This window comes from Malania oleifera, chromosome 1 (genome assembly GCF_029873635.1).
Source record: "Malania oleifera isolate guangnan ecotype guangnan chromosome 1, ASM2987363v1, whole genome shotgun sequence".
NCBI lineage: Eukaryota > Viridiplantae > Streptophyta > Magnoliopsida > Santalales > Ximeniaceae > Malania > Malania oleifera.
In genome coordinates, this window is record NC_080417.1 from 128,509,112 (window position 1) to 128,581,200 (window position 72,089).

The 72,089-nt window shown below is 35.9% G+C and overlaps 1 protein-coding gene across 2 annotated transcripts; it reads left to right on the forward strand.

Moving 5' to 3' along the window:
- Positions 1-1,339: 1,339 nt before the first annotated feature.
- Positions 1,340-41,725, forward strand: LOC131151239 (anaphase-promoting complex subunit 6). 2 transcript variants are annotated; one of them, XM_058102495.1, is made up of 16 exons: positions 1,340-1,739; positions 3,784-3,918; positions 13,265-13,338; positions 15,508-15,547; positions 15,901-15,946; positions 16,357-16,436; positions 16,550-16,731; positions 16,822-16,947; positions 23,728-23,802; positions 31,363-31,488; positions 32,088-32,157; positions 36,166-36,248; positions 36,936-37,049; positions 38,862-38,961; positions 40,985-41,020; positions 41,367-41,725. In XM_058102495.1, the coding sequence occupies exons 1-16, from the start codon at positions 1,494-1,496 to the stop codon at positions 41,508-41,510; spliced, it is 1,677 nt and encodes a 558-aa protein (XP_057958478.1). In that variant the 5' UTR covers positions 1,340-1,493; the 3' UTR covers positions 41,511-41,725. The 2 variants fall into 2 exon arrangements, with proteins under 2 accessions (XP_057958478.1, XP_057958484.1); XM_058102501.1 differs by having other exon boundaries at positions 16,360-16,436.
- Positions 41,726-72,089: the final 30,364 nt, after the last annotated feature.

A 72,089-nucleotide genomic window follows, 5' to 3' on the forward strand; every position in this document is an offset into this window, starting at 1 on the left:
GTTGACCTTATATATGTAAGAGATATGTTTAATATGAATCCTGATGATGTGGGTCTCACACCGCCTTATTGATTTAAATATTAACAAAACATCTTGTTATAATTGGGTTCTGAATCATATATGGAGTAACCGTTCTTTCTCAATATTTTTTGTTTTTTGTAACTATTTATCCAAACCCTTTTAATAATTAAAGACTTTTCTACAATTTTTTTATTGTCAATTGAAAATATTTATCCTAAAGCTATAAGCTATACATTGAAAATAGTCAATATTACATTTCATATCCTTTTTTACTATTATTTTTTTTATCAATTAAAATTAAGTTCACGCTGGATCTAGGCAGAAAGAGAGAGAGACCATTTCCCATTTGATACCTAGTATCAGAATTCGAATTTGAAACTTTTAAGATATGAAATTATCCGAGGATTTAACCATTAGCATATTCCCTAAAAACTTCAAAAAGAGTTCGCAAATTCTTTTTTATTTATTTTTTTGTGAGCTAAAGGGTTAAAATGCCTTGTTTGAAAATAAAATTTATTTGAAGTAGTTATAAGCTAATTGTTCTTAGTTTTTCGCATAAAAATATATAGAAAAAATTACAAAAGTCTGCAATTGCATAAATAATAAGGTAATTTATGATTTTATTACTCATACTAAACCTTCGTGTCGATCTAGAAACTTGCTTATTTTTATTATCAAACAATATTAAAAGACAAAATATGCACTTACTCAATTAATGAAATTAAGATATTAATTGATTTGATGAACGTTTACACAAAATTAAATGCATATTCTCCCCCTCCTTGCTAGTTATAAACACATCAAATTAATGCCTCCAGATAATCACTTGTAAACTCTTTCGTAGTAATGCTGTCAATGACGGCGAACAAGTACATTAAAAGTGAGGTGACTTGTTATGAAATGGTGGGTAACTAAAGGCCATTAGTAGTCTAATCTAAGGTGACAAGAATGCACTCAACCCCGATCAACTCTTAAGACTTGTGTGGTATTAATCAAATTCATTAATATTTAATTTGATTAATTTATTTAGATGTTTTAATCTTTTCAGTGCCTCTTCTAGTAGGAAAATAACAAAAATAATGTTTTAAATAAATTTTAAAAATAAAGTAATAATGCGTGAGAACAAGAATTTTAAAACCTGAATTTCAATTTATTTAAATTTACAAAAAAATTGATAATCCTAACCACCTATGAGCGAATGGGCTCATGTAGATTTTAAAAAATCTTAAATTAAAATGGGCCCGGCCCAAAATTTTAAAAAACTAGGCCCAAATCCAAAAACTTCCCGCTCTTTTCCACCTCCTAAGTCTCAAAACTTACAAACCCTCACTCCCCACTTTCTCAGCCTAAAACCCAATTACCCAAACGCCTCTCTCTCTCTCTCTCTCTCTCTCTCTCTCTCTCTCTCTCTCATACACAGTTCTTCAATCGCTTCGGAGTCGTAGTTCTGTCGATCAAACCAGTCTCCGACAATGAGAGAAGAAGAGATAGAGAAGCTGCGAGGCGTGGTTCGCGATTGCTTGAGCAAGCACCTCTATTCATCTGCCATCTTCTTTGCCGATAAGGTTGCCGCATTCACCGCCGATCCCGCCGACATCTACATGCAGGCGCAGGCGCTCTTCCTCGGCCGCCACTACCGCCGTGCCTTCCACCTCCTCAACGCCTCCCAGATCGTTCTCCGCGATCTCCGCTTCCGGTACCTCGCAGCCAAGTGCCTTGTAAGTATCTGCGGCTTCCACTGATTTGTTCTTAGTTGTGTGAGTCGGAGTTGAATGGGTCTGCCTAATTGGGTTTTATTAGTGAATTGAATTCCCACCCGCTCTCTCTTCTTCCCTTTCTTGCCTTCATTACATTTTTTTTTTTAATTATTCCTATGATGTGTTTTGTTCACGGGGGAGTAGAGGAAAAGGAAAGGAAACTGAATAAAAACGTTTTCCCCTCGTTCCATTGTTGGAGAGAACGAGGGAAGAGAATTGAGGAAAGTTTAAGAGTTTTCAGGTAAAAAATTGCGTATCTTCAAGCAAAGAAGCAATTTTTGCTTGTTTTGTAGAAAAAACTACGTTGATGTGTCTACGCTAATATAGAAGGGGACGACCTTTTTGTCTCTTCCTTTTGTCCCTTATTCAGGAAACTCTCACCCTAAAATCCTGGGCTAACCCACTTTTGTTTTTCTTCCTTTTCACTAGCCAAGATCAAAGGGCAATATTGTACAAGTGTGAGGCATAACTGCATAAGGTTAATCTCAGCAAAACTATTTCCCACAACTATCTCAAAAACTAATCTTTTTGTGAGAAAAACTAGGGAATTGAATCCTAGAATGGTTCTTTATAACTCCGGAAAGTGCAAAGGTATTCATATTACGAATCTTACTACAACCACTAGTTTTTTTATCAGAAGTTTGTGATTTAGCTTTTGATGCTGGTGCCAAAAATGTAGCTGATTCAGTTGCATGGGCTGCAATAAGGGCATGGTCATTATGTTAATAAAAAATGGCTTGGTGGCTGATTGGCAAGTGTGAAGGATGTGCCAAGAGGCTATTATGCGTTTAAGGCAACATTTTCTTATTTTAAAATTTTAAATTTTAAAATTTGTTTCTTTATTACTTGGAGAGCTGTTTGATATGTCAATCCGTTACACTTTTGCCCTATTTGCCCATGGGATGATGGGTAAGTAGGGGGAAGGGGTTGATGATTGTGCTTTCCTTATAATTATTCCCTAGTTTATGATAGGAAATAGAAGAATAACAGTTAAATTTAACACAAAAAGTATAAAAATAGTTGTTAATTTCATATTTATTTTTTTTAGACAAGCCAATGATTTGCTCAAATGAAAAGGCTGGACTGTTATTCATAAGAGGGTCTTGGTTGCTCAACAGGAGGTGGGAGAAAGAGTAAGAAGAAAATGTGTGGACTTTGGAGTGTCGAGGAAAGTTAGAGCTTTATTGCATTTTTTGACATGAACTACCTTTTAATCCTTGTTCTTTTAGTTGTATAGATTATGAAATTATTTTTAAGGTTATGTGGCATTTTTGTTAAATTGTGGACAACATATCATTTTTTGAAAAAATGCCAGGAACTTTTCTTCATTATAGTATGGATAAGAATAATCTCTCCCCCCCTCTTTTTTCCTTAATTCAGAGATGGGCTCTTCATTTAATAATGAACAAATCCAACATTTGACACCCACCCTCAGAATTATTCGACAGTGTTTTGTGTGCTTTAAAATTATTGCACTCTTATTAATAGATTAGATTACATAAGCTGTTTAAAACTTTCCTGTAGTAAGGCTGTTCTCACATCATTCTCTCCCGAAACTCCTAAATATAGTGGTATGGCATGGGAGGCTAGTGCACTGAGTGCTGCATAATGCTATTTCATGCTTTCTGCGTGTTTCAGATCTTTGAACCTCTCGAGAACAAGGTTTCTCTGCTTCTGCTGCCAAACACTCTGTGCAACCAATGCAGCTTGTGCTTCTAAGCTTCATTATTTGCTTCATGTACTTATCTATGCTCTACAATATACCTCATGGGTGAATTTTCATTGTTAATTTTTGGCATCAGTTGCAGTTGATGGTTTGTAATTGTAGATCATTAAACATTTATGTCTTTGCTAGTTTTCTACTATTAATGTGCCCTTTTCTGTACTTAACTTAAACTAGTATTGCAGTATTATATTGTTTATGACTTTATGTATTTACTTGTGCATTTTCAGTATTCCTAAGTGGCTGTTTTTCTCCCCTAAATTTATTACTATATATCATCAGGAGGAACTGAAGGAGTGGGATCAATGTTTGTTAATGCTTGGGGATGCCAAAGTGGATGAACATGGAAATGTTAATGACACAAAGGATAGCAATGTGATGTACTTGGATAAAGATGGGGAAGATCGTGAAATTAGTGTAAGATCTCTTATTAATTTTGAAAAGTTTTCTCATTTCTTACATTATTATAGAATTAGTTTTGTTCCTGAATCTTCATGTGTAAGCTAGTGTATCTTTTGTAATTGACAAAAATGAAATCATTTAAACTAATACTTTATTAAATAGTATTTACAGAGCATAATATTAGCTGGGAAACATGTATTGTGTTAAATATGTATATAATTTGCAAAGCTAAATTTTGCTGCCCAAATATGATGCTAGAAGCTGCTTTGATTTGATGGTGGGATATTGAAGAACCTTCAGGATTGATTTTGTTAACATATAAAATGTGAGCATTGAGACATTGACTTATGGCCGAAAAAGGGACATAAAATCCTTGTTAACCTTTTTGATGTGTCTACTCTTAACATTGATGCTTAGTGCTGAAATCAAATCAATGGCATACTTGGTATAATGGTACCGCCTGTTCTGGTTCTTTTTCATTTTTTCTGGAAAATGACATTTTTGACACCTTAAACATTAGGATTGGTGATTAGTTCCTAAATTGCCCCTAAATTATATAATATAGCAAATTATGCGTTGTACTTTTCAATTTAGTGCAATGTAAGCTTTCTCTTGTGCTCAATTTAAAAAACGGTAATGGCATTAACTATCATTGTACAGGTGGCAGTGTTATTGTAGATGTGTACATGCAATTAAAAGACAGCTTTTTATAGAAAAAGTGTACAAGATAGCCCTTTGTCATGATTTTGTTCTGGTTGTTCTTTGAATTCCACATCCCAGCAAAACAGTTTGACTAAAGTCAATGTGGATGGTATCATGTCTTGAGTGAAACAAAGCAGTTTCCTGAACTAAGCTCCACTCCACAAAAAAAAAAAGAAAAAAAAAAATTGCTGAGAAAGGATGTTATGCACAATCCCCTTGCCTTAGGGTATTGGCTCCTTTATGAAATTTAGAATTACTTCAAAAAATTTCCCATAATATCCAAACACCCTCTTCATGGTGTATTTTTCACGGCTTATGGCTGCCATCAATAAGTTGGACTGTGAAGCTTGTCAAGAAAATGTTGCATGGGTTTTGTCATGAGGATTTGTGTTTGTAAGGCTGGGAAATAAGAAACTGTAGCACCTATCAAGTCCTTGACAAACATACCACTAACAGTATATATCATGCGTTATGGTTGTCTCCATCCATGTGTAGTAATTGCAATGGTATTTGTTCTCCTTTTTGGATGGTGGCACTAGGGCTGATTTTACCGTCTTTAAGTTTTCTTATGAGAAGATCAAAAGGTCTGGGATTACTTGTAAATGATGCTTTGTTTACTTAGTCTGTGGGAGGTGGTCCTTTTGTTGCATCTTGCATTGGTAGGTTTTTGTTAACAAATGTGGCAAAGGATGTTATTCCTAGTTTGCCTCTGGAGGTCTCACTTTTGTTGTTGTCAAACCATTGTTGCTTAATTCTTGGGTCTACTTTGGTCTTTGGCTTAATGAGGAACTCTATATTTGAGAATGTGTGGCTGACCCGTCCTTTTTTATATGTTTTTTCAATCTTTGTAAGTTGGTTGAAGTTTGGTGGGGATAATGTGTTGTGGATGGTTGTGAGGTTTACTAAAAATGTCAAAGAATATTAAGAATAAATTAGAGGTGTGGAGTAAGGACATATTTGGAGATTTAGGCCTTTGGAAGTGGTATTCTTCGAAATATTACGGATTTTGGTAAATTGCAAGGTGTGGGGACTCTGTTGGAGGAATATGCTATTAACTATTAAGAGGGTTGAGTCGTTGAATGAGTTTGGTGAGATTGTTCTGAAAGAAGAACTTGTTGAAAGAAAAATCAGAGTGGGTATGAGAAGGGGAATGCAATACTAGGATGTTCCATGGAGTTGCCAAGAATTTTGTAAAGAATTTTACCTATTTTCTTAAGTAGTTATGTTAGTTAGAGGACATGTGTAGAGTTATGATAGAGAGGTTGGATTGGTCTCCTATTCTAGAGGGTAAGGTGGAGGTTAGAGAGACAAAAAGGAGGCAAGCAAAATGTTGTTTGAGATGGAGAAGGCATTGGGTTTTGATTGGCTCACTTTGGCTTTCTTTTATGTTTGTTGGGATTAATAAAGACAATTTGGTGAGGTATCTGGGTGGGAGTGTTCTCTTCAATCTTCATAATTGTGGTATCCAAGAAAGCTAACATTTTTGTCCTATTATTTTGGTGATGAGGCATAAGATTCTAGAAAAGGTGTTGGAGAATAGATTGAGGTCTTAGGTGACACAGTTGCATGTTTTTAAAGCCTTTTTATTTTCATAGTGGGGCATGTGATTTTGGATGCCACTTTGGTGGCCATTCTAAGTTGAGGAGGATGTTAAGCGTAATGATAGGAAAGGGATTGTTTTTAAGCTTGATTTCAAATACGCATATGTTTGGCTTTGTTGGAGCTTTCTTGATACTTGATATAAGTTTGAGAGGAAATGATTTAGATTTGGATGGAGAAAGTGGAGTAGGGACTGCCTTTCCTATGTTTCTTTTGCAATTATAGTTAAAGGAGAATCTAACTCCTGATTTAGTGCTTCTAGAGATGTTTGTTATGGTGACGCTTTATCACTCTCTCTCTCTCTCTCATTCTTTGGTGTGAGTAGAATGTGTAGTTGTGGTTGGGAAAGAGGTGCATTCTTGGCAAGGTCGTTAGACTCAGGATCCTATATAGGATTGTTGGGGGAATCTGTAGGATTGGATTGTAGGATCGTGGATTGGGATCCTACATCCTAGTTACTTGTTTTGGGAGAATCAAGAATGGCTCCCAAGACTTGCTGTGTAAGATATATTTGGTTGAGTGACTGTGAGATAGTTCAACTTTTGAACAAGTCCCCGATATCGTCTAGGATCAAGCAACAAATCACTTGTAGTATTAGGATCCTTGGGTGCATGTTTGGATCTCAAGAGTCCATCTAGAAGACCAAGAACGTATTTCCTCTGTGAGAAATAGTTCTTATACGATCCCAAGAAATACTTAAAACCAAATATTTGGTTTGGAACCTAGTTTGTAGAAAAATGCTTTAGGCTTTTCACCATCAATAATCACAATATCATCCACATATACAACAACAAATCACTTGTAGTGCATGATGATAAAATATAGAGTGATCTACTACACACTCTTGGAGGCCGAACTCAAGTACTAGAGCACAAAATTGAGCAAACCATGCTCTAGGAGAATGCTTTAAATCATGCAATGATTTCTTGAGCCAACATACTAAGCTTGACTCCTTTGGAGCAACAAACCTAGGTGGTTGCTCCATATGGAGCTACTCTTGGAGCATGTAGGAAGGTATTCTTCACTTCTAATTGATGTGGAGGCCAATGATAAATCGTTGCTAGGGAGATTAACAAACGTATTAGGGCAAGTTTGGTGACTAAGGAGAATATGTCTAAATAATCCAAACCTTAATATATCTATCCCTTAGCAACAAAGTGGGGGCCTTCAAATGAACCATGAGGATTGACATACCTAGTTATAGTTGATGCCGCGACAGCCAATCGCAGACTTAATAGGAGGAAGAAGTACCAATTTCCAAGTATCATTATCCTGTAATGCACGCATATCTTCAACTATTGTAGTCCTCCCATAATAGGCTAAGGTTTCAGAAACAGATTTAGGTAGAGAAACAAAAGTAGATTACTAAAAAAACAATAATACAAGGGTGAGAAGAAATCATAGCAAATGAAGTTAGAGATTGGATGTTGCGTGCATGTTACCCTTTCGCTTCATTGGAAGATCAATTCCTTGGGGAATGAGATCATTTGACAAGGGAATCAAAGGTGTAGCGATAGAAGTTGAAGGGGACTCTTCTCCCTTGAGCCACCGTCGTGTATAGGCCTACAGATTAGAATGATCGAGGTGACGAGAAGGACTCAAAACTACATGAAAATGCAAGTGGATGATTGGTCAAGGATAATAAGCTAGAATTAGGAAGATAAGGTAGGACTCATCAAGTTCAGAAGCACTCAAGGACTTAGAATAGTATGGTTCAATGAAGGTAATATTGGCATATACAAAAGAAATGATGCAGGATAGGATTATATCAATGATATCTCTTTGAATGCATCAGTAGCCTAGAAAATACATTTTATAGCACAGGGATCCAACTTATTCACTCAAGGGTTAACTGATGAATAAAGGACACACACCTGAACATACAAGGAGGCAAAGAGAACAAAGGAGCATTTGGGAAGAGAATAGAGCAAGGAATTTTACAACCAAGAACAAAGAATGGCATTCTTTTGATAATGGAGCACAACAGTAATTTAAAACACTTTAGGAACATGCATTTGATAAATTAAGGCATGAGTGACTTCCAGGATATGTCCATTTTTCCTCTTTGCGACTCCATTTGTTGCAGAGTGTGGACATAAGATGGCCTGTGAACAATACCAAAACTTTGTCATATAAGTAGTAAATTGAGCGTGGGAGTACTAAGCATTATCACTATGAAGTATTTCGTAAATCAAATTGAATCTTTATTTCAAAACAAAAGGCACCAAAGATATGAAATAACTGATCACTAGTGCAAGAAATACTGGATGATAGTTGTAGGGATGCTTGAGATGCAATGAGAAGAGAAACTTCTTGGGATGATAGAAATGCTGGAACCTTGAGTACTCCTCCTCTAACATAAATGCAATACACTGCTCCCCACTTGAGAGTCTGAAAGTGTGGAATCTATGGTGGCTGCATTGGTGATGCATGGCATATACACGTGATCTATCCCAACATTGCTTATGACCTCCTTGTCCACAATGAGTGCACTTGTGAGGGGGGCTTTACCACATCCGTCCCTTATACTGCAACCACTTGAACCACCTTGACAAATTCTGCAACTGCTTGGTGGAAAACTATAATTATCTTGTGTAAAAAAAGTAATCTTCTTATATCCAAAGGTTGAAACACAAGAAGCAAGGGTTGAGGAATGTGTATTGAAGAAAACATGAAGAATGTGAGAATACAGATAAGCAAAGGACGTCAACTCTGCCCTACAAAGGATTTGGGACTAGACTGCCTCAAATTCATGTTTCAGATGCACTAGGACCCAATGAACCTTTTTCTGTGCCTTTGTTTTTGCATCTCATGGGCATCCGTGGCATGATGTAAAGTTCCTCATGCATGTGCATCATCTATGCAAAGTTTTCCATGACCCTCATGTCTACCTTATGTTACTATAATATAAAACCTTGACATAATATCATATCTCCTTGCAAACATCCAGATGTATGCACAACCGCCTGGACTGGAGCTCCATTGAGTTCCACAATAAGGAAACAATATATGCATTTTCCTTTCGCCGTCACTGGGCCCAGATTGGAACTAGTATTTACCTAAGCCTGTCAAATAGATCTTGACAGCCTTAGCTCAGTGCACATAATTCTTTCCATCCAATTTTTTGGTTGTAATCTGTGGCAAGGATGGACATATACTTTTGGGATTTATGGATTCCATCACAACACTCACAAACAGAACAAAAAATAAACAATTAACAGCCAGAATAACCACGAACAAGGTGAACAAGTGAACAAGATCATGAAAGAGTCTCAAACAAACTAGCATAACATTGTCACAGCCCCAAGAAACTAACATACGAACACTGCCATAGCCCCCAAAAACTAACAAACGATCCTAATGGTGCCAAACAACCATTAACAAAGTGCCATGAGTGAATGTCCCAAAAGCGTTGGATATTTTTTCTAACAAAATACATTGCCAACAACTTGATACTATGGAGTATAGAAGTATTTAAGACATTTTGGAAGAAATTGGAGCAAAAAACAATGCAAAACCTGTCATGTGCCAGCAAGTGGGGCTGGAGTTGCAGGCTTGCAGCTGGGCATGTGGGCCTCCTCTGGCAAATAAATTTCATAGCCGTATACATCAGTTGATTCTATGGCTATCTATGGGGTTGGTTTTGCAAAATCTGAAGGAGCATAGGTTGGTTCTGAAAGGGCAGCAACGTCTAGGAAAATTTTTTCCCGGGCTTTTTGTGTTTTCTGGCAACTCCTGTACTTGTTTCTAATCTCTAATGGTGCAGATGATCCTCCTACAGTGGTGGGTTTGCATAGGTTAATTAAGTTTAGAGTTTGTTTTGACGGTGGTTATGCACTTAGGGTTTAGGTCAGATCTTGTTCTGATGCCATATTGAAGCATTGGGTAACTTAGAAGACCTAATCACAACGATAGGTCTCTATTTATAATATATGTCAAGCACATAACAATTACAATAGTATCCTTATTAACTCATGCTTACTAACATAGCAATAACACATTAATAATGCTAAATGACCAAAAATAACTAGTAACAACTTCTATATGGTTTGGTTTTGGACCGAACTGAACACCAAGCCTAACTCACTGCTTTTAAATTTTACAAACCAGCACGGAACCGTAAACTGACAATTTAGTTAAAATAGGAAAACCAGGTTGTTGAATCGGTTCGGTTTTTGGAACGAACTCTAAAATTTTTAATAATTCCAGTATATCTTGAGTCCCTACCTCCCATAATTGCTGAGAAAACTTCAATGACTAGAAGCCAATTTACTTGGCTGTAGTCCACAGGCTTGTGAAGAACTAGTGTGGTTTGGGTTCTTAGAAGAGGGAGAGGACTCCCTACATCTTCACTTTAGTTGATGTTGATGTGGGACTATGCATTGACTTAGCAACTCAGAATTGAGTGCTTTACTGGTATATGGGGAAAGCAGTGGTTTACGCCGAGAAAGAGAATTGAATGGCCTTTCCCTTCTCCCACATCATTTTAGGAATGAGGGGATGGTCCTCTCCCTTTTCTATAAAATGCATCCTCTTTGTTGAAAGTTGAATAGAATTTCAATTTATATATCAGATTTCATCACATTATTATCGTATGTATGAAATTTTCAAAATTTAAAATAATTGACGAAGTGAATAAACATAATATATAAAGATATAAATCGTAGAACCATAATTCAGTTTTCCATTTGGGTTTACTTCTACTGAAAATGAAAACGTAAACTGAACTTCTAAAAAAATGAAAAACCAAAACCTAAAACTGTAACTGAAAATACTGAACCAAAAAGCAAAACGGGTTGGTTTCGGTCTGGTTTTGTAGTAATTCTTGTAACACCCCTACATACATGGAATCATATCCTTTTTGTATGTGTACACATGTGCCACATAAAATTTTTTACCACAAAAAGAAAAATGGAATCTCAAGCCACTTTATGATGCAAAAGAAATGAACATCTAAGTTGTGCAACTCACTCTAGGGATGAAAATCCTAATTGGTAGGAGCTTTTTTGTAAAGCACTGCTGCTTTTGAATGCTGTGTTCTTGCCATCAGTTCATGGATTGTCGAATTTCAATCAGTGATACAAGATGCTTAAAAAGTAATGCATATACTGATTCAGTCTGGGATGGTTGAAAGGTGCTCTTTTTTCTTTAGGTGGTCGTGTTACACTTCTTCATTCTTGTGTTTCTAGATCCCACTTTATTTTTTTGTTCATTTTTGAAGTTTCTGTGAGGGTTGTGAGGTCTGTAGAGAGAATGATGAGAGGCTTTCTTTTGTGTGGGGTGAGGGAGAAGAAGAATCCTTTGGTTAGGTGGGAGGTGCTGTGTTGGTCTAAACTCTAAAGAGGTGGGAGAGCTGGATCCTCCAGAATTTAATGTCTAAATACATTTCCTTGCTGTGTAACTAGTTACAGAGATTTCCTTTAGAGGGTAATTCTCTTTTGCATAAAGTAATTAAAAGTAGATTTAGCTTACAAGATAATGGACGGGATACTATTTTGTGGCTTAGATCTTCTTTTGAGAGTCCTTGAAGATGTGTATCTCAGCTTTATCCACAATTTATTTCTAGTACCAAATTTCAGGTGGATAATGTATTTATTTTTTGGGAAGATCTGTGGCGGTTGACTCTGTTTTTATTGTCTTGTTTCCTCATTTGTATCATCCTTCTTAATTACATAGTGGGTTTGCTTCTTCTTTTTTGGTTGATGGCAGAATTTTTCTTGGTATTTCAATTTCTATATAGTTATGAATGATAGAGAGGTGGTTGAACTTGCATCTCTGTAGAGATTATTGGAGAGTCAGTAGAAAGTATTTAAGGAAGTGCAGTTTGGAGTCTTCAGGGGCTTTTGCCTGCAAAGCCTTCTTGGAATCTTAATCAGGAAAACTTAGTCTTTTCCCCTCCTCTATATCGTAGTATTTGGAAGATCAGATGTTGAACAACTAATAAACAACACATCCAGAAAGTAAAAGTCGCCGAAATGTGAATGTGAACGTGGATGAGTGGCATAACATTAAAGGATAAATTAAGGATCAGACATATTCGCAATAAGTTTGGCATAGCACTGGTAGAAGATTAGATTAGGAAGGGACAACTTGGATGGTTTAGGCATTTGAAAGGCAGGTCAAACAGTGCTCCAGTGAGGAGGAGTGAGCTGGTTATTAGAAGAGGTAGTGATGGACCTAAAATAACTTGGAATGATATAGTGAGGAAGGATTTAATAGCTCTTAAGCTGGCTAAGGAAAGTGTCCTGATTGTGTGAATTGGTGGAAAAGGATTCACCAACCCCACCTAGTGGGACACTGGGACTTAAGGCTTGTTATTGTTATATCATAGTATTTGGAAAGCCAAAATTCCTTCTAGAATTTAGGATTTTATTTGGTTGTTTATTCTTAGGTATGATTGCCAAGCCTTCTCCTTGTTCCACCTGCTGGTTCATTGGATTAGCTGCTTTCGGGCGTTGCCTACCTTTTAGAGTTAAGACTTACAATCTGTTCTAGCATAGGAGGCCTGCTAAGGCTTTATCACTGGATGTGTTCTGGAATCTGAATCTGATTTTCATTTATTTTTGCATTGCTCTTCTTTTGGAGGATATGGAACAGACCTTTTGTTGTTATTGGGTAAAGCTGGGTTTGTTAGGGGTCGGTGGAGGATATGTTGGCCATTTCTTTTTCAGGCTTCTGAAGGAGTAAAGACAGATAGGCCTTTTGGAGATGTTGGTTTTATGCGGTGTTGTGGGTGTTTGGTTGGAAATGAGCACCCATATTTTGAAGGAAAAGAAGACTTCTGTGCCATTCATATGGGATAAGATTCTGTATTTGGCTTCATTATGGGCTTGTTGCTGCTGGCTGTTTCAAGGGTTTGTCTGTTCAGGATGTTCAGCATGATTGTTGTGCTGTTTTGCATTAACTTTTTTTGTCTTTATGTTTTTGTTATTTTGTTGTTTTTAAGAGGATTGCTTATTCACTAGTGTTGTACATTCTCTCTCTACTTATGTATTTCTTCTTTTTTGATTAAAAAATTATTCAGTTGGGTAGAGAATATGACTTTTCCCTCTTGTGACAGATCTCTTCAGCGATATGCTTTCTAAGGGGCAAGGCATATGAAGCTTTAGAAAATCGTGCCCAGGCTCGGCTTTGGTGGGTGCTTTTGTCATCGCGAGTAATTACGCAAAGTTTTATTTATTTATTTTTTACTTTTATTTTTTTTGGGGGGGGGGGTAAGGGTGTTGAATAAATGACTACTTTATTGGTGTTTGGTACCATTTAATTATTTGAATTTTATCTAATTGTTTTGGTTAGAGAACAAACAATTATTTAAGGTATTGACTTTCATAATATTCTGTATATTAAAGTATAAATAGTGTAAATTATTTTTACACTAGAATAAACTTCATTTTTTTTTAATAAAAAAAAATCATGTAATCATTTTAATAAGTGCACTAACTTATCTTTTGTCTAATCCACATCCAAACTAGGAGAAAGCAAAAAGCAATTTATTTTAACAATATGGAAAACTACAAATAGTGCACATCATTTTCGGGCTGGAATACCCTTAATTTTATGCTGAATGACCTGTTCCTTTGTGCATGTAAACTAAATAAATTTTTTTTGTTTTATCTAATCTACCTCTAACCTGGGAGAAAATCAAAGTAATTTTCATAAACATAGACAATCTTTTATCATGTTTTTATTGTTTGGTTAATTTGATTTCTTATTCCAAAAGAGTTAACATATATAAAATTTTTCACATGGATTAATATTATATCCCTTCTTAACAGAATCTTATATTAATAGTCTCTGAAGTTTCTCTAGCCCTGCAATTTTTTCCTGGGTGGATCTTGATTATGTTCTCTGCGGCTTATTTGATTCTTTAACTTAAATATTTAAATTATATCCTGTGAGTTTACTCCTGTGTGGATGTTCCAACTTTAATATTGTTTGCTTTATTGAGTATGTGTTCATTTTTTTTTTCCTGTTTGGTAGATATCTGTTCTGCTATCTTAGTACCCCTCATGGTCTCAAATTCCACGAAACTATCCAAATTTCTGTTGAAATTTCTGCTTTCCACCCCCCTCAAATTAGAAACGGGATTCAATTTTCATCTTACAAAATTTATGTCAAAATTTCCATGAATCATCTAAATTTATTGAATTATCCTAATTAAAAAAATTGTTGAAAATTAAAAGGAACAAAATTTGTTTGAATTGAAACTTGAGATTCGAGACTCATATTGAAATTTCTGTCCTGATAAACCTTACTTTTTATTATTGAAAATCAAATTATTACAAGAAGTATATGAATGATAACTTTCAAACCATAAAAAATTTATGCATATTTGAAAATAGATATATTAGCTACAACATTTTATTTTTATTTTTTTGATTGAATAAGAAGAGAATTTTTTAAGAAGAAGAAAGAGAAGCACTAGCTACAACATTTTATTTGAGCTTTTATGTCCAGACCTTCACTTAAAGGTTTGGAGACTGCATATGCTTTTGAGGTAGGGGATTTGGGTGAAGACTTGGCAGTGAGTAATCAATGTAAGGATGGGATTCTACCTACCCCAGTGGAGGAGTTTAGTGTGAAGGATGTCAAAGCTCAAAAGTTGTTGGATAAGATGGGTTGTGGCTGGCTGATTCTGGAGGGAAATGAAATTTGCTAGGTTCCAGAAGAAAAGAAGATAAAGGACAGTGTGGTAGTGAATTTACTTAGCTCTGTCAATTATGAGGGCTTAAGGGATTTTCTTATTTATTTGTTAAGTGTTGGTTTTGGTTTTTTTTTTTTCTTCTTCTTTTTGTTTTTTCTCTTCCTGCTCTTTGGATTTCTTGTCCTCTCCTAGGTTGTAATTTCTCCTTTCTTAATATGTGTGTGTGTATATATATATATTTGCTTTAAAGAAAGGAGTATACGTAAATGATTTATGAATTTCTTTTATAGTAAGTAAATATGAATAGGTTAAATACAATTATATTTCAGTCACTTATACACCATATGCATGTTATTGATGTATTATGTCATAATATTTAGTTCTGACTCTTGCATTATTTTGTTTTTAACCATGTCTAAAGTTTCATTAAAAAATATTTGCTGTATTGTTAATTTCCAATATTTTTTAAAGATTGAAACCAACATTGAAAATTCCATAGAAATTTCTGTACTTGAAAATTTGAAGCCTATCTCTGTCTTTCTGTCTCTGTGTGTGAACTGTTTTTCTTTTCTTTCTTTTTTTTCTCTCTGTTTCTCAACTCTTGTTTATGTTGAATTGAAAGAACAACAGCTTATTTGTTTTACTGTGTCTTCTTTAAGGTACAAAGCTGCTATCAAGGCCGACCCTTTATGCTATGAGGTATGTAAAGATATTTTTTTTTTTTTCAAAGAAAAGCAAGCATGCATATTTGATTTTTGTGCTGCCTTTGTATCTCGTTTGTGTTCTGTTGTATAGGGTAGAAGGCACATTGTTATTTAATGTCCTTGTCTAAATGTAACTTATTGTTTGTGAACTAATGAAACCTTCTGGGGGCAATTATATGCTTTGAATTGTCTCATTTTTTGAATGTATTGTGTTCATTTATAGGCATTAGTTGTCTCAGAAGGAAGTATGTTGGATTTATATTCTTTAATCAAATATGATCCTGTTTTTATATTCCGTCGTCTGTATATATAATTTCTTAATGGTTGCATTGCGCAATTGTTTTCCAGGCTTTGGAACGTCTTATTGAAAATTACATGCTTACATGTGAGGAAGGTAAGATTTCTTTGGAAATAATTTCTTCTTATTTTCTTTCTAAATGTTTTTATGTGTCATTGTAAAAAATGGAAACAAAAAAGTTGTTATTTTATTTTATTTTACTTCTTATAGAATCCTCGATATTTGATATCTTTCTTAGTTTTACTTTAGAAATAATTTCAAATAATTCTTTGGAAAAATTCCTTCTTTTCTTGTTCGTGCGCAATAACTATTCTTAATTTTACTTTGTTACTTTAATGTCATTAGTAAAAGCTTTCTTTATGGTGTTTGGATCATCTACTGAATGCATTTGGCTTTACTATTGCACTCTTTTCATTCATTATTTATTTTTGATGACTTTGATAAGAGGATTTGTTATTCGTTAACTTATATTATTTGCTAGTTAACTTTTTTGTTCTTAATTCTAGAAGCAAGTCTACTTTCATCATTGCAATTTGCTCCTGAAGATGGATGGCTCTCTTCTTTCTATTCATGTTTGATAAAGAAGGTAAACCTGCATTCCTGCATGTGCACTTTTTAAAATTCTCCAGTTTTTTCAATTACACTGGTTAATTGTTGATATTTCATGGGTTCTGATGAGTTTTTCCCCTTGTTGTTCAGTATGATAAAGAAAATGTTGTAGAAGCCCAATTCAGAGAACTTGAGAAAGAGAGTTGTAACATTAACTCTTCAGATCCATCCTTCATGCGTACACTTAAGAACAACACTGACCTTTTGGCCTGCAAAGCTGAATACTACCACCAGTGCGGTGAATATCAGAAATGTTTTGAGCTAACTTCTGCGTGAGTGTTCTGAACTTTGTTCTCTTCTATTTTGTATTTAACATGTTTATCCATGCAGTTTTTAAATTTTCTCAATATCATCTGTGCCAGCCTGCTTGAGAAAGATCCTTTCCATCTGAAGTGTACCTTGGTGCATTTAGCGGCCGCAATGGAGCTTGGAAATTCAAATGAACTCTATCTTTGGGCATGCAACTTAGTGAAGGACTATCCTCAAAAGTGAGAATCCTCATCTTATTTTTTTTTTGTTTTCAATTTGCATTGTGTTTTTAAGAGTCCTTCAGATTTGGCGTGTATTTTTTTTGTTTGCCTTAATATGGTAATTGTACTTTGTTCATGTAGTTGTAACCACATTTTATGCTCCTATCTATTTACCACATTTTATGCTCATCATCAAGGTTGAATGTGAATGTTTGCATTTGATTATTTTTGCGATCACTGATCAGTCTAGTGTAATTTGAGAGAGGATACATGGTAAAGATGAAAGCTTCAAAAGTTCTTTAAGTGTGTGATGATGCTCATTGCATATATTTATTTTTATTCCTTCTATGTTTTGTTCTTGAGATGATAATGAAACTTTCAAGTAAGGAGATCTCACAACATGTTTTATAGTGTTCTGCTTTGAAGGTTGCTGACCTCAACCAACAAGTTTTACTTGAGTTTGAACTGCATATTGAGGAAGCATCACTTCATGAATAAGGTGTATGGATTTAAATACCGTCTATTGGGGATTCTGGTCTTTGGTTTTGGTTTCTATTATGTTTCTGTTCATGAGCCATCTGAGCTGCCTAGGATGTTATGATGCTTTGTTGCACTTTGTAAATGCTTCAGTCTTTTACATCGGCCTAGTTTGCATTTAAAGAAACGCAACTTTATTTTTCGTGAATGGTATTGACTTAGCTGCTTTTTTGAGTGGCTTTAAGTCTCTTCTAAGGATATGCTTATTATTAAGCTGCAACAACAACAAAAAAAACCCAAGCCTTAAGAGTCCCACTAGATGGGGTTGGCTACATGAATCTTTTCCATCAATTTATGCAATCATGAATAATTTTATTTGACAATTCAAGGCTACTAAATCCTTACTATCTCATTCCAAGTTTTTTTAGGTCTACCCCTACCCCTTCTATTGCCCCTCATAGTAATGAACTCACTATTTCTCATTGGTGCACTATGTGGCCTACGTTGCAAGTGCCCAAACCATTTGCCATTTGAGTCGTCCCTCCCTTATCTTATCTTCCACGGGAGCTACGCCTAACTTACTGTGAATATGTTCATTTCTTATTTATTAGTATTATACCACTCATCTATCTTAGCGTTTTCATCTTAGCAACTTTCATTTAATGAATATGTTGTTTCTCAGTCGTCCAACATTCTAATCCATATAGCATAGCTGGTCTGATAGTCGTCCTATAAAACTTACTTTTTAATTTGAATGGTGTTCTACGATCACACAACACACTCGAAACACTTCTCCATTTTACCCAACTTGCTTTAACTATTTGCATTACATTTTCTTCAATTTCTCCTTCAGCTTGCATAACAGATCCAAGGTATCGAAATCTACTAGCGTTATTGATTTCTTCATCATCAAGTTTAACTTTTGTCTTCAATATTCCTCCTACTATGACTGAAATTACACTTCATATATTCTGTCTTATTTCTACTTATCCTAAAATCTCTAGATTCGAAAACTTCTCTTCATAATTCTAACTTAGATTCTACTCCACCCCTAGGTTCATTAATTAAGACAATATCGTTTGCAAACAACATATGCCATGGAACCTCATTTTGGATACTCTAAGTTAGTTCATCCTTCATTAAAGCAAAAAGATGAGGGCTCAAAGCAGATCCTTGAGGTACACTTATTGTGATTGGAAATTCTCTAGTCTCTCTACCTATAGTCCTAGCACTTATAACTCCATCGTATATATCCTTAATGACATCAGTGTACTTACTGTATACACCCTTTTTTGCTAAAACCCATCATAGAACTTCCCTAGGTACCATATCATGCACTTTCTTTAAGTCCATAAATACCATATGCAAGCCCCTCTTCTTTTCCCTACACTTTTCCATCAATCTTCTTACAAGATATATAGCTTCTATAGTAGATCTCTTAGGCATAAAAAAAAAAATGATTTTTCGAGACCTTCGTTTCTAACCTTTATCTTTGTCCAACTACCCTTTCCCATAATTTCATTATATGCCTCATAAGTTTAATTCCTCAATAGTTATTACAATTTTGAATATCTCATTTATTTTTGTATATAGGTATCAAAGTGCCCTTCCTCCATTCATCTGACATCTTTTTTAGTTTTTATACCCTTTCCCATAATTTCATTATATGCCTCATAAGTTTAATTCCTCAATAGTTATTACAATTTTGAATATCTCATTTATTTTTGTATATAGGTATCAAAGTGCCCTTCCTCCATTCATCTGACATCTTTTTTAGTTTTTATAATTGTGTTAAATAAATTAGTTAACCTAATAATTTTGTCTTTACCGAGGCATTTCTAAACTTCAATTGGGATGTTATCGGATATTATAGTTTTTCCATTTTTCATCTTTTTTATTGCAAACTTAGCTTTGTTATTCCAATTTTGTGAATAAATCTCATATTTTTAGCCTTTCTCCTCATTTTTCAATTCTAAGTTTAAGCCTTCTACTTGGTTTTCATTAAATAGTTTACTAAAGTAACTTCGCCATCTTTTTTTTGTGTCTTCTACCTTAACCAAGACAATATCATCCTCACTTTTTATACATTTTACATAATTCCTTACTCTTTCTTTTTTGAGCTCTGGCAAGTTTAAATATGTCTCTTTTCTCTTCTTTTGTATGTATTCTAGCATACAAATTATTAAATGATCTATGTTTAGCTTCACTAACAATCTTTTTAGCATCTTTTCTCGCCTCTTTATATTTTTTAAAATTTTATATGTTTCTACATTTTTGCTATGTTTCATACCTAATTTGTTTTATCTTTATAGTTTTTTGGACATCTTGATCCCACCATCAACATTTTTTGCTATTTGAGAATCTTCCTCTTGATTCACCTAAAATCTCTTTGGCTATTTTTTAATAGAGCTAGCTATCCTACTCCAAAGAGTGTGTCCACACCACCCTCTATAGTCCAATCACAGTCTTTGATCATTTTATCTTTAAATTTTATTATGTTTTCTCCCTTTTGATTCCACCACCTAGTTCTCTTGCACTAATTTATTATATCCTTTCTCTTCCATTTTTTTAATGTATATGTCTAATACTAAAACTCTATGTTGTGTGACTAAGATTTCACCAGAGATAACTCTACAATCCTTACAAGATAAAGGATCTACCTTTCTAGTTCAAAAAAATCTATTTAACTTTTATGTTGTCCACTTTTGAAGGTTATTAAGTGTTATTCTCTCTTCTTAAAGCAAGTATGCATTGTAATAAAATCATATGACATGACGAAGTCTAAGATAATCTCTCTAGAGTCATTTTTGTTTCCATATCCATATCCATATCCTCCATGTATCCTTTTGTATTTTTTATCATTCCTTCCAACGTGTCCATTCAAATATGCTCCTATGAATATTTTCACAGTCCCTGATATCCCTTGTAAAATGTTATCCATATCTTCTCAAAATCGTCTCTTAAGGTTTTCTACTAAGCCTACTTGAGGAGCATAAGCACTAATGACATTTATTATTTTTTGCCCTAAGACCATCTTAATTTTTATAATTCTATCCCCAACTTTTTTAACATCTACGATGCTATCTTTTAATTTTTTTTCTACAATTATCCCTATCTCATTCTTATGTTTTTCTTTTATAGTGTACTAAAGTTTGAATCTTGATTTTTCAATTTCTCTAACTTTCTTCCCCACCCACTTAGTTTCTTGAAGACATATTAGATTAAGTTTTCTTCTGTTCATTGTGTTCACAATTTTTATGCTTTTACCAGCAACTGTCCCTATATTCCAAGTTGCTAATCTAACCTTAGTCTCCTGAATTAACTTCTTTATTTGGCCATGTCCAAAATGATGCGGGAACCCTCACATATTTGACTCCATAGTTAGTTGTTGACATGGCTTGTCGCTTCGAGGTGGTGACCTAGCCCACCCTTTCTCACTTTTCGCTACACCCGGACTCAACTGGTATAAGTGCGATGCATCACTCGTAAGGGATGCCCCAACGAATAATCGGTAAGGATTCATATCATAGTGCTTTGACAAGTTTTACGTTGGCTGTTAGCTAACTAATGCAACCCTCCTCTGGGCTTGGGATCGGTTGTGTGTGAAAATATTAGGACATTAAGTGCATCACAGGCAGAGTTCTTATTATTAAGCTACTTATGCTAAAAATGTGATAACCATAGCCTTTAGTCTACGGTAAATTTAAACTACTTTGATAAATTAGCATGATTGCATTTTTTTTTTTTTTTGTATTAGGCAAGTTCATACTAGCCGTGTTATCCATTAATTGAGTTGTGTTAATTGATATGGGAAATTCTATTTGACTTATTAGTGGTACGAGCGGCTTAGATGAAAGGAAATTATGAGGGATATGCTAAAACATGAACAACGTAAGAGTTGGGGCAAAGAGAGAAAAAAAACAGGATGGGGCACACTGAAACCAGGTGTGACATTTGGCAGCACTACAAACCAGCAGCCGACATCTAGGGCAGAGATGGCAGCAATGCAGGTCCTTGTTGCCACCAGTTCCTGCATTCCTGCCATCTTTCAGCCTAGAAGGAGAAACTTGGCAAGCAGCTGGCAGCAAGTAGCTGCTGTCTTGACTTTTCCAGCTCTGCAGAGCAGCCTCAACACAGATTAGAGTATCATAAAGTCTTGTTGTAGACCTTAGTTCTAGAGAGAGAGAGAGAGAGAGAGAGAGATCTGCAAAGCAGTCTCAACACAGAAAAGAGTGTCATAAAGTCTTGCTGTAGACCTTATTTCTAGAGAGAGAGAGAGAGAGAGATAACTCTGCAGAAAATCGGGGAAATACAGAGAAAATTAGGAGAAAATACAGGAATTCAGAGGGAAACTTAAACTAAGTTGAAGAAGCTGAAAATCAAGGTAGGTGTTCTTAATTTTCACTTATTCACCTAGGAATTTTGGTTAGTCAAAGGAAATAAGGGCAGAAACTTGCGCACAGTTGAAACCAAATAAGGGATATATATGCTTGTTTTTTCTAATTACTTGATATGACTGCATATGTGTTTTCTTTGCATATCATAGCTGCATATCTTGTTTAATTGGGAAACTTACATGTGGCAGATATTCATCTCGTAAGGATGATTGCTTTACTTGCTTTGGAAAAGTTTGTGTATGCATATGTTGACTTGTTGTTGTGTGTAATAGCTGGCACCATGTGTTGTTGTGGCTGTGATATTGTGGAATTTGAGCAAAAAGGGATTGTCTTCCTTGGGTGAAAGGCCCTAAACCTATTTCTCTAAAGGAGGTTGGTTCATAGATACAACCTTTGTAACTTCATTACATACTCATGGATTGGCCAAGTCCTATTTGGAAGGCTGCAATTTCTGAACTGCCGCAGTTTCTACTCCTGCTAATAGTTTAGCACATTCTGTGTTGTTACTATGGGGTCTTGAAGCACAAGGGGATTTTACTTCTTGTTGTCAATTTAGCGGTCTCTGGAGTTTTGTTGCTCTCCACTTTGGAGGGTATTTCTGCATTAAGCGGTGGTTGGCCAAGCTGGAATTTGGGAGAGGGCTACAATGTTGAAAAAAATGTGTATATGCATGCTATTTGGATGTTTTGTGATGCTAACTTTAGATAAAGAGCTTGCGTAGAAGAAAAAGTGTATTCATGCATATTGTTTAGAATAAAAAGTGCATTCATGCACCCTATGATTATGCATGCATATAAAAAAATCATGTTGAAATGTTGAGATCCTTATTTGAATGAGGAGGAATTAAGGATATTGAGGTTGTGGTTGCTTACCCTATTCCTTAATAAATTTTAGGTTCGAACTAAAGGAAAGCCTCACTTATTAAGTTCTCCAAAAGATTGCCATTTTTTACGTGTATTATAGATTGGCAGGAAGACGATAGGGATACTAAGCATGTATTTGGTTGACTGTTATGTATATATAGACTAGAAAGTGTGAAAAATGCTATATCTAAAGTACAACCCAATGTAAAGAGCTTGTCATTAATAGTTAAACATTTTTAGTTGCTTTATGAAAAATATATGTATCTTGTGTTTTCAACAAATATTCACTCTTAATTGGTTTCCAATTGGTTTTCAAATGACGGTTTAGCAAAACAAATTTTTGCCTAGGCCTAGTGACTCCATTGGATTTTAGATGGAGTTACGGCCGGTCACGAGCCAAAAATAGGGATGTGAAAAAACATTTTTCAGCTTGAAGGCTTAGTTGACACTTACTTTTGAAGGAAAAAAGAAGCTTCAAATATTTTGTGCACCTGGACAAGCAAAGATGCAAAAGCTTGTGACAGAAGACCGCCTAGGAGAATTTAAGCCTGCATACTCTAACCATAGACCAAAAATTAAGTGTTTGAGTCTGATTTTGCAAATATGTATATATATATATATATATATATATATATATATATATATTAGAATTTTAGTTATTTTAGGCTAATTTAAGTATTTTAGTTATCTTTTAGGTTATTATGTAATTACTAATTTTGCTGTTCAATGTAGGGTTTTTTTTCATTATAAATGTCTGTGTAATTGAATTGTTAGCTTGCAGTTGTAATAATTTATTCTTTCTTCTCTTTTTTCTGTTGCCTCTTCTCTTATTTCTCTTGTATTCTTCTCTCTTTTGTATTACTTTCATTGCTGTCCTATGTCACCTTGAATTGTTATGGCCAAAATAGATAGATCAATCAAAAGAAAATCCGAGTGGAGAAATGTGTCAATAACCTTTCTATGTTTGAAATTTTGTTTGAACCTTTTTATAAGTGTTCTTTGATGCACATTAAGCTGTTCCTCATTCAACTCTGTATTTTTTTCCCAACTCTTATTTTCAGGGCTTTGTCATGGTTTGCTGTTGGTTGCTACTACTATTGCATCAATAAGTTTGACCAATCACGCCGTTATTTTAGGTAATAATTATACAGTACTGAGGAGCGTTTTAAGCCCTATTGCTGTGTATATCTGTTTTTAAATTTCAATGTTTCACGGGTTCGAGGCGACTACCACGTGCAATTTAACTTGGAAGGAAAGGATTTATGTCTAGTTGTCTACTTTTGACTTCTTTTTTCTTCTTTGTATTGAAAAAGAATATTTATATTTATTGAGAAAGAAAAGAGATACAAAGCAGATGAAAAGGTAACCTCCAAAGAACGAAATTAAAAAGAAAAAATTAACAAAATGAAAACGTAAAATAACTTTAAAAATGGACTCCTTGAAAGCAACTGAAAAAACAGGCCCAATGTGAAAATTGTTGAATTCTTTATGGTGTAAAATAACATTTAAAATATGAAAAAATTTATATTGTTTTAAATGAATCATTTTGTTCCTACTAAGCTTTTTGAAGTTGGCTACCCTCATTGTACCATTTTATGGGTAACTGGCATAAAAAGTGGGCTGTGCGAAAGTCCTTTGGCCTTACGATCGAAGGGGACAGGGTCAAACTCCTCCAGATTACTGAGAATTGCAGAGGAAGAAGAACGTCAATCTTCTTGAGAAAGGGCAAGTTGAATAGCTCATCCTGGTGTTCGAGTTTTGGGACTGCTTTTAGGGAGGATGTGCTCCCTCTTCTTGGAGGAAATGTACCAGAGTGAAAGAGAAGACCCTTCTGCTTGACCTTGCGAGAATAGATTTGGCAGATTTCTTGCCCTAATGGAGACTAGTGACGGTGGTTGGAGGGCTGTAGCCTTCCCAAGGGTTTTGGCTCGAAAGGATGGTTCAAGCTCTTTCTCGCCTTGTCGGAGTTGGCAGATGGATATCCACCGCCAACCCTGCTCTCTCCATACCTGTTTTTGAGAAGTTGAAGGCTTCAATTGAGCTTCCTCCTTGGGATCTCAGGTCAGCCCTTTTTCTCCTTCAACGACAGCTGCCTGCACCTCCCTCATTGCGGTGGCTGCTTGAGCTTCTCCATCTCCAAATTGCAGACATTGGAGAAGATGAGTGAAGGCACACTTTCCTTTGCGAGTGCTGTTCGTGGATCTCAGGTTAACCTGCAGTCAACAGTTCTTGAACTTTCTGTGACTTATCCCCCTCAGCCTTAATAATTTATGTGCTTCAGAGATTTGGGATCTTATCTTTAGGCAGGCCCATTTACCCCAAGCCCTCCTGGTTTTTGTTTTGGGCTACCTCCCAACTGGATCTCCTCTCAACAGCCTCCTTCCAAGCCTGACATGTTCTCCTCTTTCTCTTCTTCTTCTGGCCCATCAAGAGGTAAGGCCCCCAAGCCTCTTTTTGGAGCCTTGATCCCTTGTTTTGATCATCCTTTGGCCACGATTTATTTTTTGGATGAAGATCAGCAAAGGAGTCTTTGCTGCGTGGGAGTCAGGTGGACAATCAATCTGGATTTAATCCCTATTGGGGAACCTGATCCTTCAAATGCTGCAGATTCTGGCCACTCTTTTCCCTTGACTGATCTGACAAATTTGGATTTTTGGCAGCCCCACTTTAAGTTGAAGGTTTTGGACTGGGTTCACAGCGAAATGAATTTAGTGAGAGCTTTGTCTCTTTGAGGAATTTGATTAAAAAAAAAAAAAAAGAGAAGAGATGAAGGGTTGGTTGGTGACAAAAAAAGAAGAAGCAGGGCAGCAGCTGCAAGACAGGCATGAATTGGGTGCTGAAAAGTTTGGATTTGGTTAACTATGATAAATCAGATAGAGGTTCGACATTGGTGTTGCTAGTAGCAGCAGGACTGTTGCAAACTTATGTTGAGGAAAATAATCTCTTGGAACATGAGGGGGTTAAATGATAAGGACGAAAGAGCAGTTATTAGATCCCTTCTCAATGATTGGAGAGGGGATGCCATTTGCTTTCTGGACGCTGAAGTTGAAACTCTAAACCACTGGTTGGTGAATAGCTTATGGGGTGCAAAAAGCTGTAGATGGATTGAATTAATAGCTGCAGGCACAGGAAGAGGGATTCTCATCATGTGGACTGATTTGGTAGTGGAATTATTAGATCATTCCATTAGTTCCTTCTCGGTTTCTTGCCTGAACTTGGATGACAACTTCTCGTGGACTTCCACTGGGTCTTCGCGAAGGCCCTTCCAGGTACCTCTTTTGGATCGAGCTCGTGGAAATTATAAATAAATGGGAAGCCCCTTTGGTTTTCTTTTTGGGGGGGGGGGGGGGGCGTCAATGTGTTTTCTATCATCACGAAAGGAGTGGGAGATCCTTGGACTATTCCAGCATGCAGGAGTCTCGTGACTTTGTGAGTGATTTTAGCCTCATTGATCTCCCTCTTGTTGGAGGCTCTTTCATGTGGTCTAAACTTTAGAGTCCCCATCTCACTCAAGGATCGATAGATTCCTTATATCCTTTGATTGGGAGGAACACTTTCTGAAGGCGACGCAATCCTCACTCCCTTGCTCCATTTTGGATCACTTTCCCATCTTACTTGACATAGGAGGAATTAGGTGGGGGCCAACCCCCTTCCATTTGAAAACATGTGGCTTAAATGCAAAAGGTTTTGGCAATTTGGTTCAGAGTTGGTGAATTAACATGTGGTTTGAAGGAGAGGCCAGATTTGTGGCTGTACTGAAATCAATTGGTAAAAGAAAAGCTGAAGTGGTGGAATAAAGATATCTTTGGCAGTATCAACCTAAGGAAAAATGAGATCATAAAAGAAATAAAGGAGCATGATGAACAGGAGCTTAGGGGAAGCCTTAATGCAGAAGATAGGATCAGTAGAGTTGCTCTCAAAAGAGCCCTTGCTTGGATCGTTAACTCAAAGGAGATAGCCCACAGATAAAAATCTAGGGCCCTTTGGCTGAAGGCAAGAGACAGGAACACAAGCTTTTTTCTATGGTGCAGCTAGTGTTCATTGAAGATTCAATTTTCTGTCAAAAGTTGAAGTGGAAGGTGGGTTCCTTGAGGAGGATGGAGATATTAAAAGGGGAATTTACAGTTGTTACATAAATTTTTATACTGAGAAGTAATCTTGGAGACCAATTTTAAGGTATCTCTTTCAAAAAAATTGTATTCCTCCATGGTCCAGTTGCTTGAGAGACTGGTTGAGGAAGAGTAAATTGTTTTAGCTCGTAAGAGCTGCAATGGAAACAAGGCCCAGGACCTGAAGGTTTTAACATGACATTCTTCCAAAAAAAATTGGGACTTCCTTAGATAAAACAGTGTTGGAATCTTTAAGGATTTCCACAATCAGGCAAATTTGTGACTAACATCAATTCATTGTTTGCCTCTTGTCCCTTAAAAGAGCAGGGTCTCTAAGCATTAAACATTTTCGACTTATCAGCCTGGTTGGTAGCCTGTGTAAACTCCTCTCCAAAGTTCTAGCAACCAGGCTCAATATGGCAATATCAATAGTGGTCGAGAACTACCAGCACGCCTTTGTGACCAGCAGACAGATCGTGGATGCTTCTCTCATCACGAATAAGGTTGTGGATACCTATTTAAAGGGACGAAAAGGAGGTATGATCTATAAATTGCATACCGAAAGGGCCTTTGATCATGTGAACTGGAATTGTCTGCTTTATATCATCAAAAGGATGTGTTTTGGAGAAATTTGGTGCAATTGGATCAGTCATTGTGTTTCTTCCCCTTCATTCTCTATGCTGATTAATGGTTGCCCCCTGGATTTTTTCAAATCTCTGCATGGTCTGAGGCAAGGAGATCCTCTCTCCCCCACTCTTATTTATCTTGGGCCTGGAGGTTTTAAGTCATGTGATATCCAAAGCAAACAAAGGCAGTCTACTTAAGGGGGCTTAATATTGGAAGGAGCAATGATAATTTTGTTGTCTCCCATCTCCTTTTTGTTGACAACACTATTATCTTCTGCAAGGACGATCTTGAACAAATCCTCAACCTTAGATGCATTCTTCTTGGGTTTGAAGCAGTCACAAGTCTGAAGGTGAACTTGGGGAAGAGTGGTATCATTCCTATAAGGCCTTGTGATCATAGTGCCCTCCTCTTAGGCATCCTAGGTTGCAACCTTGAAAGCTTTCCTATTTCTTACATTGGCCTCCCTTTGGGAGCCAAGTTCAAAGAAAAGGGTGTTTGGGATACCATAATTGGAATATCTGAAGGGAAATTGGCTGGTTGGAAAAGGAATTACCTTTCCAAGACTCACTCTTATCAAAAGCACCTTACCTGATCTCTGAGTTTATTTTATATGTCTGTTTCCCATCCCTAGTGCAAAGGCCAATTGATTGGAGGACATCCAAAGAAGGTTCCTTTGGGGGAACATATGAGAGGAATTAAATTATTATCTTGTGAGGTGGGGATTTGTCAAACAACCCATGCATAAGGGAAGGCTTGGCCTTAGATCCCTTTTTACTTTTAACTAGGCACTCTTAGGGAAGTGGCTTTAGAAGTTCATGTACGAGAAAAAGAATTTCTAGCAGGAAGTTATTGCTACTAAATATGGCCTTCACCACACTAGTTGGGCCTCTAGAGAAGCGACCAATGGCTTTGGTACAAGTGTTTGGAATTAATCGGAAGAGAGTGGGAGAACTTTTCTCACATTCATTTCAATGTTGGAAACGGGGCAGATGTGTTCTTTTGGCATGACGTCTGGTGTTGTGGCTCCTAGCTTAGTGCCTTGTTCACATCTATTTATAGACTTGCTTGCAATAAAAATGCCCTCATTTGCCATCATTGGGAATGCTGAATCCGTGGTCGTTTGTTCTTGATTTGGAGATTGATACCTGTATTAATTTTTTCAGCAGCCTGTATGATGTATAGAGCCAGGACTCCAATAAACCCATATCGTCCTTGAATAAGGAATTTTCATAATCAAATCTCATTATAACCACTTTAGCTGCCTTATGGAGTGCATCAATTCTTTTCCCTGGAGGCCCATTTGGAAAACAACATTCCCTTCAAAGGTTTTTTTTCCCCACCTGGAAGGCAGCTGTGGGGAAGATCCTTACTCTTGACAACCTCTAAAGGAAGTGCTTCTTTATGGTTAATAGGTGTTTCATCTGCCTTGAATAATTGGAATCTTTGGATCACATCTTCCTTCATTGCCCCTAGACTAGGAATTTCTGGGGGTTGGCCATTTCCATGGTTAATCATAATTAGGTCATTGCAACTTCAGTTAAACGTGAGATTTGGGATTGGGAAGGGATCCGCTCCGATAAGTTAAAAAAAAAAAAAGAGCTCTTTATTCTCCTTGCTATTTATTGGGTGGCTTGGGAAGAAAGGGGCTTTCCATAAGACAGCCTCATCTCTGCAGGCTGTCAAGGATAATTAGATTTCTATTTTTTTTTATCAGTAAAAAAGTATATACTAGAAGGGCATCATGGAGATGCCAAAGTGAAATACAAGAAATCAACCACCTTGTAGGGTGTCACAAAAATAAAAAATTACATTAAGCTCATTGCTACAAGTCCATTATTCCAACTAGTAGCCGCATTAAACCATTGCCCTTTGGTGAACTGAAGCGTCGAGATTGAATTTTTGTAAACTCTTTTGTTCCTCGCTTTCCATGTACACCAAAAAATTGCAAGAGGAACGAGAGACAAAGCCTTCCTTTTTTCCTTGGTTGCTCGAATCCCTCTCCAGGCCTAGAGCTCTCCTCCAATAGATCTATTGGTAATCCACTATTGCCCAATAAGATTCAAAACCACATTCGAAAGCTTTCTAGTCTAGGGGCAATGGAGAAGGATATGGTTTACTTATTGAGCCTTAGCCATGCAAAGGACGCATCTGTTGGCAATGGAGAACCCAATTGTAAGTTGTCCAGGATCAAGACCTTACCATGAGCTAATTCCCAGGTAGAAAATGCGACCTTATTTGGGGCAGCTGTCTTCCATAATGAGACCAAGGGGAGTGAATGTTGATTGACTCCTGGATAAAAGGTTTCTTGCAAAAGGATGTGACAGTGAAGATCCCTTTCTTGTCCAAGGACCAAACAGGAAGGTCATGAGTGTTTTGAGGCCGGATCTTGTGAAGATGACTATAGAAATCAATGAGCTGGTGAAGTTCCTAATCATCCAGATTTATATGAAAGGGGATATTCCAAAAAAAAAAAAGAGCCCTAAATTGATTCTTGAAGGCGCTGACTAATGCAAGCATCTTTATCACAAGCTATGTCGTAAATGGCTAAAAATGAGACACTGTGAGCCTCTAGATAACTCCACGCATCATGCCAAAAATAAATGTTGTCTCCATCCCCCTCCTGAAATCTAATAAAGGTGAAAAGATTATTTACAGCCTTTCCTAATGTATTTCCACATCCCTACGCCATGTGGTCTTCTACGGTTCTACAGATCGGGAGATCCACCTGTTGTGCTCAAGCCCATATTTCATTGCAGCAATTTTCCGCCAAAGGTGATCCGTCTTAGCCACGAATCTTTTAAACCATTTTCCAAGAAGGGCTTTATTGAAGATGTGAAGAGACTTTAAACCCAAGCCTCCTGAACTGGTTGGTTGTTTCACTATGCCCCATTTGACCAGGTAGAATTTGAATTCTGTCCCCAACTTCCTCCAAAGGAATTTCTTTTGAATTTCTTCTAATCTTTTGGCAGCAGAAATCAGGAGTGGGAGGAGATACATGAAGTAAACAGGAAGGTTTGTCAAGGTGCTTTTGATAAGAGTGAGTCTCCTTCCTTTTGTCAAAAAGCTCCTTTTCCATCTTGTTAGCCTTTTCTCGAGCTTCTTGATGATGGGGTCCCAGAATGTTTTATCATTAAATCTGGCTCCATGAGGTAATTGTAGTATAATAAGGAGGGACTTCTCTGTAATTCTGGATTTCTCGATATACTTCAGTGATTGGTGTTTTGTTTTTTTAATTTTCTTTATACTTGATTAGCAACTTCTTGATGCTCAATTTTTTTCTAATAAATTTTCTTTGCCGATAAAAAAAGTGTAAGTGGCATTCTACATTCTAGTTCCATTACTAAAACAAAAATGATCCATGTTTCTGGTAACTTAGAAAAACCCTTCCCTTCCTCATGCTTGGGTACTATATAAAACTAAAGCATTTTTATTTTCTGATTTGCATGTTATTTTTCCATGACATCTTAACATATCAGCCTTCTTACATCATTAGTGGGGCAAAGCTATTATAGATGTAAATAGGGATCTGGTTTGGAACTTCACTTTGACTCTTTGAGGAATTGGTCTGTGCTTGGTTTTTATGCAATGAGCTTGTTGACTTAAATTGTTATTTCAGTCTGTATCTTGCATGCTGTTTTAATTGTTAACTCGAATTGCTCACATGTGATGCATGTGCATGTGCTTATTTCACTTCAATCATGCATGCGTGTTAAGAGTTTGTTTAATGGCAAGAAGTTTTGCCCACTGCATTTTAGTTTTTCAGTCAGTGGAAAATTTTACCTGTTTTATTGCTTTGTTACTAAGATTGGTTGTACGTACTTTGTCCTTAGAAGGAGTGCAACACCGAAACAGGTTGTAATTAGTATTAGACATTTAGTTTGTAGAGTTGTAGATTAAGATTGATATTCTCTGAATCTATCTTAGGATTAGTTTCTTATTGGCCATAATTTTATTTGACAGCAAGGCTACAAATTTAGATGGAACATTTCCACCTGCTTGGATAGGATTTGGAAATGCTTATGCTGCTAAAGAAGAGGGTGATCAAGCAATGTTATCTTACCGCACTGCTGCTCGTTTGTTTCCTGGGTATCTCAATTGTTTTTCTGTTGGACTTATTTTAATGCAAGCATTGCATTTATCATATGTTATTTCTCAATTTGCTATAACTAGTGAATAGAGAATGTTCATGTATTCGGTGTCCTCTTGCCTTCATTCATTTGGCACTTTCCAAATTTCTGTGGGGTTTTCTGGGTTCCAAAAGTAAATTATGTTGATTCGATATTTATCGTGGTGGTGTTACACATTTTGCTTCCTGAGAGATGGGGGAGCTCAGGTTTTCTTTATAACTTATTGCAGATGAGATGTACTCATGCATCGTGCTGACTTTATTTACTTCAGGTGTTTTTTTCTATTAAGAAAATATGACGCACTTGCAAAACTGATGCTTTACCCCCCAATTTTTTCTACACTTTTAAGACAGTTCACTTGGTTTGAAATTGTGTGATATTTGAAGTCATAGTTCTTCATGCTGAACAACTCTTAAATTCTAATAATTAAAATATATAATTTTTTTTGGCATTTTTAACATAATATTTTGCTGTTCTACTATTATCCCTAGTTGAACTCCTCTTATCACTTATGAGTTGTCTTTTTACAGGTTGAATCTTGATATTCTCTTATTCCAGGTGTCATTTACCGACTCTGTACATTGGAATGGAATCCATGCGAACCCATAGCTTTAAGCTTGCTGAGCAGGTGATCACAGGATTCCTTCAGTTATTTTATTTTGAGTTAGATTAGATCTATGATCTCATGTATGTTACATGCAAGGTCTTAAATTTGAATTCGACTAAAATTTTGAAGCTTCTGTGTGGAGAAATTTTGATGGAAATTTTGATTTTGATGTCAATTTCGATTTCAATTTCTAAAAATGATGGAAATTAGTTGTAAGCATGGACCTCTTTTATGGAACTTTGGAAATGGTTAATAGACATAATAATGCAAGGTTTAGAAGTTAGAACTGATATATTATTAATTAAACACATCAATGACAGTTGTTTTGTGTACGAGGTGCAGTAGCTGTAATATAGTATTCTTATTAAACATATTTGTGCAAATATATTCAGTTATAATAAATGAAGAACATAATTCTGTTTAATATTATTTTACATAAAAATAACGATAATTTATACATAAATGGTTAAGTAAAGTATTGTTGCTAATATCTAAGTTAATTTTTTCCCATAATTTTAAACTAAGTGAACTGTCTTAAAAGAGAAATTTAGAGAGAAAATTCACTTTACATTTAAATCTTACATTTGAATTCCAAAGAAATTCCATTCAATAGTTAAAATTTTAAAAAGTTTTTCTAAGTTTCGAGATTTCAATAAATTTCAGATGATTCATTGAAATTTGAGGGAAATTTTGTAAGATGGAAATTGACTGCCATTTTGTTTTTGGGGGTGATGGAAAGGGGAGATTCCACGATTTCGTGGAAATTTAAGACCATTGTTACACGTTATTCAGCAACTACTTTGTGTTCTGTTTGATGGATTTAAAGACGGGGAAAACTGGTTTGGACTTCTTAGTAGTGGTATGGAGTGAATGTTGTGAAGTTTGTTACCGATGAAGAGTTGAAGGTAATAAAATTTATGTTTTTTTTTTTTTTTTAAATGTAGTAAAGAAGGAGGATATTTCAATAGAGAAGAAAGAATGTACAAAAAGGAGAAATAAGACATTCTCCAATGAGAAAGAAAAGAAGAAACTACAATCAAAATAACACCCACCTTCCAATCCTGCTGCAAATCCAGAAAAGACGCCCCTTTAAAACATGCAGTTGTAAAAGACTAAGTCAAAGCCAAATAAGGAGAACAATCCTGCTGCAAATCCAGAAAACATGACCAGAAAAGTTTTTAATTGAAGATTAAATGACAAAATTACATTTTCATCATTAATTTATTATGTATTTTGTGACACCCCTTTAAAACATGCAATTGCAAAAGATTAAGTCAAAGCCAAATAAGGAGAACAATCCTGCTGCAAATCCAGAAAACATGACCAAAAAGTTTTTAATTGAAGGTTAAATGACGAAATTACATTTTCATCATTAATTTATTATGTATTTTATGACACCCCTTTAAAACATGCAGTTGCAAAAGACCAAGTCAAAGCCAAATAAGGAGAAGCACCCACCTTCCAAACCTGCTGCAAATCCAGAAAAGACACCCCTTTAAAACATGCAGGTGCAAAAGACCAAGTCAAAGCCAAATAAGGAGAAGAAACTACAATCAAAATAGCACCCACCTTCGAAGAAGAAGTAGAAGAAGAAGAAGAAACTACAATCAAAATAACACCCACCTTACAGTCCTCCTGCAAATGCAGAAAAGACACCCTTTAAAACATGCAGTTGCAAAAGACCAAGTCAAAGCCAAATAAGGAATACTTTCCTGTAACAAAGAACAATGAGTCAAGGCCAAATAGGGAATCCTTTCCTGTAACAAAGAAAGATGACATTCTTCCCTGTATAATACGCGCATTTCCATTCCAATCGAATTTCCCATGGAACTGTTAAAAAACTTACCACTCCATGAAAACAAACCATCTCCACCCTTTCCCAAACCTGTAAATAAATAGTCAACAAATCTTCCACCATCCTGGGGCAAACCCAATCCTCTTCAAATGAACCAAATAACTTTTTCAAATCCTCTGAGAGAAAGAGCAATGCAAAAGAAGAAGAATTCCTCTCTCCTGTCCAACAACATTGGCAAAGGAGAATTCCTCCTCGCTATCATTTAGAGACCTATGAAAATGAAAATATTAAACCCATCAAGATTTAAAAAAGGTACAATTTTATGTATTTTAAATAGTTATTAAAGCAATGTGACTGAATATAAAGGAGAAGAGAACTCCTCCACTTCCATCCAACAACATCAGCAAAGAATAAGAATTCCTCCACCTCCCTATCGTTTAGAGACCTATGAAAATGATAATATTGTGAATCCATCGAGATTTTTAAAAAGTGCAATTTTATACATTTTATTTAGTAACTAAAGCATTGTATCTGAAAATTAAGGATGTACAACCTAAAAATGTAAACTTATTTCCAAAAAGTTATAGTAACAAAGTCAAGTATAAGTTTTTAAATTGATGCTGCTTTTAATTGAAGGAGAGAGGGCTTGGTCCTCAGATCGAGTTGAATGGGTTAAAGAATGTGTGCAGTCCAATGGGAAACACCATAGTTCTTCATTTTGATTTGGTTTTTTGTTTTTTTTGTTTTTGTTTTTTTTTTTAATTATTTACCCAATAGCTAATTCTGTACTTAGTAAAGCATTAAAAAGGTTTTGGCAATTATTTTTAAAGACTATTTGTCCTAGTTACCCATCTATTGAGAGTGTTTCCTTGTGTGAAGGGTCTATGTAGGAATGAGGTGGTATGATACTATAATCATTGTCAAACATGGACATATTGTCATTGTCATGTTAAATACTTGAATGTTAGCAAGTCTGATCCAGGGTCTTTTGAAGTTGGGTTTTCACACACTCATCTTTGCAGGCTTCAAATTTGGCATCCAAATCAAAGCTTCTAGATATTCCAAAAGCATTTGTCCAAAGGGCAAGGTTGGTCATTGGTTTATCCATATTTATATAGGAAGAAAGCAAAATCCATTAGTCATCTTTGGCCTCTTATGAGGGATCTTTAAGAATTGATGTGTTGCGTAATGGAATCAAGTGGGTCTGCTCTTAGTCAGTATGAGCAGTGTCTTTTTTGGAAAGAAAGTGCTGGAAAAGGCTTTGAACTTCATCCCACATGCCTTTTTTTTTCCTTATTTGGAGAGATGAATAAGAGCCTTTGATGGCAGAGGATTATAATTCCAAGTATTGAAGGAGAAATGGATCACAGCCCTTTGTTTTTTGGGAATAGGGTTTTTTTAATTCTGGTAATTTTCGGTATTGATAGTTTGTTATGTACATGATAATATATATAATTTTTTTTTTTGGGTGTTTTTAAGATGCTTTTTCTTAGGATCTCTGGACTAATGATATTTTTATCATTTTGCTCAAAAAATTGGTGCTCTCCAAGATTAAGTTCTTTGGGTGCTGCTCCCAACCTAGACAGGCAAATATGTTTTTAGGCAGAGTGCAATGGTGCATTTGAGCAACTATTCTAGGTTGACTCCAGCGGCCATCCTTGGACTGGTGTCCTTGAGTTACACAAGTTTGTCTTTGGGCCATTGCCCTTATTAAAATTTCACATGTGGTGTGCTCGGATACACACCTGCATGTCACTAGTGTTGTTGCTGTGCATGCACATAATAATTTCTTTTGGGAGGCCTACTATACTGTACCTTTTGTGTCTATGCATAAAATTATTACTTTTGAGAGGCTTACTATTGTGCCTTCTGTGCTATCATATCTGTATTTTCCCTTCATTTTCTAAATGACTACAAATTTATTTTATGTGGTAGGCCAAAAAAAACTGTTTGGAAAACAATGACCTGTAATTTTGATGGATGTCATTATTTTTTTTAGTAGTAGTAAATGCCATTAATAATTTCATTGAACTGTATGTGTGGGTTTGCGGTTTTTTTTTTGTTAAATCTGTTTTGCAAATACTGTTGGCAGTTATGCATTCATCTCGTAACAATACAATGAATTGTGGATTCAACACCAGAGGCCTTTTCTTTGTTTAGTTAGTTTTGCTTCTGTTTGCTGAAGTGGCTTTAGTTATTAAAATATCAAACTCTGACGAGCCTATTGGTTTCAGTTTTTTATGCAGGCAAAAACAGTTTGTCCTTCAGACCCGCTTGTGTATAATGAACTTGGAGTTGTTGCTTATCATATGAAGGAGTAAGGAGATTTGCTTCTTGAAATATGTCATTGTTGATGTATTGCATTTTGTCATGATTTTCTCTAGGGTAGTGTTTCGGAGCATGGATTTTGGGCCTTGGTGGATTTGGATGAAACTCCGACACAAATCTGAATCTAAGGTCTCAAATCCAAGCTCCTGAATGTAGGGTGAATGTTTTTATAAGAATCTGTTGAGGACACATGATCTTGGCATTACTAAATATCTTTATATAGTCCTGATTTATGTAAGAAGAAATCATTGTAAGAAGTATGGTGAAAGAATATGGTGACCAGTTTCAAACCGTATGATCCTTATAAACCCTATATGTGTATGTAAATGTCCCCAACAATGAAGTACTCTCACAAATAGAACACTAGTGTTGTAAAAATAACAATCACTCTGCTGGCTAAAAAAAAGTTAAAATTCCTTTTTGAAAGGATCTCCTTTGGCTCTACTTGAGCTATACTCCCACGAATCAGATGTCACTCAGATGCTAAGGGAAAATTTAAAAAAAAATTAAGGGTGGAAATGTCTAAGGTGTTTGTATTATTTGCTAAGCATCAAGTAATGTCAGTATTGTCTGCTAAATATATAATTTGTTAATGTAACACGTTATAAGTACTTTTAAAATCCTACTTTTCATTTTTTTTTTTACTTTTGTTTCTGCCTTTTCTGAACATTTTCAGGTATAAAAGAGCTGTGTGGTGGTTTGAGAAAACTTTGGCTCATATTCCTTCATCGTTAAGTGAAATGTGGGAACCAACTGTGGTTAATCTTGCTCATGCATTAAGAAAGTTAAAGTAAGTTACTCGGTTTTTGAAATAGGAATTTAGATCATGTGCATTAATGTTAAGGTTACTCAGGTTTGAAATTTGAATTTAGATCATGCGCGTTTCTTCTTTGTTTATTGCCTAATAAATTCTTTCTTATAATTCCTTCATTGTCAATGGAACAAAAAGAGTACTTTTGCATTATGAACATAATTAACCTCAATTTAAGTTCTTTAAAGCCATGTGCTCATGCAGTTTAACTGCCATTTTGGTTGTCTTTTGGGGTGAACTTTTATGTCAATTTGTCTAATTTAGTGTTCTTTGTTTTGAACTGGCTTTCTGACTTAAGGTAGATTGGCAGGGGGAGTCTAGTAAGGTGTATTGCTGAGACTTCTGTTGTTCCTTGGTAGCCTTGCTCTGAGTCATGTGTCTATGTGTGCATGTACTGTTGCATGTCCATATATATATATATATATATCTATGTATGTAAGATTTGAATTTGGGAAGAAAGTATTACATTCTCAGATATCCATGACATTTTACATGAGGAATTTGTGATTTTTATTGAAGAATGTGGCACATTCTAGGTGTTTTCACAATTTTTTGTGGGTTTTCTTACGACAAAAAGTTGGTGATGATGGTTGAAGGTGGCTGTATAGCTGGGCAAGCATGGGTTTCCCATGTAGATAGATTGTGGGTTATACTAATGTTGGGGTTGGCTTGTGGGCCATACGGTATATCTTCATGGTAACAATGGTGGTGTTCAAATTTATGGTGAGGTGTTTGTGTGGTAGCTTCTAGAGGTGACGTGGTGGCAGTGTTGGCATGCTGTTAGTAATCTGCACATGCTTGGGATGAGTTTGCCCTCCCGTTTTTGCCTCAAATTATCTTTTTTAAAAGTAAAAGTTGGGTCTAACGTGTTGGTAAACAACTCTTCCAACTTTTAGAAGCCAGCTTTTAACTTTTTTGGGGAGCTTTTAAAATTTAGCAATTTGAAGCTTTTAAAAGCTAAAAGCATCTCCATCAAATTATTCTATTCCATTGTTATCCTTATTTTTTTCAAATATTAAAAAAAAAATGAATGCATCAATTATATTTCCTAAAAATATATATCCAGTTGTCATTTTAAATAATTTTAGGCACCTTACAACTTTTTTACCAAACATTCAAAGAAAGTTTTTTTCTTTTCAGCAGCTCCTTTTTGACCCCCCGGAGGGGGTGGAGGGACATTTTTAAAACATTATCAATAAGCTCCTTTCCACCAACTCCTTATTGAAATATCCTTTTAAAAAGCCACAAGGGTGCCAAACTAAACCCTACTGGGGTGTCATTGGCTGTGTGAGTTTTCATTCTTAATCTTATTGTGGTTTTGAGTTTGTTTGAACTTGTTGGATGATTGCACATGTCCTTGAGCAGAAGTATTGGGGAAATAAGCAGATCCTTGATTTTCTAGGTGAGGAATAAAAAAGGGCATGCTGTATCAAGGATTCAGGGGTACTGGGAACCATGGGGAGTAAGTGCATGGTATGTAAGATCTAAGAAGTGCCTTTCCATTATGGACAATATCTTGACTAGTTTATTGCTTATATGAATATGTAATTTCTGATGAACTCAAGTTGCTGTGTAGCAATTAAAAACTTGAAATGTTTTCACTGTCAATGGCACCTTGAGATTTTGCCCCCATTGAAGCCATCTCTTTTTGCTGTATCAACTGTGATGTTGAAACTTTTTGCTGAAATATGTTGGAAATATGGAGCCATCTTAGATACACTATTTTTTTAGAACCTGAGTGGAAAGCTGTATTATTTTCTTACACGATAGCGCTACTTTATAATTTATCAGGAGGTACCATGAGGCAATCTCATATTATGAAAAAGCTCTTGCATTATCAACCAAAAGTTTGAGCACCTATGCAGGTCTTGCATACACTTACCATTTGCAGGTATTGTAAGAACTCTTTTTTCTTTGTTTAAACTTGCGTGTGCAGAAATGCAATTCATGCTTATGTGCCAATGTAATTTGTGGCTGCTGCAATTCTCTTTAATGCTGTGTGCAAGAATTGTTAGTGCAAGCTGTCATGATTTGGAAATTGCAGAATGTTTAAATGGTGAAGTTGCTTTGTTTTTGCTGTCTCCTGGTTTTTGTATTTCTTTGATTCTGTTGAATTAATATGAAAGACCATATTCCTGCAAATTTGCATGTAATTTAGTCAATGTAATTATTCAAACAATTATTTATTTTTCCAGTCATATCATAAATTTGTTCCACCATTTACTTTCATGTTTGGTTTAGAAAATTTGACATAAATGGTTAGGATTATTTATCATCACATTATGTTGTGATGTCTACTCTACTCTGTGTTTAGAAGCGTTGAATTTGGACCTTGGATTTGGTCAAAGCTTAGTATAAAATTGTCTAAATGCAAACCTCAAAATCCATACTCCCAAACACTCAATAATTTAATCGTTATTATGGATTGCAATGTTCTTTCCATAAAGATTCATGAAACAAAACATATAATAAAAAATGATTTCTTAAACAATAGTAGAGGAAGAAAATTTTTACATGCACCACATAAATAGCAAAATTTGAATAAAAATTTGTTGGTTTCAAGTACACTCTATTTTGCTGGAGGTTCGATATTTTTGAATCTTGAATTTCTTTTTCTGATGGTAGATGAACTACAATGTACCAACTGCCTTGATTCCTCTTGTTGCTAGCAAGTGGTGCACTGTTTTTCATCCCATTGACATTTTGGTTTTCCACTCTTAACACATATTGTGTAATAGGTTGTTGTCCAGATTTATTTGACCGTAGCAAATTTGTCTAGCTTCATGAAAATTTGGAAGGATCTTCCTGTCCATAGTAACAAGTTGTTGTAGCGCTTCTCACGTAGTCGCTGCTATCAAGATCAAATTATAGTTGTATGAGTAAAATAACCAAAGCATAGTAAACAGACTAGGCATATTTGTACAATGCACAGTAGTAAACAAATCACAAACAAGATATTTGTTTAAATTTGAGGCATAAACTGCCAGCTAATTTGGCCATTCCAAAATTATCTACAAATTAACACATGTAGCAACAGTTACAAAATTATTTAAGAATAAATTTGTTAAGGCGTCTTATAAACAAAAAATGCATATCTATTCATGTGTGTTTTAAAAGTATCAAAAATTGTGAAGTGTTGCATATTCTACTGTTGAAGAAGATAAACCTAAAAATGTTCTCACTTTTTTCCCTATATCAATACGGATGTCATAAACTGATGATGTCATTTAAAATTTTATCATATCATCAAAAAGCCCTCTACTCTTTGCCTGACATCATGTTATTTATGAAATCAAATATCTCTCCATTAGAGGCTATGCAATCACTCTAAGAATATAGAATTTCCCTAGTATATATGCTGGAGACATCTAAGCGGTAACCAAGGAAGATTGATTTAATCCAAACCCTTTAGTCAAGCATCCTACATTAGAGGATATTTGTTCACAATTTCTATAAAAATCCCATTAACTAGTCATGATGCTAAAGTCTTAATGCAGATGGGGAAGGTATGGATGCAAGTCCAAGGTTTTACATGTGCAGAAGTTGACTTTAGAAACTACACAATTATTAATATTATGATCAAGGATATACAAAAGTAAAAGAAAACTATCCACCTAACATTAAAACAAGATAAAGGATCTGTTTTACTCTTTATTTCTTTTTATTTATGTTTAGATAACAAAAGCAATCTTGTTTCATGCGTAGAGTGAATTAGTATATTACACACACTTATTGATGGAACTGTGCATTTTTTTATAGATATGACGGTGATATTGACATCTTATGTTTTGATGTTAAATTTTGGATTTCCCATGGGCTTATTTTTTAATATTACATTGTTAGCTTGTTTGTTCATCACAAGGATAACACTTTTACCTTCTTAATGGTTCGGGTTTCTTCTGTTCTCCATGCAGGATAACTTTACTGCAGCAATTACATACTACCACAAGGCAAGTTAGCATGGGTTGAATCTCTCTCGCTCTCTCTGCTAATGCTATTTCCTTGTGGGTGGACCCCGTAAAAAAAAAAAATAATAATAATTTCACTTTGCTTACCAATGTGATCCTGAGCATTGTATCATAGGTTGGAATTTGTTGCATTTTTCTTATAATGAAAATATTGATAATACACCAAACCAGGTCATGGGATTTAATTCACAAAAGCTACCTCTGTTAGCATTTTTTTTTTATCCAACAAGGTGAAGGAACAATTTAAATCTGGCAACTCTTGCGTTGATGAACAACTATTTTGATTGTGATTCACTTAATTTGATGACTTAAAATTTACTTCAATCAGGCACTATGGCTGAAGCCAGAAGATCAGTTTTGCACGGAAATGTTGACGCTGGCTCTTGTAGATGAAGCTCGATGTGGTCCTGAGTCTCCTGAGCTCAACACTGAATCTCATCGAAAGGAGGTGCATGTTTTGTCTTCAGTGTAACATCATAATCCAGTCATGTTGTAATTTAGAAAAAAAGGCAGTATTTGCCAAATTTAATTGTTGTGCCAAAGTAGATAAGTTAGTAGACAATATTTACTCATCATGTATTCATAGCATGCTGTTTTTATCTAATTAAGGCATTTACGGTAATATTTTGAATTTGACCATTTCTTTGTGACCTTCTGCTTGTTCAAATTTTGATTTGATGCTGGTTACGAGTAGTATTAAATAGTTTTGGTCATGCTATTAAACTGGTCGGTTTCAAAATATTAAGGATGATCTCATATTTGTATTGAACTACATATAGCCGTGGATTTGATGCTAGATGCAACTGGTTGTCTACTCTTGTGCTACTCTAGGGTTATTCACCGCTCTATGACCAAATTTGATTAAAAATGAATGAACTAACTTGACCCTCTATTTGTAATATTCTAATGACAATAATATCCTTATTAATTTTCACTAATTAACCTACTAATACACAATAATAATATTAAAAGACATACATAACATCTAACATTCCTCAAGCTAGAGCATAAATTTTTTTAGCGCCTAGCTTGTTATAAATGAATCTAACACGAGCAATGCCCAATGCTCTGGTAAATAGATAAGCAAACTGCATATTTGACTTCACATAGCAGTTGTAATCATCTTTTGCACTAGTTTCTCCCCAACAAAGTGACAATCAACTTCAATATGTTTTGTATGTTCATGAAAGGTTGGGTTGGAAGTAATATGAAAAGCAATTTGATTATTGCATATCAACTTTGTCGGCCGAGAATGCAAAAAACCCAATTCTTCTAAAATGTTCTTCAACTAGACGAGTTCACAGGTAGTGTGAACCATAGCTTAGTATTCAAATTCAACACTTCACTTTGCTATCACCGTTTGTTTCTTACTTTTCCAAAAAACTAAATTACTGCCAACCAAGATATAGTATCTGGTGATGGATCTCCTATCGAAAGGCGATCTAATCCAACCTGCCTCTATATATCTATGGATATAAGCGTGACTCTGATCACAATATAAAAGACTTTTTTGAGGTACATCTTTGAGATATCTCAAGATGTGAATTACTGCGTCCTAATGATTTGTCCTCAAAGAATCTAGAAATGGACTCGCAACACTTGTTGTAAAAGATATATCTGATCGAGTAATTGTAAGATAATACAACTTTCCAACAAGTTTCCAGTGTTATCGAGGATTAGGTAGCAAATTACCCATATTCGACATTAACTTGCTGTTAGGATCCATAGGTGTATCAACCAGTTTAGATCCCAACAAGCTAGTTTCATCTAACAGATTAAGAACATACTTCCTTTGTGACACAACAATTTCGATACGAGATTGATACTTCTATACCCGAGAAGTATTTCAATGGTCCCAAATCTTTGGTCTAAAACTTAGTCCGTAGAAAAGGTTTGAGTTTCTGACTACCTTTATCATAATCAATGTAATAACAATATCATCGACATGAATAAAACATGAAATGATCCATAACACACAGTTGAAGACCAGACTCAAAGGCTACATCACTGAAACAATCGAACCATGCTTTGGGAGACCGTTTTAAACCAAATAAAGCCCTTTTGAGCCAGCACGCTAGGCCTGACTCCCCTTAAGCAACAAACCTAGATGATTGCTCCATATAGACCTCCTCCTCAAGGTCACCATGCAGGAAGACACTTTTTACATCTAATTGATGCAAAGGCCAATGACAAGTAGTAGCAAAGGAGATGAATAGATGTATTGATGTAAGTTTGGCAATCAGAGAAAAAGTATAAAAATAATCCAGATCATACACCTAAGTATATGCCTTAGCAACAAGACGAGCCTTTAGACGATCCATAAAACCACCAGGGTTAACTTTCACAGTGTAAACCCAGCGACAACCAACCATAGACTTGTCAGGAGGAAAAGGTGCCAAGTCCTAAGCACCTTTGTGATATAAAACATTCATATCTTCAACCATAGCATCCCTCCACCTTGAATGGGCCAAGACTTCCGAAACAGATTTAGGAAGGGTAGTAGATGACAGAGCAGTGACAAAACAATAATAGGAGGGTGATAAGGAGTCATAAGAAACATAGTTGGAAATGGGGTGTGAGTACATGTGCATTTATTTTTTCGAGTAGAAATAAGAGCATCAACATCATGGGTAGTATGATTATCAGATAGGGAAACCAAAGGCGTGGTAGTAGAAGCTAGAGGAGATTCTCTTCCCCAGAGCCACCGTCATGAATACACTTGCAAATTAGGATGAACAAGGCGATAAGGAGGACTCGAACTACATGGAGACTCAGATGGTTGGTTGGGCAAGGACAACAATGTAGAATCTGGAAGATTAGGCTAAGGAAGACACTCATTAAGCTTAGAAGTGCTCAATGACTAGGTGTAGTAAGGCGTAGACTCAAAAAAGGTAACATCGATAGAAACAAAGAAGCGGTGTAGCTCAGGACTATAACAACGATATTCCTTTTGTATATACAAGTAACACGAGGACATACACCCAAATATATGTGGAAGAGAAAATGAAGGTGAATTAGGAAAGAGAATGGAGTAGGGAATTTTAGCACTAAGAACAGAGGATGACATTATGTTGATCATATAACAAGCAATAAGTACAATATCACTCCAAAACACTTTAGGTACATGCATTTGATAAAGTAAAGTGTGAGGGATTTCAAGAAGATGTCTATTTTTTTGCTCTCTAGCCCCATTTTGTTAAGGAGTGCAGGCATAGGATGATTAATAAACAATACCAAACTGAGTCATATAGGTAGTGAATTGTGTACTGAAAAACTCTTTAGCATTATCACTTCAAAGTATTAGAATTGGCAAACCAAATTGAGTCTTTATTTTAGAACAAAAGGCACAAAATATATGAAATAACTCATAACGATCTTTTATTAAATATAACCAAGTCATTCTTGAATAATCATCCACAAAGGTTACAAAGTACCAGAAATTCAACTTGGACATGACCCTACTAAGATCCTGTACTGATATGTCCTAAATATATCATCAGCTTATAAAAGGAAGTCAAAACCCAGCAATCAATACCCAAGTCAAATCCTTTGGCAGGAGCAATTAGTTCTAATCTATTAATGAAGGGAGAGATCCATGCTAGCGCCTTAAACGCTTAGAGGGATCCACGCTGGCACTTTATGTAACGTCCTCCTATTAAAAATAAAATTCTCCTCTACTATTTTAAATTAAAACAATTTCCTACATAGCGGAAAGCAAGTAACATGAAACACAACCTTATACATATACAATGCCAGAGTGTCTAAATATTCCACAAATTACATATTTCACTGTACTCTCAAGAACTACTTTCACTAATACCAGGGCTAACAAAATTGAACCCCAAAAACACTCACCCTCAAAAAGGGCAGACTAATAGCTCCCCTATATGCGAGCCTGCTCCGCTCGCCCAACTGGCTCACTTGAAAAATAAGTCAACACTGGGATGAGCCAAAGGTCAGTAAGACGAAACATGCTATTACTAGTGTGTGGCTACTGAGATGTAGATCTGTAAAAATTAATCCGAGTTAAGAATAGTACAAATAATAAAAACTGAAAATGCTGATACTACATAATATATTATAAAACCTTTAACTAAATGATTTAACATGTCAAACTGTAAGAAATCACTTTTCATAATAATACTACTATTTTGTAAAATCTGATAATACTATAATATCTGAGAATATTTCCCTGAATGGCTGTATGTCATGATTTAACCCCTCATGACAGGGCGGCTTGAAGGCTGGATCTATTTTGGCTGGCCGACTAGGGTAAACCACTCTACTCCTCAGTCAGATCGGCCCTCCTCAACCTATATCTGATGGGGAGTCTGTCCACAACTAGGCACGATCGACCTCATACCACTTACTATCTAAGTTAAGTGGTTGCACTCTGAACTGAATATCTATATATATGTAGCTACGCTACCGTGCTCTGTTTTTTGATTCATCAGGGTCTGATACTATATAATACGTTTCTATATACAACTAACTATTTTACCATGATTCTATAATAACTGTATAAACCATAATGCTGTAATAATCTGTAACTATATCAAATGTATTTTTCTGAGATAAATTGTAAATCTTCCTGTTATGGTGCTGTAAAACTGTAAAATCATGGTATTCTAAAAGATACTATAAACACATTTCACTGTTTGCATATTCGGTAAAACATGTTCTTGGAAATACTGTAAAACATATTTCTATATTGTATTCACACTCTCATGCCACACAATAATTTAAAATGCTTTAACATCAATAATAAATTTCATAAATTTCTGCTCTAAATATTAATCTGGTAAAAACATAAACTTCGTACTGAAATCATATTAATCTGGTAAAAACATAAACTTTATACTGAAATCATACTAGGTTTTCCTAACATAACATGTTTTCCTTACCAAATTGTCGAAAAGCCTCTATCGTATACTGATCCTACACTCACAGGGCTTCCTATTCTACACCCTGAAAACCATATTTTTCAGAATAGAATATCAATATTTCTTGGCCTATATCATTTCCTACAACCGCCATAAGGTCAAAAACTAAATAAAAGACCTTACCCTAACTCTGGGGAGAAATCCAACTCAATTCCACCGAAGATCCGCCCCAGCAGACTTGAAGAGAACTCCACCAGGAGTGTCGTGGTGGCCTCAGATCGTCGATCCGATGACTAACGAGGCTGAAATCAAAGAAAGATGGAAGGAGAACCGTAGGAGAGAGAAAGAGGAAAAATTCTATGAAATTCCTGCAAGTAAACTGAGTTTAAGGCTATTTATACTACGATATTCGTCGACGAGCCACGTCACCTCGTCGACGAGTCCTGTAGAAAGTTCTTCGACGAACCTACACCCTCGTCGACGAATTTTAGACTTCCCAATAATCCTCTCTCGGTATCTTCTCGTCGACGAGACGGGACCTTGTTGACGAGATCCTGAAGAACTCTCGTTGACGAAACCCCTGTGTTCGTTGACGAGTGCTTCGAAAATTTCTTGGGTTATTATATCCAAAATGCAATACGCGTTCGTCGACGAAGTCTGCTGCCTCCTTCTGTTCCTGTTTCCATTTCTCTCCCTCTTTATTATTTAAATAACACTATTCTTCGCGTCGTTACATTTTAAACCTCCGAAGCGATCCACGCCCCCGCGTCATAATGACGGATCACCCCAAGGGTCAAACCTCATCATTATAAAGAAGGGTGATGCAAACAAGCCAAGGTAACTCACTTTGAACCCAATCTTATTGTTGCATTCAACCTTTTGGAAACGTTCCCTTAGGCATTATAGTGATTCCCCAAAGTACACCCTGGGTCCTCCAAGCCTACTTTGTTTTCATCCTTTTTAGGTCATCAAAAGTCAGAGAGCAAAGTAGCAGGTCCCAACAATTTTTATCCCGTAACAGTTGGCGCCATTTGTGGGAACCACTTTTGAGAGCTTCTTATCTTACTTCCAACCTCCGATTCTCGAATAATGATGACAACCCATAACTCAAGCTCTGGCCCTGCTGCTAGTAAAGAATCACCCCAGTTCGTTCACTCCATGCTTGGAGATCATTTAGGGGTAACTAAGGAGGAATTTCTCGCCTTCTGAAGGAGAATGGAAGCCTCTCAGAAGAAGATGAAGGATATGTTCAACCTACTCTTGCAGCAAAAGGGTGTGGAAGAGCATGTTCCATGCCAACAACAAGTTAGCCCCGATTCACCTAAAAAAGCAGAGAATCTGAAGGAGAGTGAGGGAAAAACCAACCTTACTAAGAAGGTGGAAGATGCGAACAGCGCAAAAGTCAATGAGCAAAGATCGAATGAGTTAGAGGAGAAGATAAAAAAAGAGATCAAATAGAGAAGATGATGAAAGAGGGTCGAACCAACCCCTCTTACGGGAAAATCTCTTTAAAATCCTTAGAGCCTCCGTTCAACAAAGAAGTAATGGAAGTCCCGCTGCCTAGCAAGTTCAAAATGCCCACTTTTGAAACGTACGAGGGTTTGACTGACCCAGTCGATCATCTGGACATCTTTAAGTTGTTGATGCAATTGGAGGGCGCACTTGAGACCATCATGTGCCGGGCATTTACAGCCACCCTTAAAGGTAGTGCTAGAGATTGGTACCAAACCCTACGACCTAGATCGATAGACTCCTTCTCTAAGATGGAAAAACAATTTACCAGCCATTTCATCAATAGTCGAAAAATCTTCAAAACTTCGGCTCATTTGATGAACTTAGTTCAAGGTGAACGGGAGACGCTGAAAAAGTTCATGCATCGCTCCGTCACCACGACTGTGGAGATCCGCAACCTAGACATTGAAGTGGCATTGGCAGCCTTGACCATGTCCCTTCAGCCATGAAACTTCCTATCTTCTCTAGGAAAGAGACCCCCAGGTGACATGGGGGAGCTGATGGCGAGAGGGCAGAAGTATATTAATCTGGAAGAGGTAATGGGCACAAGAAGAGAGCGAACTTATCTGAAGAGAAAGACTTTGAGGGATATGGGGGAGGACTCTAAAATAAGGAAGGGGCGAGAGAGTAACACGTTGCAGAGCAGCCTTAGGGGGTTAGGACATACAAGTAAGTTTCAGTCCTACACTCCCCTAGATGTCTCGCATACCAATGCCCTAGGAGGTTCTGACCTAATCTAGCATGCCCAAAGAAATTGTTCCATAAAATTGCATCTCTGTCAATCATGTACTCGAACATTTTGTGTGCCTTTATTATTAAATCATCAAAATTTGCATACATACCTATAACTGTATTCTCTCTCACGCTATTCGATTTTAGCCCAAAAAATGAGCACAACTCATTAGGCAAAGAAGAATCGGCCCAACTGACGAGCAACACTCGTGAGACCAAAAGACTGCCCAACAAGTGAGCACAACTCATTAGGCAAAATCGGCCCAACTGACGAGCAAACCTCATGAGGCCAGAAGACTACCCAACAAATGAGCACAACTCATTAGGAAAAATCGACCCAACTGACGACCAAATCTCGTGAGGCCAAAAGATTGCCCAATAAATGAGCATAGCTCAAATCGACCCAACTGACGAGAAAAGCTCGTGAGACCAGAAGACTGCCCAACAAGTGAGCACAACTCATTTGGCAAAATTAGCCCAACTGACGAGCAAACCTCGCGAGGCCAGAAGACTACCCAACAAATGAGCATAGGTCATTAGGTGAAATCGGCCCAATTGACGAGCACAACCCGTGAGGCCAAAAAGATGCCCAACGAATTACCGCGAAGAGTTGCTCGGTAAAAACAGCTTGGCAAGAACTGCCACGAAAATCAGCTTGATAGAAAATGCCCACGAAGAGCTACTCGACAAAAACGACTCAGCAAAAAAAGCCCACGGAGAGCTCCTCGGAAAAAACAGCTTGCCAAGAATGGCCACGAAGATCAGCTCGGCAGAATGTGCCCACGAATAGCTAATCGAAAAAAATGGTTTGGCAAGAATTGCTCTGAAGAGCAGCTCGACAAAATTAATTCAGCAAGATCTGCTCGGCAAGAACGGTTCGGCAAGAATTGCCTTGAAGAGCGGTTCAACAAAAACAGTTCAAAAATAATTGCCTTGAAAAATAGCTCAACGGAAATTGCTTGACAGAAACAGTTCGGAAAGAAATGCCACGTAGAGCAGCTCGACAACTCGGCAAGAATACTCATGAAGAGCAGTTCGGCAGCTCAGCAAGAATTCCCAAGAAGAGCAACTTGACAGCTTGGAAAGAATAGGCCCATGAGGAGCAGCTCGACAAAATTACCATCAGGACCAGCTCGGCAGCTTGGTAAGAATGCTCATGAAGAGCAGCTCGGCAGCTCGGCAAAAATACCCATGAGGAGCAGCTCGGCAATTCGACAGACTTCCTATGAGGAGTAGCTTGGTAGCCCGATAGAATTCCCATGAGGAGTAGCTCGACAGCTTGGCAAGAATGCCCACGAAGAGCAGCTCAGCAGTAAGGCAAGAGTAGCTCACTAGCTCGACACGAATGCCCCATGAAGAGCTGCTCGGCACGAATGCCCCATGATGAGCTGCCCGACACAAATGCCTTATGGAGACCTTCTCAGCACAAAATGCTCGACGAAGACCTGCTCGGCATCATCTGCTCGGGTGAACCGAAAAACCTAGCTCGGCACGACTCGCACACAGAAGCATCGGCTTGGTAAGCCACAACAAAATTTGGCTCGGCAAATTAACTCGGCAAAGCCGTGTACGCCTCCACCTCAGCTTGGACTAGCCGACTCCCCCTTGAATTCGACTCGGCAAAGCCAGAAGCGCTACAAGATTAGCTCGGGTAAGATGAGCATGCCTTAAAGTTCGACTCGGCAAAGAAACCACGCATCATTACTTTCGATCGGGTCATCACCCAGATCAAACACAACTAGGCTCCACAAAAGCCCAACATGAACAACTTTCAAACTTTGGGAACATGGTTCAAAACTTCGAAACTAAGGGGGGGACAACTGATATGCCCTAAATATATCAGCTTATAAAAGGAAGTCAAAACCCAGCAAATCACTAACCAAGTCAAATCCTCTAGCAGGAGCAATTAGCTCTAATCCAATAATGAAGGGAGAGATCCACATTGGTGTCTTAAATGCCTAGAGTGATCCACGCTGGTGCTTTAAACCTCTAAAGCGATCCACGCCCCCACGTCATAATGATGGATCGCCCCAAGGGTCAAACCTTGCCACTATAAAGAAGGGTGATGGAAACAAGCCAACGAAACTCACTTTGAACCCAATCTTACTGTTGCATTCAACGTCTTGGAAACGTTCCCTTACTTAAGCATCGGAGTGATCCCTCAGAGTACACCCCGGGTCCTCCAAGCCTACTTTGTTTTCATCCTTTTTAGGTCATTAGAAGTTGGAGAGCAATGCCGCAGGTCCCAACAAGTTTTATCCCACAACCCATACATTTGAATGAACTAACATAAAACGGCTTGCAGCCCATTTATTAACCCAGGAAGCGAAAGAAACACAATGGTGCTTTCCCAACTGACAAGACTCACAATCGAGAGACATGTTAAGTTTTCCAATGAAGAATGACCCAAGCGACAATGAATTTGGAAAGGTGTGGCAATAGTAGTGCAAGCGGTAGAAGGAGATAGTGGCTCAAAGTGATAGAGTCCATCAGCTTCATGCCCTCCGCCAATTGTCTTTCTCATCTTCAAATCCTAAATAACCATAGAATCAAGGAAGAATGTCATTGAACAATTCATAGATTTAGTAATTCAGTTAACAAACATAAGATTGAAAGGAAATTTAGGAATATATAAAAATGAAGGAAGAGAAAAAAAAAGAAATGGGATTTACACTCCCAATTTGTAATGCTCCAGAAAATATTATGCAAGGAAGTGTAGAAAAAATAAATATATAATAAATAATAAATAAAATAAAAAATTAATTAGTTAATTAATTAAATAATATAAAATAATATATTAATATACTAATATAATATAATAATATAATATTATAATATATATATATATATATATATATATATATATATATATATATATAAATGTAACCTTAAGGATCCTTTAGGATTCAAAATCAATTTCATAAACCCCCCATTAGGCCGTGAAGCGCTCTCTCTCTCTCTCTCTCTCTCTCTCTCTCTCTCTCTCTCTCTCTCTCTCTCTCTCTCTCTCTCTTTTTCTCTCTCTCTTCAATTTCTCCTTCTTTCCACCAAATTGAAAAACGAACACCATTGATGGGTCCCAGCTCCGCTGCTGAACATTTTAACTAGAGTGGATTCGTTGTTTGGACGTCGTATGCACCACTCCAGGACTAAAGTAAGGGAAATAGATTATATCAGGTTTATTTTAAAAATATTCCCAATTAAATTTGAGTACGTGAATTTTATTAGATTTATGTTATTCGAAATATGCCCGATTTAAATTGAGTCTGTGAAATTAATTATATTTATGTTCAGATTTTATTTTAAAAATATGCTTGAATTAAATTAAACTGTAAGGATTTGATTATATCAAATCTTTGGGAATATTTTGAAATTAAATTAAACTGCAAAGATTTGATTATATCAGATTTTTGGGAATATTTTGGAATTAAATTAAATTGCAGAGATTTAATTATATTCGATATTTGGGAATATTTTGGAAATAAATTAATCTGTAAGGATTTGAGTATATCAGGTTTTCTTAGAATATAATGAAATTAAATTAAATAGGTGAAATTAATCATACCCTAGTTTTTAGCAAAATATATATTTTCCCTAGGCAATTTATTTTAGTATGATTTATCAGTCAAATCGCGTGGCATTAGAACAATTATTATTGTATGATTAAACATTATATTTTTTCTATAATTATGAAATGATAATTCAGTCGGTTTTATGCCGAGTTCAGTATGAAATGGCAATTCAGCCGGCTTTATGTCGAGTTTAGACGGATTTATGCCAAGTTATGAAATGAAAATTTGATACAGAAAAATGATATGATAAATTTTATACATAATTGTGAACATGTCAGATTTTATATAGACTTATGAAAATGAGATCATGTTACAGTTTTATTATATGAATTGTATTATATGTTATCAGAACCTCGATGGACTAGTTAATTCATTTATAAGTTAGAGCATGGTATAGTAGCTATCAAGATAGACAGTGCAACCACACTATTCAAAAAGTGTTGGTAATGGATAGTCGACTGGCCCTTGGAGTATCAGTATCGCAAGAGTCAAGTTACCTACTAGGTCTGGATCAGGTTGGGTGGGCAATCGTACATACAGACGCGTTATGTTTGGTTTAGCTTGGTAGGTCAGCCATTTTTAAGTTCAGTCTTTGGATCCCACAACCCGATCATGTGGGGTTAATACATGATGTTATATGATTGTCCATCCAAAGAGAATTCTTTTATATATATATGATGATGATGATGATGATTTACGTACCTAGAGAAATTTATTACGATAGAGTATGTTTATGTTGAAAAGTATGTATTTTAAAATATATAGGTGTGAGTACAGTTTTATATGACTTTTCAGTTAAAATTAATTACTTAATGGATATATTTTTTTTGGAACACTAAAACTTATGTTGTCACACATTGATAATAATTTATTCAGTCTTACCGAAAGGTGTCTCACCCCATGATTATCTAATATTTTTTAGATGTCATGTGGAGTACAACAGTGATCAGAGTAGCGCAGTGAAGTGTGGGTGGGATAGAAGGTTGTGTTTAGAATTATATTATTTTATTTATGTTTTAATGAGTTCAAATCTTTATTGTGATAATGGGATTGATATTTTTATATTGAGATAGTTTAGTATTCTGGTAATATGCATTTAAGGTCTTCTTCTGTCTGTATTAGTGATTATTATAATATGAAATGTTCAGGTTATTACAAGTGGTATCAAAGAAATTGAACGAAATTTTTCGGGTCATCATAGTTGGTATTAGAGCCTAGGAAATAGGTTTTGTAGACTTTAGGGATGATTATTACCAGAGTATAGGCATGAAGTAGGGTGAGGATAAGAATGGGTAGACTGGGTGTTGGAAGAGCAATTGAATATAGGATGCATAGTGGAGTAAATTACAACAACCAAATTAAAATTTTGGAGTTTTGACTCACAGCCGAAAGCAGAAATTCATCGAGGGTTTTTTATGACTTTTTTTTTAAATAGCCGATAGTTTTAGAAAAGTGACAGCTTGACGTTTTTCTTTTGAAATGTTGCACTATGATGTTGTCCTATGTAAATACTCACTGCAAGGAATGAGCTACCATTTGCAATACTGGAATATTTGAAATAGAATTTTGTGTATTTTTGGAATGTGTTCACCTTTGTGCGTTGGAGTGTACTCCTAGTTCAGGAGGAATTGAATTTAAGGAAAAGGTGGTGGGTGGAGTATTTGGAAGATTAGGGTTTTGAACTCCATGATCATCCAAGGTGAATGATGTGGTAGATGTTCTAAAAGAGAAATCTCTATAAACATTGGCAAATTTAAAAATTTGAACGTGGAAAATGTTGGAGACAATAGATTCTTTTAACCCTCAGATGACCCATAAAGGAGATAAAGTTTGTATATATAACTTTAAGGCACAACCAACTTTATTGGTGTGAATTACGAAAGGACAAGAGTAGGACTCTTAGTTTAAAAAATAAAATATAATAATAATAATTGAGAGGTATTGAAGTGGGTACACACTCTGAAGGGTGGACATAATCTTTTCATGGGGGACTTTATTATTTGGATAGGTTTTGTGTTCCACATGATTTGAAAGAGGAAGTCTTGTTGGAAGCACTTTGTTCTAAATACAATATCCATCTTGGCAACACTAAGATGTATAGATTCTGAGAAAGCCTTAGCGCTTATCCATAATAGTTAGGAATATAGGCATATGGTGTTTGGATGTTCCAGACATCTGATTTTTCTAGTGTCTTTTGAGGTGGAATATTTAGCAGCACAAGCATCCGATAATGAACTTGGCCCTTTAGCCAAGGCATGATGAGAGAAGTGAACAAGTTGAAAGTTGCATTCAAACCTTTGTGGATATTCTAAAAGGGATATAGTTCTTCCAATTGTTTAAATATGATTGAAAATTTATCTCCAATGAATGTATATGAAGATTGCATGTTGGCTTACTAGGACAGACATGACATGGTTTATCGGTTAAGAAGAAACTAGGAAATGTGTTCGCAGGTGTGATCAGTTACAGTGTAAAAATGTATAGAGAGTACCTTTTGTCAAGTCTTTGAATTTTGAGCTAGTGTATTGTTGTAACCTTCTTCCAAGGACGGTGTTGAAGCGGTGCCTCCCAAAACTCTTTAGACATTGCGTTCGATTACGTGGCATCTAAAACAAGGTCATTTTGTATTTTGAAGCTATTAGGCATGTTCATACTTGTGTTTATGATTGTCCTTTATATGATTGTAGGATTCCAAAAAAAAAAAAGAAAAGTTGATTGAAAAGTGTAAGAGTGTGCATTAATTTGACATTGAAAAAGAATTGGGTGATTAGAATTCTAGGGAATGCTTAGAAACCTATATAATTTTTGCTCAAATGAATTACAAAGTTATGATGAGAGTTTTGAAGTGCCTTTTATACATTTAATATGACAAGCAAATGATTACTCATCCTAGTCTGAGATATCCCAGCAGGTATGGCGCTTAATGAGTATAAAGTCATCATTGCAAGTTCTCTATTTAAAGGTGAGACTAACCATCGGTGGGAATCTATGCAACAGGTAAGAGATGTTGAGGGTTGAGGCTATGAGTTAGGACTGACTTTAAAATATTTTTCAATGGGAAATATTTTCGAAAAGCACTCCAAGAAGCCAAATTACAGGAATTTATGTAGTTGAGTCAAAGGAATTTGTTTGGTAGCTAATAATATAAAAGCAAATTTGTTGAATTATCATGGTTTTGCCAAGAACTAGTCAACACTAGGGAATTGAAGGTATGATTATTTTACACAACACTTGGGCAAGAGTTTTATTTGATTTTGGTCCCACCCACTCCTAAATGTTGCATCCGTTGGAATTGGTGTGATCCCAAAAGGAGGGGGGGGGGTGAATTGGATTTTAAAATTTTTCGGCTAATTTAAACTAAGTGCCAATTCACCAAATATCATATCTCATTCAAAATATACATGTGTATGTAAAACAATTGAATAATGAATACATATATACATGAGTGTCGTAAATCTCATTTAAATTAAATGTGTGCATGCAAATAATTATAATTGTAAATGAATAGACATACACATATGAAAATTAAAGTGTGTAAATTAAATGAGATAAGGAGAGAGAAACACACGATATTTGTTATCGAGGTTCGGTCAAACCAGCCTACGTCCCCGCCTTGGGCATACTCCCAAGGATTCCACTAAACTTGCTCACTTAAATGGGCAGAATAAAAGCCGTTTACATCCTCTCTTTACGGGGCGAGGAAAAACCCAATTCAATTACTAGGCTAAGCCCAACTTGTCTCACTTACGAGACTGAGGCTCCCCAGTTCAATTTTCGGGTTGAACTGAACTGGTCTCACTTACGGGGCTAAGACTTCCTAATTCAATTTCGGGCTGAACCCAACCAATACATTAAAACATTTTTGTACATAAAACATGCTTCTGAAATACAAGCAGAGATGTACACATTAAAGCTCAAATATATGAACTCTCTAATGATATGCATTATACTCAGTAGAGAATGAGTGTTTTTCTCAAAACAATATTTTCAATCTTTGAAAAATAATGTATATGATGTACATAGCAAAGATTTAAATCCAAATAAAAATTTCTCCACAAAAATATTTATCGAAGAAAAAACAATGTGAAGAACCTTTAATCTTACTTTCAAAGATTGTTTATCAATAGTGTAGGCTTGAGAGAGTAAGTGATTTTGAAACAAAAGATGCCCAAACAAAATATATGCTCTCTTTTAAAAGATTTTCTAAAGAACAATAAAGAGAGTTTGGAGAGTATAAAATTTTACCCCAACAATGATTTTGCAATAAAAATATAAGTGGGTGAACTTTGATTAACAAGAGATTAAAAATATTTGAAAGAAAATTATTTGCTAATCAAGGTTGCTAATTAAACAAATGAAAGGGCTATTTATAGTTTTTCTAAAAAATATGACCATTGGGGACATATTGGTAATTTTGAAAAAGTTTAATTAAATTTTTACCCCAATTACCGCAGTTAATTTTGGCAACCCGAGAGTTTCAGTTGCTCGGACCTTAGGGTCGATCATTCGAACACTCACATGTAATGACCCAAAGAATAATGATATTTAAATAATAAGAGGGAGGAAAATAAAAATATATATATATATAAAGCAGCAGCAGGCTTCGTCGACAAACGCGGAACATTCGTCGACGAGAAGATACCGAGAGGATATTTGGGCGACTCTAAATTTCATCGACAAGGGGAAGAGTTCGTTGACGAGTAACCTTCTTGACCTCGTCGATGAAGGCCATGGTATAAATTGTGTAAATCTTAGATTTTAGGTAGAAAAAAAATTGGCAAAAATCTCTCTCTCTCTCTCCTCCCCACGGTTTCTCTCTCCTCTCTTTTCGATTTCGGCTCCGTCGTTCGCCGGATCAACAATTTGAGGCCACCATGACGCTCTTGGGGAAGTTCTCTCTAAATCTGCCAGAGCGGATCGTTGGTGGGACTGAATTGAAATGCATCCCTGGTTTAAGGTAAGACTTTTTATACCAAATTTGGTCTTACCGTAGTTATAAAAAATGTTATTCATGAAAAAATACTGAAGTTTAGCTCTGAGAGTTGTTGTTTTCAAGGTGTTGAACGGGGAACCCTGCGGGTGCAGGGCGAGCGCATTTTAGGGGATTTCTTTTCAGTGTTAGGTAAGGGAATAAACTAAAACAGTTATTTTCTATGCAAATTATTATTATTTATCAGCAAATTAATTTTCAGGAAAGCATGTATTATATTTGTAAATTATGAAGAAAATGCATATTTGGGAAAATACTGCTATTATATATATATGTATGAAATGCCAGAAATTATGATTTTAGAATATGATGTATGGTTTTATACAACAATGTGTGGCATGAATATTATTTTTATGTGGAAAGTATTATGATATGACAATTTTACGAGTAAAGTATGTTTTTAGAGATTATGAAATAATGCAGTACATTATGATTTTTGAAATGCATGATAAATGAATTATTTATTCAGAATGATATGTATGAAATATTCGATGCAACGCCGTGATTGATAGTCGGCTGTGTTTTACGTATGATTTCGATGCAAGGCCATATTTATGAAATGTTCGGCGCAAGGCCACGGATATGAAAGAAATCGGTGCAAGGCCGTATTTATGCATGTATGTTATTACAGAAAATGCTATCAATCTTTTTATGTTAAACAAGTATATTATTATGTATTATATGTTATCAAAACCCGGATGATAGTTCAATTCAGTTACAGGAGCACGGTACCGTTGCTATACAGATCAGATATCTATGTTCAGACTTGTGCTAACCGCCCCACAAGGGGGTGGGAGATGGATAGTCGGTGTGGCTTTCAGTGTAGAGTTGTATACGTCCACCTGGCAATCCAGACCAAGGTTTGGCGGGCCCATCGTACTTGCAGACATTTTTGACTCAGCAGTGGTCGGCCAGCCATTGTCGGGTCCCACCTTCGGGCTGCACAACCCGTCATGGGGGGTAATACATGACATCAGCTAGCTATACATTCTGGGTAAATTTCAATGTTACAGTTATATCAAATATTTCATGATCAGTATGAATTAATAGAAACTATGAAAGTATACGATTATTCAGTATGTTATGATGAATGTTTTTCAGCTTATGAAATGTATTGTATATGTATTATAGCACGAGATATTCATGTTGCCACACAGCTATATTTAGTTTATTTTCCCTTATTGAGAAGTGTCTCACCACCAAACTTAAATTATTTTCAAGAAACCCAGAAATACTAGCGGATCAAGGCCATCATTGAGTCTATTGTGCTACCTTGTTAGGAGGGTAAGTTTGAACTAGGATCGGGAGATTTTGGTATGGGATCCTAGTGATATTTTGGTATTTTTGGGAGATAGTATATAAATACAGTGTTTTGGAATATAGTTAACTCTGGTATTATGTATTTGTGGTTATGAGAATGTGATTTACATTTACTACTGCTTAGGTTTCCGCTGTGAATGTCAGATGTGTCCCCGTTACCCTTGGGTTCAGGTTGACTATTTTATTTATTATGTTTTATTTTATGATAAGATAAGCAGGTCGTTACATCACAACTGGAAAAGTTGAATTTTCAACTTCGAGTTCCCGAGGATAGGTTCGGGTGGCTAAACCAAGGCGATTTTCCAAACGCTCGAGATTCGGTCGCCCGGTTTATGGTTCAGTCAACTGAACTCCTTATTTCAGTCGCTCGGGGTATATTTGAACTTGAAGTTCAGGCGCCCGGGAAAGGTGAAAAGTCAGCATTTCATGATTCGGTTGACCATGAATGTTTAGTTCATTTCGGTTTGGTTGCCTGTCCCAAGTCAATCGGATTGACTTTTCAACACTTCGGTCAACCGAGGCGTTTTTAATGCGCACGGTTCAGTTCCAAAACCCTTTCAATTTAAGTTCTAAGTCATGTTTTTGAATATAGATTTCCCCTGTTTGCATAGATAGTATTTGTAAAATAGTGGGAATTTTCCTAAGTGATTGTGCAAGGACCTAGGGTCTATCTAAGGTTTAGGCTTTTTAATTAGTCCCAAAAATCAGGTGTAGGTCAACCTGAAGTTAGGTTTGGTTCCCTACGGTCAATCTATGGTCTTGTCTAAGCATTAAGTCATATCATGCAAGAAGTATACAGTTATTACAGACCAAAATATAAAAAATTAAATGCATATACAAATTAAAACAAATATGACAAATATGTCTTCTTCTTCGCTCTTTTGACATCCTGGAATGCACCTTAGTGTATAGTTTTTATGTCCTTCAAGGTTTCCATTGCCAGTCTCCTTATGTGTGTGTTGAATTATAACATGTTCAATCACTAAATACATGCATAAGAAACATGTGCTTTGTCAGCATCAAAACGAGGATTAGACTCAAAAAGTCAACAATCTCCCCCTTTTTGATGATGACAAATGCACTAGAGCAAAATGCGTACAGCCTGAAAAGGCTCCCCTAAACAATATGCATAATTTATAAACGTGAACAATATAGCGCAAACATATTCACAAAAGAAGACATTTCAAAACATATGCATTTAAGTTTTGCATTAAAGTACAAAAACTCAAAAATTTGCCCCTAAAACTTCGCCCTTTTGGTCATCAACATTTTGCTCATTAAGATTCTCCCCCTTTTGGCATTAGCAAAAAGGGCTAAGTTGCCCCCATGGCATGACGCGGTGGAAAGGCATCAGCAAGTAAGAAGGAGCACTGGGGGTTCAATTCCAGGTAGATACACTCACGGAGCCAACGGTACTTGTGGATGATGAGAGTTTACTCTATGAGCCAACGGGAACCGTGGATGGTGAGAGTATGCTTTATGAGCCAACGGGGATCGTGGATGGTGAGAGTTCTCTGTGAGCCAACAGGGACCGTGGATGGTAATGGAGATGTGTCTCGGGGGTCGGGTTGGCCGAACTTCCAACCGATGCATAGAAGTCGTGTCCGCATCCGGACTTTACCTTGATCAGCGAGACTTGGGGGCGAAGGACGCTAATCCATAGGTTTGGTGCCACACCAGGGGGTCTGAAGGGCTCGTTGGTGGTTGAAGTTCCTATGTAATAAAAAAAAAAAAGGGGGGGGGGGGCTAAGTTAAGTAGAAAAACATTTTATCATTTGAAAAAAAAAGTCTTAGCAAAGAGAACTCTCATTTTTTGAAAAACTCTCCCCTTTTTAGTATATATTATGGGCATAAAAATTTTATAACAGCTTGAAAGATATAGCAATGAAGCACACAAAATTATTATAACTGGTCATTTAAAAGATTAAAACGACATGTTGAACAAGGTCAAATAAGAAATATGTAAAAATCATTTCAATTTAAGCACAACAAAAAACCCTGCAAAAGATTGGAATTTAAAAGCATGCGGCACATAAAAAGTGGTTTGAACATAAAAATGATCTAATTACTTCAAATGCATTTCATATATAATCCATGAACCAATTATGAAACACCCTTATAACAAATTTCATGACATACATATTTAATAAAAAGAAGCACAAGTCATGAAGGCATTATATATATCCCCTTATAATTTTTAATAAATGCTAGGGATGATACAAATGCTTGCAAAAAAAAAAAAAAAAACTTTTAAAAAAAAGTTCAAGCGAGCAAAGTTTTCCTAGTTTAGCATTCAAGCGCAAAGCATTTTAACAAATACCCAGAAAAACAACCATATGGATCTTGAAGATAGGAAATTTAAATAAAAGATCATATGACAAATTTTGAAAAATTTTGTGGCCAAACAACATATTTTAAATTAAGTTTTTCAATAAAATTATCTCATTTTAGCACATGCCACACAAAACTTCTAATTTAAGCTAAAATACGGGTGAGTACAACAAGATATGGAAATTTGTGTTTAGATGCTCCCCCTATCAATTTTGAATACGTGCTTAGATTCAATTAATTACTTATACTGATATTAATAGTGAAATTTCATTTAGAGTTTAACCATTATAAGTCCTATTTTCATTCTTAAATAGATTTTACTAGGTATATGTTAAATCGTTTGTTTTCCACCAGTAAAATGTCCCTAGACACACATGCACTAAAAATTAAACACAAAGGCATGCATGGTGTCCATATGCCCCAAGAACAAACCATATCAAATATTTATTCAATAAGACAGGATATGATGTTCAAGATATTCAAAAAAGCTTCAGACTCAAAAAGTAGAAACAATAATAGTATGAGTCTTGGGGCTTAATTCTTTTTCTGAAGGATGGGGCTTAAACTCCCCGGTATAATCTCAAGCACACATAAGTGTATTTAAGGGCAAGGATGAATTTTCATTTAAGCACATTTAACATATGTTCATCCTTTATGACAAAACTCAGTATGCAAGAGACTATAGACATTAAGCTTTTACTAATTTTCTTAAGAGTGGGGCTTAAGCTCCCCCTGTATATTTGCATGCATGCTTACTTGCATTAGGCTCAAGAATGATGTTCATTTAAAAGTTGTCATAAAAAATTCATCCCTTCAAAAGATTTCAGCATGTAGCAAATACTAGACATTTAGCACATATACACATGACATATTGCATTTCAGTTTAAAGCACGATAGTCAATCAAGACTATACTCGAAGGTAATACAATAGGGGTTCAAAAAAGAATGACACAACTTAAAATCTACAATGAGTGTGTACAGAATATAAAGCTCCCCCTAAGTCATGCAAATCGCCCAGTTACATGGACTTAAATGTTATGATATGATATCAACCATTAAGGTCCAGAGTGAAGTTCATAATCCAAGGATTAGGACCAAATGGTGTTCATTAACTAGTTAATCCTAAGGCACACAAAAATTGTGTACATGTCTTCCATTTATATAGCGGTTTGGATTTTACATATACAACCTATTTAGTTATTTAGCATCCTAGGAAACAAATATGAAGACTGTGCATGTTTTTCAATTCAACATATACCATTTAAAATTCAACATGCACCAGCAGACGATTCAGCATACACTTATGACTAAGGATGAAAATAAATATTCTTTAATGATTCACTCATCCTTTAAAAAAAATATCCTAGCATGCATTAACTCATTATCTTCTTAGTGCATAATTTATATTCTTTAACTATCATGGGAAAGTCTACCGAAATTTCGTCAGCATGTCGTCTGTAAATAGGACATTTCCCAAAAACTTATGCACTAAAACTTGATAGATTCAAGCAGGCAAATCATAGTAATTCAATTTGAACATGCGAGAACCTATATCCACTACTAGCATGCAATACACATCACTGCATTAGCCATGCAGGAGGCATCCAGAACAAGCATGCAATTTAGTAGTTCCATCAAGATAGACTATCCATTAAATAATATAATTATTTTTACAAGCAATGGATAGTGGCATTCAACTCAAATAAATTATCCATCAAATATAGTTGATCTTTAAGCGAAGGATGGACAATAGGCATTCAGTTCAAAGCAGTCGCACATTCATCAGAAAATACAATCATTTAGCACAAATGGATATTTGCATTCAGCTCACAAATCATAATAACTATCCATAAATTAAGCTTAAGCATTCTATGAAAAATGGATAGTGGTGTTTAGCACTCAAATCATCCAATCTAAAACGATAAACAAAAACACAATAAATTATTTATTGGATGAGATTTTAATTTGCTGCTCCCCCTCAGTTATGCAGCCAAGGAATTTTATATTATGTTTGGCATAACTAATATTTTCATACGGGAGGATGAACTTATGAATGTATTTGAATATGATTAAGCATTTAAACTTCATGATGAGTTTAGGGTTATATGATATATATGATACTATTAGAAATTCCCTAAAACTCAATCTATGTGATAGACAAAACATGCTATAATTCAAGAATTTTAAGCTTTAAGCATATATAGCATCATAAATCTTATAGCAATTAAAAATATTTTGTCCATTTGAAACAAGCTATAGCCAATATATATGTATTAACCAATCATAATTATATGTGTTTATATTAAGTTTAGATTGGATATGATCATTAAAACTCATGAATTGGCTAGTTTTTCATAGGTTCCCAATAAAACAATAGTGTATATTAATGGTTTAGAATTTTAAGCATTATACACTATTTAAGCATTTAAGGCATTCTAACCCTATTTACAACAATTTCTAAAATCTTATGAGTATTAATGAAAATTTCTTTTTCATCATCTCATAAGCTAACATGCGATAACAATATGATCCATATAAAAAGATTTATCATATTATACATCATATGAATCATTTCATAAAACATTCAACAAAGTAGAAGGAGAAAAGATATACCTTTTCATTTTAACTCCTTCTTAATCATTTAGGCTCGGAGTGGTATCCATTTCTCTCTCGATTTTTCAATACTTCATGGTTTCCAAAATCCTTAGCACTTAGAAAAACATAAACTTGTAAAAGCATTAGTGACAAAGGCACAGTAAAAGTATGCATGGCACACAAGATGATATGCATAAAAACTATGTCATGCAAATTCATTTCATTTTCAAAAATAGGAACTTTGCATTTTAAAAATATTTTTCTATGGGATATGATAACTTTGACAAATACTTTCCAAAACCTCCAATCAAATAATTTTTATGAAAACATTTTATATTTCCATATAGTAAAATCTTCATAATAAAAGCAATGGAAGATTTGCAAAGGATTTACCCTCAAAACAAAGATACACCGAAAAAAGAGTCGTGGCAATATTTATGCAAATAGCGGTTAAGCTTGTTGCAATCGGACTCTAATACCAATTGTTGGAATTGGTGTGACCCAAGAGGGGGTGAATTCGGTTTTAAAACTTTTCAGCTAATTAAAATTAAGTGTCGATTCACCAAATATCATATCTCATTCAAAATATACACGTGTATGTAAAACAATTGAACAATGAATACATACATACACGAGTGTCGCAAATCTCATTTAAATTGAATATGTGCATGCAAATAATTATAATTGTAAATGAACAGACATATACATATGAAAATTAAAGTGCAAAAATTAAATGAGATAAGGAGAGAGAAACACATGATATTTTTTATCGAGATTTGGTCAAACCAGCCTACGTCCCTGCCTTGGGCATACCCCCAAGGATTCCACTAAACTTGCTCACTTAAACAGGTAGAGTAGAAGTCGTTTACATTCTTTCCTTACGAAGCGAGGAAAACCCCAGCTCAATTACAAAGCTGAGCCCAACTTGTCTCACTTACAGGGTTGAGACTCTCCAGTTCAATTTTGGGCTGAACCCAACCAATATATTAAAATATTTTTGTACATAAAACTTGCTTCTTAAATACAAGCATAGATGTACACATTAAAGCACAAATATATGCACTCTCTAATGATATGCATTATGCTCAGTAGATAATGAGTGTTTTTCTATAAAAAAAAAAAAAACATTTTCAATCTTTGAAAAATAATGTATATGATGTGCACAGCAAAAATTTAAATCCAAATAAAAATTTCTCCACAAAAATATTTATCAAAGCAAAAACAATGTGAAAAACCTTTAATCTTACACTCAAAGATTGTTTATCAAAAGTGTAGGCTTGAGAGAGTAAGTGATTTTGAAACACAAAATGCCCAAACAAAATATGTGCTCTCTTTCAAAAGATTTTCTAAAGAATAATAAAGAGAGTTTGGAGAGTATAAAATTTTACCCCAACAATGATTTTGCAATAAAAATATAAATGGGGGAACTTTGATTAACAAGAGATTAAAAATATTTGAGAGAAAATTATTTGCTAATCAAAGTTGCTAATTAAACAAACGAAAGAGGTATTTATAGTTTTTCTAAAAAATATAATCGTTGGGGACATATTGGTAATTTTGGAAAAGTTTAATTAAATTTTAATCCCAATTATCGCAGTTAATTTTTGGCAACCCGAGAGTTTCGATCGCCTAGACCTCAAGGTTGGTCGCTCAAACACTCACAATTAGAAAAGTTGAATTTTCAACTTCGGGTGCCCGAGGAAAGGTTTGGGTGGCTGAACCAAGGCGATTTTCCCAACGCTCGAGGTTCGGTCTCTTAGTTCACGGTTCGGTTTGCCAAACTCCTCATTTTGGTCACCCAGGGTATATTTGAACTTGAAGTTCAGGCGCCCGAGAAAGGTGAAAAGTCAGCATTTCATGGTTCGATCGATCACAAACGTTTTGTTCATTTTGGTTCGGTCGCCCGACCCAAGTCAATCGGATTGACTTTTCAACACTTCAGTTGACCGCGGCGTTTTTAATGCACACGACGATTCAGTCACTCGAAACCCTTTCAATTTAAGTTCTAAGTCCTGTTTTTGAATATAGATTTCCCCTGTTTGCATAGATAGTATTTGTAAGACAGTGGAGATTTTCCTAAATGATTGTGCAAGGACCTAGGGTCTATTTAAGGCCTAAGCTTTTTAATTAGTCCCAAAAATCCATAGTCGGTCGACCGAAGTCAGGTTTGGTTCCCTACGGTCAATCTATGGTCTTGTCTGAGCATTAAGTCATATCATGCAAGATGTATACGGTTATTACAAACCAAAATATAAAAAATTAAATGCATATACAAATTAAAATAAATATGACAAATATGTCTTCTTCTTCGCTCTTCTGACATCATGGAATACGCCTGAGTGTATAGTCTTTACGTCCTTCAAGGCTTCCATTGCCAGTCTCCTCATGTGTGTGTTGAATTATAACATGTTCAATCACTAAATACACACAAAGAAACATGTGCTTTGTCAGCATCACAACAGGGATCAGACTCAAAAAGTCAACAACATCCTTTGCTAATATGTTGTGTTTATAATTTGAACATTTCGAGTATTGTCTTGTGAGTTGCTTCACCTATGGGGAAGACTATAAATGTGGACAGAATATGCAGACATGCATTTTAAATATTGGTGGGAATGACTTCCTAGTTGATTTATTAACATAAATATTGGGGATTATGATGTAATCCTATAAATAGAGTGGTTATCTATTTATCATACGCTTAGTTGATTGTGTTCCAAAAGAAAGTAGTACTCAGAGATCCAAATGGAGTGATGGTTTCCTTCCAACTAACAAGTTCTCATGTTTGATATCTTGAGTGCTTGTGAAAGGATGAAATTTGGGCACATGTCTGGGGTTTGTAACAACAATGAAAGAAAATACACAAGTTAGTGAAATCCAAACTTCTTTACCCATAGGTGATGAATTTCTAGATATTTTTTCAGATGATTTATTAGGGCTGCCGCCAAAAGGAGATTGAATTTAATATTGATTTGGTACTAGGAACGGAGCCTATGTTGGCTACTTCATAAAGAATGACATTAGGTTAACTAAGGCAACTTAGGCTACAACTAGAAGATCTCTTCGACAAGGAATTTATTTGATCTAGTGTATCACCATGGGTTGCACCTGTGTTATTTGCTAAGAAATATAATGGGTCCTTGAGGCTATGCATTGGTTATTGGAAGTTGAATCGCGTTACATTAAGAATTAATATTGACTTCCAGGAATTGGTGAATTATTTGATCAATTGGCAGAATCCCAAAATTTTTGAAGATTGATTTGCAATCAAATTATCACCAATTGAGATTTGGGAATTAAACATCCCAAAGATGGAACTTAGTACATAGTATGATCACTATAAGTTTCTTGTGTTACCATTTTGGGTTACCAATGCACCTTACATTTTCATTGATACGATGAATCAAGTTATTCAACCATACTTGGATCAATTTATTATAGTTATTATAGATGATTTTTGATATATTCAAAGACTCGAGAAGAGCATGAACAACATTTGTGATTAATTTTATAAACATTATGGGAGCACCAACTATATGCTAAACGGGAAATGTGAGTCCTGGACAACTAGTGCGAAATTTTTGGGTCATGTCATAATCAAAGAATGGTTATCTATTGATTCTTCTAAGGTTGATGTTGTATTGAGTTAGGAAACCCTAAAAATGTGCTTCAATTCATAGTTTCTTGGGTTTGGTAGGGTGTTATCACAGATTTGTGCGGAATTTTTCAAGAATATCTATGCCACTAATTGAGTTGACAAGGAAAGGAAAGAAAATTTGTGTGGAGTGAAGAATGTGAATGAGAGTTTCAATAATTAAAAAATCGATTAACAATAGTTCCAACAGTAACTCTTCCAAATAAAGAGGATTGTTATGTTGTATTTATAGATGTTTCCTTGAATGGATTGAGAAGTGTGTTGATGCAAAATAAAAAGGTGGTTGCCTATGGATCATAACACTAAAAGCCTCACAAACACAATTATCCAACCCATGATTTGGAATTAACTGCTATTATGTTTGCGTTAAAATTATAGCGTTCAAATATATATGGAAACAAATTTGAACTGAATTTAGATGATAAAAGCCCTAAATACCTCTTTATTCAGAAGGAATTTTATTTTGGAACTAGAGGATGATAAGGGGATGGTTACTAGGGATCCTAACCGTATTGTAATTTGGTTACTGAATTTTGTAGGTACCATTTTTAAAGAATGATCCAGAATATATTATTCTGTTAAGAGAGAGAAAGGTTATGTTAGTGTTAGATCTTTGGGAACTGAAAATGAGAATTAAAGTTGTTGAGTGTTGGTGCTAAAGCGAGGGGTATAAGACTAGGATTTCTAATCCATCGGTTCGTGTTAGTTATCAGTTTTTAATAGAGTTGCTTATGAGATTAACTCAAAACTTGTTGGGTTAACGATAGATTTTATTTAGGGTTATATTCAACAAATTTCGAGGATGAAATTTTTATAAAGAGGGGAGAATGTAACATCCCAAAAAATAATATGCAAAGAAGTACAAAAATAAAAATAAAATAAATAAATAAAAAATAAAAAATTAATTAATTAATTAATAATTATTAATTAAATAATATAAAATAATATATTAATATAATATAATATTATAATATATATATATATATATATATATATAGAAATGTAACTTGAAGGATTCTTTAGGATTCAAAATCAATTTCATAAACCCCCCTATTAGGTCGTGAAGCTCTCTCTCTTTCTCTCTTCAATTTCTCCTCCATCTCTCCGCCAAATTGAAAAACGAACACCATTTTCAGGTCCCAACTCCGCTCCTGAATGTTTTAACCGGAGTGGATTCGTCGTTTGGACGCCATAGGCACCATTTTAGGGCTAAGGTAAGGGGAATAGATTATGTTAGGTTCATTTTAAAAATATTTCCGATTAAATTTGAGTATGTGAATTTAATTAGATTTATGTTATTTAAAATATTCCCGATTTAAATTGAGTATATGAAATTAATTATATCTACTTTCAGATTTTATTTTAAATATATGCCTAAATTAAATTAAACTACAGGGATTTAATTATATCCAATTTTTGGGAATATTTTGGAAATAAATTAATTTGCAGGGATTTGAGTATATCGGTTTTCTTGGAATATAGTGGAATTAAATTAAATATGTGAAATTAATCATACCCTAGTTTTCAGCAAAATATATATTTTCTTCGGGCAATTTATTTTAGTATGATTTATCAGTCAAATCATGTGGCATGAGAACAGTTATTATTGTATGATTAAACATGATGACTTTTATATAATTTTGAAATGACAATTCAGCCGGCTTTATGCTGAGTTCAGACGGCTTTATGCCAAGTTATGAAATGACAATTTGATACAAAAAAATGATATAAAAAATTGTGAACATGTCAGATTTTATACAGACTTATGAAAATGAGATTATGTTACAGTTTTATTATATGAATTGTATTATATGTTATCAGAACCTTGATATGTAAGAACCCGAACCGTGATAAGTGGGTTTGAATATTTAAAGAGAGGGGCATTTTGGTAAAAGAGCAGGCCTCGTCGACGAAGCCAGATTTTGTCAACGAAGTCTTTGTCCTTCTCATCGATGAAATTCAGAGACTCATCGACAAGGGGAAGCCGAGGAGTTTCTGAAAACTGGGAATATCAGGGTTCGTCGACGAGAAGACTATAGGGCCTCGTCGACGAAGGCACCATTTCGTTGACGAATTTGTCTGGGTCAAAGGGCTATAAATATCAAATTTCATTACTTCTTCATTAAGAAACTCAATTCCTCTCTCTCTCTCTCGCTCTCTAGAACTCTCCCTACTCTCTCTCTCTCTAGATTTCTTCGCCAATCGTTGTTGGAATCAGGAATCTAAAGTTACCATGAGGATCGTGGAAGGATTCTCTATAATTTCTATAAATCAGAATCTCGTTTCGGAGATTTTTGGGTTTCGGCGTAAAATCGAGGTAAGGCTCGGTTTTCAATTCTGATCCGGTAGTTTTGTAGGTAACAGTCTTGTGAGCATATTCTGTACTGTGATTTGTAGGTTTTGGAACTCAGTTCGCTGTTTAGGGGCCTTGGAGTTTGGGATTTGTTATTCGGGGAAAAGGTAAGGGGAACTGTGTTTATATTGGTTATTTTTTAAATCGGAGTAGGTGGAACTGTGGTTCACGGTCCTGTGTGTGTTTTGGCTACTCATTTGGGGGGGGTCTAACGGGGAAAACTATGGGTTTTTCATTATTACAGTTTTGGGAAAAAGGGGGTGTCGGGCTGCATCCCTAGTTTTGTTGAAAACCGAGGGTATATGTTGATTTATACTATGATATTGGGATGACCGTGCCTTGACTTGTTTAAACCATATTTGTTTGAAAAACCATGATTTAGATTACCAAATGGGTGTGGTTTGTTTAGTTATATGAGCATGCATGTGTGTGTGATTGTTGAAATACTAGTAGGAACGGGGTTCCGAATTGTTCCAGGTACTGAGAGTGTTCGACTCTATATCCGAGGGCGTGTGTTTATCGCCTGCCACGTAGGAAAAAGTGTTCGGCTCTATATCCGAGGGCATGAGCCTATACCGGGAGATCAGGCCAAAGGGTGTGGATCCACCAGCTAGCGCCGGTACGATGCCATGGGAGTCGGGGACTAGCCATGTGCCGGTGGCGCCGTGTTCACGGGTTAGCTACCGGCCAACACCGTATGTCTCGGGCCAGCTTTGAGCCGAAGGGTGTGAGGACACCAGGATTGCTGATCATGTGTATGTGTGTGTGTGTATGCACTGTGTAAAATTAGTACTGGACTGCATTTAACTGTGTGTATGTTACATCATGATAACACTTAAATGCCACACACCGATATAACCTGTGTTCTTTCTTGCTGAGAGGTGTCTCACCTCTACTGTACGTACATTTTTACAGGTCCTTCGAGTAACTGGAACTAGCGTCCTAGTGTAAGGAGCGTAGTGGCCAGTGTACTGCCTTTAGTGCTTGGGTAAGTGCTAGGACTGTATTTTGATAGGTTGTCATTTTGAGATGTGTTTAGCACCCAGTTGTACGTTGTATGATAGAGCTGTGATCTGCTCTTGTATAGACTCTGGTATGGTATTGTATATGTATATATATAGAATGACCTTTCTCGTTGCGTATATGATTGTGTTTGGATGTATTCGGGGTGCCTGGTAACCCCACGAGGTCGGACCCTCATCCTTTGTACTGTATTTGTGGATGATTTGTATGATATAGGGTCAGGTTAGATTACATTTGCACCCCCAGGTCCCATTTCAGGGTTTGGGGCGTGACAGCTTGGTATCAAAGCTAACCAGGTTACTAGATCTTGTAGACATGGTTAGGCTTAGTTGTGAGTACATACCATAGTATAGGATGTGGATATGGGTAGAGTTGGTTGAGGGTTGTTCGATTGCTAGACTAGGATTTTTCGACGGTATTCTATGTTTTTCCTGGGACGACAATTCCAGTAAAAGCAAGGCAGATCATTGATGACTTTCGTGTCGGTGTGATATGACAAACTTAGACTTGGCAGGGAGTAGTTAACACGATTAGTGTAGATCATTGTGTTAATTGTATGTGTCGTAGGGATACTAATAGATTCCTATTGTGCTGCAGAATAGAGCCCAAGGATAATGATCTGGGAAGTGGCTCTGAGGAGACTACGAGTGATGAGTCTCCTTCTGTGTCTCGAGGTTTGACGAGGCAGGTATTACGCAAGATTGGGCGGAGTGTGAGGAGACGCGAGCGCTCTTCTACTGCTACAGGGTGCACCATTGAGAGGTTCACACACATGCATCCTCCGACGTTCTTTGGAGGACCTGACCCGACGACATTAGAGGACTGGATGGATAAGACTGAGAGGATCTTGGAGGTCCTGCACTGCACGGATAGGCAGCGAGTCCTTTATGCCACCTTCTAGCTGTCTGGGGAGGCGGGTCAATGGTGGACTACGGTGAATCTGCTGGAGAAGCAGAGGGGTGGTCCTGAGGAGACGACGTGGAGCCGTTTCAAGGAGGTGTTCTTTGACAGATACTTCCCTACTTTAGTACGTGATGCGAAGGCAGATGAGTTTTCTGCGCTGACTCGGGGGAATTTGACAGTGCAGGGGTATGTGGCTCGGTATATAGAACTATCCCGCTTTGCAATATGTATGATTTCGAGCGAGTATGAGAAGACTCGGAGGTTTGAGAAGGGGAATTTGATGGTACCATAGCTATCAAGATAGACAGTGCAACCACACTATTCAAAAAGTGTTGGTAATGGATAATCGATTGGCCCTTGGAGTATCAAGTATCGTAGGAGTCAGGTTACCCACTAGGTCCAGACCAGGTTGGGTGGGCAATCATACTCACAGACGCATTATGTTTGGCTTAACTTGGTAAGCCAACCATTGCTAAGTCCAATCTTCGAACCCCACAACCCAATTATGTGGGGTTAATACATGATGTTATATGATTGTCCATCCAGGGAAAATTCTTATATATATATATATATATATATATATATATATATATATATATATGATGATGATGATTTATGTACCTAGAGAAATTTATTACGACAGAGTATGTTTATGTTGAAAAGTATGTATTTTAAATTATATAGGTGTGAGTACAGTTTTACATGATTTTCAGTTAAAGTTAATTACTTAATGGATATGTTTTTTTTTTTTTTTTTGGGGAATACTAAAACTCATGTTGTCACACACTGATAATAATCTATTCCGTCTTACTGAGAGGTGTCTCACCTTATGATTATCCAATATTTTATAGATGTCATGTGCAGTATAACAGTGATCAAAGTAGCGCAGTGAAGCGTGGGTGGGATAGAAGGTCGTGTTTAGAATTATATTATTTTATTTATGTTTTAATGAGTTCAAATCTTTATTGTGATAATGAGATTGATATTGTTATATTGAGATAGTTTAGTACTCTGGTAATATGCATTTAAGGTCTTCTGTTGTCTGTATCAGTGATTATTATAATATGAAATATTTAGGTTATAACAAGTGGTATCAAAGAAATTGAACAAAATTTTCTGGGTTATCACACAATTCCCTTGATTGCAGTGGTGGATCCATTAGCAAGAGTAACACAAAGTAAA

Coding starts and splice junctions, on each gene's coding strand:
- LOC131151239 (XM_058102495.1), top strand. CDS start 1,494: ATGAGAGAAGAAGAGATAGAGAAGCTGCGAGGCGTGGTTCGCGATTGC. Junction 15,548..15,900: donor CCGACCCTTTATGCTATGAG/GTATGTAAAGAT, acceptor ATTGTTTTCCAG/GCTTTGGAACGTCTTATTGA. Junction 37,050..38,861: donor CATGCATTAAGAAAGTTAAA/GTAAGTTACTCG, acceptor ATAATTTATCAG/GAGGTACCATGAGGCAATCT.